The sequence below is a fragment of the Haliotis rubra genome, unplaced genomic scaffold (assembly GCF_003918875.1).
Source record: "Haliotis rubra isolate DU_JTF1 unplaced genomic scaffold, ASM391887v1 Scf813, whole genome shotgun sequence".
Taxonomy (NCBI): domain Eukaryota; kingdom Metazoa; phylum Mollusca; class Gastropoda; order Lepetellida; family Haliotidae; genus Haliotis; species Haliotis rubra.
Window position 1 is genome coordinate 295,861 of NW_025767539.1, and position 72,089 is coordinate 367,949.

Sequence of the window (72,089 nt, forward strand, 5' to 3'; positions counted from 1 at the left end):
CTGAATACTCGCACCTGATGTAAAGAAGACAGTGAACAGGTGTGTGTTACATAACAACTAGACAGGGGAGCAGGGATAGACGTCCTGAATCCTCGCACCTGTTGTAAAGAAGACAGTGAGCAGGTGTGTGTTACATAACAACTAGACAGGGGAGCAGGGAGATGCGTCCTGAATACTCGCACCTGTTGTAAAGAAGACACTGAGCAGGTGTGTGTTACATAACAACAAGACAGGGGAGCAGGGAGAGGCGTCCTGAATACTCGCACCTGTTGTAAAGAAAACAGTGAGCAGGTGTGTGTTACATAACAACTAGACAGGGATGAGGCACTGAATTATCACACCTGTTTTAAAGAAGACACGTGTTGAATAACGACTTGGTAGTATCATCACCCGATCCCCTTAGTCGCCTCTAAAGACAAGCATGGGTTGCTGAAGACCAAATCTAACTCTCATCGTCACTTGTATTATTAACAGTAAAACATGAAGTGATGCATGCATGGAAATATGTGTATAGACATGTGGTAGGTTTCCAGACATGTATCACTGTACCGGGTCAATCCAGAGGGTCTGCATGCACCGTCCTATGTCTAACGGTACGTTGTCATGGAAACATTTGCCTGATGTGGTCGGTAGATAGGAGAATCCGTAGGAGCAGGTGACATCCATCGTGGGTCCGGTTCCTGATCACCGAGAGTGCATTCAGGATCCGGAAGTCGCTGCAGGCAACTATACACAACACAGATTCCACATCAGTCTCGTCATGAACTACTTGTTGACAATTCCGACCTGTCAATACAGTGCTGAAACAGTAGTAGTAAATCGTATTTTTATGCACAGTGAGATCTTTTACAGCCTGATTTCCCAGTTACCTTATCGTTCCAACTTGGAATCAACAGGTTACACGAGGGATGACATTATTCCTGGTTTGGAATGATAGCACATTTCTAATGCTGTGTCATTTTACAGGAGGACCCACCCCTTAAGCTTGCCTGGAAGAAAAGTTCTGGTAAATATTAAATATTCTACACAGGCCTCTCTGTTATTTAAAACTGACGAGCATATGATGCTTACCGACATAGCAACATAGGATACAATAATCATATTCCTGTTGCGCCCAAGGTACGCAACTCCCAGTGAATTAGAAGACTTGGACAACCGTGCTTCAGTTATACATAGTGGATTTGTTCGGTCCAATACATATTGACAAAGCAGTTTAAGTGATGTGGGGGGTAATTAATGATAAATAAATCCATAATGGTTATAAATAATAAACAATAACAACAGAGATGTGTAGTCTATAACTGTTTTTATTAATAATTAGGTTGGGTCTGTTGGGTCTTGAATTAATAAAACTGTAGATGTTGTAGCAAGATAATAATACAGTCAACAACAGCCCTAACGAACTCAAAGGGTTAATTTCGTTATAACCACGGTTCGTTTTACGCCTTTGTTATATCTGTCAGTTTCTTGTAAGAGCGTTGGTATTAAACGTAGTTCACTGAACAAAGAGTTAAAGACATTGATTATGTTGTAGAAGACACACAAACATTTCTCACAGGGGACACAGTTTCAATTGATGGATATGGCCAAACCACTGCTACTTCCAATGAAGACGAGGGGGGGGGGGGATACATCTGTTTCATAGACGAAATTGGCAGTATTATGCAATGTGACAACATGTTTTATCATCAAATACTGGTTTCCAATACCTGTTGACCTGTTGATATCGCTTGTAGAAGATCAAGCGATATCTCCTAGGAGATATCGTTTCGGTAAGGTTTGAGCTAATTACTGATTGGTTAATATTTTCTTACTACTTTCATCTACCTCAGCTGTAAACAAAGTCATTGCTGCAATTCAGTCATTTTTGACAGGGGACACAGTTTCAATTGATGGAAATGGCCAAGCCACTGTTACTTCCAATCAAGGCGAGGGGAGGTACATCTGTTCCATAGACGGAATTGATTGGCCAGTGGAAGTGATGGAAACTCGGTTAGCATTAATTGTCCCACCCACCTCGACAACATTAGGTGAGCTGACGTCATCATCTACAACATCAACATATACCACAACATCGTGTACAAGTACAACGTCTCATGCTAACTTCAATTTAAACTCAATATGTTGACAACCATATACAGATGCAAGAAAACTAAAACACCGGAGATGATGTGTGTGACTTGAAAGTGGACAGTAATGGCCGGGAATTCCTAGAACTTACTGAGAGGGTCTCCAAAAAACGCCAGGGGGATCAAGCCGATCCGATCGAGTTCTTTAAAGCCTAACAAGCGCTTTCGTCCGGTTGCCTATAGGTACCCCGAGTCTCCATTTTATGTGTCCTGCACCACTGTTAAAAAACCCACCTGTTGACTCGGTGTGGTTCAAACGACAACCAGTTGGCATCCATACACTGGAATCGTTTATGAAGCGTACGTCAACAGCAGCTGGTCTGTCAAATAACAGAAAACTTACGAATCACAGTGCCCGAAAGCATTTGGTTCAAAAGTTGTCCGACAACAATGTCCCGCCATCACATATATGCAGATCAATGGGCACAAACATATCCAGAGTATAAATAACTATTCTCAGTGATGCACAGCACAGCGACATATCCTCCATTCTCTCAAATTCAGATTCTTCATTTTCAGGCCAGCTAGTCCCATGTTATAGCAAAGCAAGGAGGGATGTAAACAAAGCCCCGGCACCCCGACTGTTGCTTGTCCATGACATATGCCTCCAACACTACTTGTGTTTCTAGCAAGAGAAACCACCTCCAGTCAGTATTTGGCTCCAGGTACATGCAGGGGGGTCTTTCACCGTAAATGTCAACAACTTTTCCTCTGACAAGCGTCGTAGACCTGTCATTGAAAGTGACACTGACTCCGAGTGAAGTGTTGCTACCGACATGCTTGGTTTCGGACTGACTTGTGGGAGAGATTTGAAATGTTTGGAAGTTTCTTCTTTGAGAAGTGATAGGACCATCTTCCTGGGGATCAAGGGGACTTACGATGCTTCTGCTTCCTGCAAGATTCCCACGAGGATTTACGCCATCAGTTTGGCCATAAACTTCAATCAAGCAATTAAATCACTAGTCGATGTTATATATTTCCATTACATGATGTCACTGTCACTGGGACACAGAGCATTTAAGTATTCTACAACTCTCCATTGACGCAGAGAACATTATAGACAGGTTTGGTGCCTTTTCTTAGGTATATAAGAGGAGCTCACTCTTGACTCTCATCTCACATTACGTCTCATGTTTACTTGGACAATTTTGCAGTGAGAATATAATACTATGTCTGTCTCTATTGACATAATCACCGTTTTTGTATTATACCAAGGTCATGGGTTCTGTCGTGGAACTTTAAGGACCTCTCCAGTAGACAGCCTGTAAGTGGGGGTGAATGAATCTCCCTTGAACAAAGCCATATTACACATTCACTACAGAATATCACTAAATTACGTTTATATCAGATAAATCCGGCATACAGTTGTGTTTTCAAAAAAAACCTATTTCATAATCTGCCAAGCTCGGTTCCACCACATGGAATCAGAATTCACAACTCTGCGCTTTCATATGACCTTACCAACTTCTGCCTTATCCACCCTGGCAGATGGTGACACCAGAGGTTGACCTTACCGACTTCTGTCTTCCCCACCCTGGCAGATGGTGACACCAGAGGTTGACCTCACCGACCTCTGTCTTCCCCACCCTGGTAGATGGTGACTCCAGAGGTTGACCTTACCGACTTCTGCCTTTCCCACCCTGGCAGATGGTGACAACAGAGGTTCACCTTACCGACTTCTGTCTTCCCCATCCTGGCAGATGGTGACACCAGAGGTTGACCTCACCGACCTCTGTCTTCCCCACCCTGGTAGATGGTGACTCCAGAGGTTGACCTCACCGACCTCTGTCTTCCCCACCCTGGTAGATGGTGACTCCAGAGGTTGACCTCACCGACCTCTGTCTTCCCCACCCTGGTAGATGGTGACTCCAGAGGTTGACCTTACCGACTTCTGCCTTTCCCACCCTGGTAGATGGTGACAACAGAGGTTCACCTTACCGACTTCTGTCTTCCCCACCCTGGCAGATGGTGACACCAGAGGTTGACCTCACCGACCTCTGTCTTCCCCACCCTGGTAGATGGTGACTCCAGAGGTTGACCTTACCGACTTCTGCCTTTCCCACCCTGGCAGATGGTGACAACAGAGGTTCACCTTACCGACTTCTGTCTTCCCCATCCTGGCAGATGGTGACACCAGAGGTTGACCTAACCGACTTTTGTCTTCCCCCACCCTGGTAGATGGTGACACTGGAGGTTGACCTTACCGACTTCTGTCTTTCCCATCCTGGTAGATGGTGACACCAGAGGTTGACCTTACCGACTTCTGTCTTTCCCACCCTAGCAGATGGTGACACCAGAGGTTGACCTAACCGACTTTTGTCTTTCCCACCCTGGTAGATGGTGACACTGGAGGTTCACCTTACCGACTTCTGTCTTTCCCACCCTAGCAGATGATGACAACAGAGGTTCACCTTACCGACTTCTGTCTTCCCCACCCTGATAGATGGTGACACCAGAGGTTGACCTAACCGACTTTTGTCTTCCCCCACCCTGGCAGATGGTGACACCAGAGGTTGACCTTACCCTCACCAAACTCAAAAAATCTAAAACACAGCCTTTGTTATTCCACCAGGAATACAACCAGTTGCGTTCCAAGTACATAACAACTGAGAGGCACTTACACCATGAAACAATAAATCTAAAAACCTTTTTTCCCATTGCATCTGCATCTCAATGTTTATCATTAATTGTTACTGTGTAATGGGTATGATAAATTGCTTGTTTTAAACTTTTGTCCTATGACTTTTCGGTTTGTCAATAATAATGTAATTAATAAGTATATATTTTAAGAAACTCATTTAAATAAATCATCTAGTAAAGACCTGCCACTACCATCTGAAGAACATCGGCAGCATCCGCAAAGTCCTAACAAAAGAAGCCACTGCCACCCTTGTGCGGACACTGATTTTATCCCGCCTGGATTACTGCAACAGTTTACTGTTTGGCATCTCTTCCTCTCAACTCCATCGTCTTCAGAAAATCCAGAACAAAGCTGCACGCATCATCACTCTCACCAGTCCTCGCTGTCACATCTCTCCCATCCTAAACTCTCTACACTGGCTCCGTATTCGTGAAAGGATTGATTTCAAGATTCTCTGCCTCACCTACCAGTCTTTCTACAACTCAGGACCTTCCTACCTTCAAGACCTTCTGACACATTACTCTCCAGAAAGAACCCTGCGCTCATCACAACAACTGTTACTTGCTGTCCCGAGCTACAATCTCAAATCATTTGGCTCAAGGACCTTTTCATATGCAGCAGCTTCTCTGTGGAACTCTCTCCCTATCGAGTTAAAATCATCTCCTTCCCTAAGTACATTCAAAACACGACTAAAGACTCATCTATTTCTTCGCTACAAGTGACTTCCAATCATCCGTACCTGCCAACTGTATATAATTTTAACTTGAGCTCAGGAAGCGCTTTGAGCATATCCTTGTGACGTGGAAAGGCGCTATATAAATGGCCTATTATTATTATTATTATTATTTAAACTGTGGTTTAAACTGTGTAAGTGTGCAGACAATATGGGTGAAATAATGTTCATACGACGTAACACTGTGACTCACAAACACACTCATTTCTGCTTCTGATTCAGCCCAAGAAAAAGCACTAGAGTCTGTACTTTACTTAAAAAAGTGTATCCGACCACAACTTCTAAATGACATTGTGTAATCAAAGCTTTCGGTCATCGGAGCCATGCCAATTTACACTTGTCAGATGTACACAAGTCCCCTCTAGACTATCAGTTGTCCGACTTGAATCCCGGATGGGACCCAACCCAGCAAAAAATACTAAAATCTGTACTTTACTAAGAAAGTGTAATCCCAAATATAACATAATGAAAGAACGGAAAACAGCTCTTGACAATGTTTGGCGTCAATGTCAGGAAGTTCGGTTATCATATCGATTCATTACAGTCTTGCCCAAACAACTATGGTAAACGACTTGCAAGCTACCATTCAGTAGCAGCCAGTCAGCTTGAAGTAGATAACACAAAATGCATAACACGGTTAATGTATTTATTTCTGACTCTCTGTTACAGAATTGTTCACTTGGGATATACGATGTAAATATATGGTGTTAAGTAAGTAAAACTAAGAGTTATTCTCAAAAGTTTACATTTATATCTGAACAGAATTACATTACACGCAACCATGTGTTACAATATCCTCCAACAGTTACTGAAGCAGAGGTATGCTGTTACTCATACAAGAAACAAAATATGGAATGCTATTTTCGGTACATGTGTTGTCATCATTAAAATATGAAATAATACGTTTTCCTTTAGGAGTTCTGAAGTACTATATTACATTCTTAATTTATACAGGTGAGATTACAACGAATACAAAATTCCTTTCTCATATAATAGTTCTTTAAACATTGAAAAGAAATTATAGTTTGTAGACAACAGGACACCATAAAGAACAATTCACAATTATTACCAATAATGTAGATATATATTTTAGGGTCTGGCCCCCGTTCCTCAAAGCGATTGTAGCGCTCTGACAGTCGTAGGTCTATGTTAAAGTGGGGGAGTTACAACAGTCGTAAGTCTATGTCAAAGTGTGGGAGTTACGACAGTCGTAAGTCTATGTTAATGTGTGGGAGTTACGACTGTCGTAAGTCTATGTCAAAGTGTGGGAGTTACGACAGTCGTAAGTCTATGTTAATGTGTGGGAGTTACGACTGTCGTAAGTCTATGTTAAAGTGTGGGAGTTACGACTGTCGTAGCGCTACGATGCTGATCATTTCTTGGGTGAAAAGGAGCACATATGTACAATGCAACATCTAAATACGTCTATGTACAATATCAAATCTGTAACTGTACAATGAGTATATTTACAATCTGTACGATAGTCGACCAGTCTTATTGTCCAAAGTTAACTCACTTAATTTCTTTAATGCCATTACAAAAAAGGAAGAAAGAAAATATCTTTCTCCGACTCCCAAGAACACATCGACATGTACACAGACAAAGTTATGAATGGAATTCGACAGGAGGACGGACAGACAAACGTAGGGTCAATGGACCTACTACCATTTGCATTATATTATATCACATGTATAGATTCCATAATCAACATCTGATAACAAGCTAAGACGCATGTCTTTACATGAGCATGTAATAAATATGATGTGAATAATTTACAACATTTCCACAGACAGACATGCAGACAGACAGACAGGTAGGCAAGCAGACAGACACACAGACAGACAGACAGACACACAAACGGACGTCGGGTTGTGTCTTTCTCCGACTCCCTAGAACACATCGATACGTACAGACATGCCTTTTGACAACGTTGAAAGCGTGAGAGAAGTTATGAATGGAATTCAACAGACAGGCAGACTGGCAGACAGACCTTGGGTTGTCAGGCGTCTTAACACGTCAGTTACATCTACGTGCGTAACTGAAAACCAATGATCAACATATGGGATTGAGTGAGTGAGTGAGTGAGTTAAGATTTTAAGTCACATCGGCAATATTTCAGCCATATCGTGACTAAATCAAGTTAAAATATATTAACAATTGAATGTAAATTATAAAATTGTGTCAATGAAGGACAGTAAAACAACTAGATTATAACATATAAATATACAACTAGTAGTTACTTCCAAAATATTTTAACTAAACATGACAATACTATATAAAAACAGGCCAAAGATTGCCAACAACTGAAGGTAGATCACCATACTACAGGACGACCAACATCTGACAACAAGAAAAGACGCAGGTCTTAAAATGAGCATGTAATAAATACAATGTGAATTATTTACAATATTTCCGATTTAAAACCAGAAAGTATAGTCTATGCATTACGTCAAATATTTAGTGAACAGCTGAAATACGAGTCCCTCAGTTCATCGTATTTCTCCAGGAGTGAACAAACTCTGTCAAACAATTACATAGACATCTATTGACATATCTACAGCATCTGATTATAGGCCAAGAGCTGCTACCCACAGCCGCCAAACAAAGCATTCGTTGGCGTGAAACAACTCCAGCAATAACAGAATGTGAATTGTTTTCGTTATAAACCATTTGCAAACAGCAAATATCGTCAATGCATGATGTCAAATATTTGGTGAACATCTGAAATGTCTGAAATCAGAAATTCTCCAGGAATGAACAAACTGTGTCAAACAATTACAAAGACGAATATTTACATATCTACAACATCTGATTACACGGCAATAGTTGGTACCCAGAGTTGTCGAAGGAAGCATGTCTTGACATAAAATAAACATCTAGTAATTACTGAATGTACATCATTATCAATTTCCCCCATTTGCAACCATCAAACTAGTCAAGGCATATTTAAATGGCAAGGAGTAAAAGCAACACCTATGTACTGCAGCAGTATGTACAGTCTCAAAACGATAGAGACATTTATTTACATATCTACAACATCTGATTACAATTGGTACCAATAGCTGTGGAACACCGATAAGTCAAGTGTCAAATATTTGAAAATACAGTACAAGAAGGTATTATCTTCCAAACATTCACTTAAGACAATGGGCATGTTCAACTTGCATACTGAGATGCTTTGAAAATACATACAAGATTCTTTGTATTTATTTGACAAATTTGACCTCACAAACATCAGATTGTTCAGCTTATTTAGGCATAAGATCATCAAAATCAACAATGTCGTATTACAGGTTTCATTTGAAGTGTTATCTACTGTGTACAAAATTCATGACTTCTTGTTCATACTAATTGTGCATCTTCACAGTGTATCAGTATATTTAAGAATCTATGATGTCCAGAATGATCCTTGACATTCTTAAGTTATTAGGAAACTCCATCGGCTGCCCACCCATTTTACAGATCTTTCTCATTCAACAATTTCCTGACACATTCCTCAAGCATTCCACAATGTCATTGCTTTGCCCTCTCTGAGCGAGAGTAAGGATGCATTCTCTTGTGTCTGAGAGCAAGGCAAGATCTGCCTTGTGGTCCACCAGTACCTGGAAGACATCCTCATGTCCACACTCAGCCGCCATCATCACCGGTGTCAAGTTATACCGACCTCGGACATTGATGTCATAGGACGGGAGCAAATACCCCATACATTGTTTGTTGCCTCCACGACAAGCCAGATGAAGCAGACTGTCTCCAAACTGGTCTGTCTGAACAAGCTCAGGACTGTTGTCATGGCAAACTTTCAACTTTTCAAAAGATCCAGTCACTACCGATCTCATCAGTGTAGTCCAGGGATTCTGCTTCTTCACATATTGTCCATCAGGTGATAATCGTTCTATGATTTGTCTACATCGTCCCTGAAGGACAAGAGTGAACAAATCACCTCCAGTCTCATCAACCAGTGTCAGATCTGCACCTTGTAGTCTCAGGTAGTCAAACACTGCAGACTTTCCAAATATAGATGCTACCATTGCAGGAGCCCACCCTAGTGTGTCTCTGTCATCAATATTAAACCATGGACACACATGTTTCACCATACCAAGGTGCCCACCTACACAAGCAACGTGTAGCAGGCTATTCCCAATATCGTCCAATATTTTGACGGCAGCGTCTCGGGCCACAAGGAAGTCAACTACAGGAATGTGGCCTCCTCTAGCTCTCTCCAGGAGCGGTGTCCGACCGTGAAAACCTCTTGTGTCAATGTCAAAATCGCCTATGACATCTTCAATAATCAACATGTTTCCACCTCTACATGCAGTGTGTAGTGTTGTGTGATTATCATCACCTACACAAACAGGGTTACCTCCACGTTTCAGAAGGAGTTCCCAAATATTGTGTTTTCAACAGAAAGCTGCATTCATTAATAGTGTAAAGCCGTCTTGTCCCCGACAATTGATATCAAAGAATGGAAGCAGATCTTCTACAATGGGACTATTCCACTCTGACATGCCACATGAAAGACGGTGTCATTGTTGTCATCTCTTAGTGTTAGATCAGCTCCCTTTGACAAGAGCATCCTTCTTCCCATGCAAAGCTGCTGCCATCAAAGGTGTCCAGCCCTCTTCTCCCCGACAATTGATGTCAAACAGTGGAAGCAGATCTTCTACAATTCCACTATTTCAACCTGCACATGCTAGATGAAGGAGGGTGTCATTGTAGTCATCTCTTAGTGTAAGATCAGCTCCCTTTGTCTTGAGGAGATCGAAAACATCTCTCTTGCCAAAGAAGAGCTGCTATCATCACTGGTATAACATCCGACTGTGCCCGACAATTGATGTCAAACAGTGGAAGCGGATTCTACAATGCCACTATTTCCACCCTGACATGCCAGATGAAGGGCATTTCTACTGCAGTCATCTCTTAGTGTGAGATCAGCTCCCTTTGACACGAGCAGGTCGACAACATCCTTCTTCCCACACCAAGCTACTGCCATCAAAGGTGTCAAACCCTCTTTTTCCCGACAATTCATGTCAAACAGTGGAATCAGATCTTCTACAATGACACTATTTCCACCCTGACATGCCAGATGAAGGGCATTTCTACTGCAGTCATCTTTTAGTTAGAGATCAGCTCCCTTTGACACGAGCAGGTCGAAAACATCCTTCTTCCCATCCCAAGATGCTGCCATCAAAGGTGTCCAACCCACTTCTCCCCGACAATTGATGTCAAACAGTGGAAGCAGATCTTCTACAATGCCACTATTTCCACCCTGACATGCCAGATGAAGGAAGGTGTTATTTTTGTCATCTCTTAGTGTAAGATCAGCTCCATTTGACACGAGCAGGTCGAAAACATCCTTCTCCTCATACCAAGCTGCTGCCATCAAAGGTGTCAAACCCACATATCCCAGACAATTAATGTCAAACAGTGGAAGCAGATCTTCTACAATGCTACTATTTCCACCTGCACATGCTAGATGAAAGAGGGTGGTATTGTTATCATCTCATTGTGTGATATCAGCTCCCTTTGACACGAGCAGGTCGAGAACATCCTTCTTCTCATACCAAGTTGCATTCATCAAAGGTGTCCAACCCTCTTCTCCCCGACAATTGATGTCAAACAGTGGAAGCAGATCTTCTACAATGCCACTATTTCCACCCTGACATGCCAGATGAAGGGCATTTCTACTGTTGTCATCTTTTAGTGTGAGATCAGCTCCATTTGACACGAGCAGGTCGAAAACATCCTTCTTCTCATACAAAGCTGCTGCCATCAAAGGTGTCAAACCCTCTTCTCCCCGACAATTGATGTCAAACAGTGGAAGCAGATCTTCTACAATGCCACTATTTCCACCCTGACATGCCAGATGAAGGGCATTTCTACTGTTGTCATCTTTTAGTGTGAGATCAGCTCCCTTTGACACGAGCAGGTCGAATACATCCTTCTTCCCATACCGAGCTGCTACCATCAAAGGTGTGCAACCCTCTTTTCCCCGACAACTGATGTCAAACAGTGGAAGTAGATCTTCTACAATGCCACTATTTCCACCCTGACATGCCAGATGAAGGGCATTTCTACTGTTGACATCTTTTAGTGTGAGATCAGTTCCATTTGACACGAGCAGGTCGAAAACATCCTTCTTCCCATACAAAGCTGCTGCCATCAAAGGTGTCCAACCCTCTTCTCCCCGACAATTGATGTCAAACAGTGGAAGCAGATGTTCTACAATGCCACTATTTCCACCCTGACATGCTAGATGAAGGGCATTTCTACTGTTCTCAGCTTTTAGTGTGAGATCAGCTCCCTTTGACACGAGCAGGTCGAATGCATCCTTCTTCCCATATCGAGCTGCTGCCATCAAAGGTGTCAAACCCTCTTTTTCCCGACAATTCATGTCAAACAGTGGAATCAGATCTTCTACAATGACACTGTTTCCACCCTGACATGCCAGATGAAGGGCATTTCTACTGCAGTCATCTTTTAGTTAGAGATCAGCTCCCTTTGACACGAGCAGGTCGAAAACATCCTTCTTCCCATCCCAAGATGCTGCCATCAAAGGTGTCCAACCCACTTCTCCCCGACAATTGATGTCAAACAGTGGAAGCAGATCTTCTACAATTCCACTATTTCAACCTGCACATGCTAGATGAAGGAGGGTGTCATTGTAGTCATCTCTTAGTGTAAGATCAGCTCCCTTTGTCTTGAGGAGATCGAAAAATATCTCTAGCCAAAGAAGAGCTGCTATCATCACTGGTATAACATCCGACTGTGCCCGACAATTGATGTCAAACAGTGGAAGCGGATTCTACAATGCCACTATTTCCACCCTGACATGCCAGATGAAGGGCATTTCTACTGCAGTCATCTCTTAGTGTGAGATCAGCTCCCTTTCACACGAGCAGGTCGACAACATCCTTCTTCCCACACCAAGCTACTGCCATCAAAGGTGTCAAACCCTCTTTTTCCCGACAATTCATGTCAAACAGTGGAATCAGATCTTCTACAATGACACTATTTCCACCCTGACATGCTAGATGAAGGGCATTTCTACTGTTGACATCTTTTAGTGTGAGATCAGCTCCATTTGACACGAGCAGGTCGAAAACATCCTTCTTCCCATACAAAGCTGCTGCCATCAAAGGTGTCCAACCCTCTTCTCCCCGACAATTGATGTCAAACAGTGGAAGCAGATGTTCTACAATGCCACTATTTCCACCCTGACATGCTAGATGAAGGGCATTTCTACTGTTCTCATCTTTTTTAGTTAGAGATCAGCTCCCTTTGACACGAGCAGGTCGAAAGCATCCTTCTTCCCATATCGAGCTGCTGCCATCAAAGGAGTCCAACCCTCTTTTCCCCGACAATTGATGTCAAACAGTGGAAGCAGATCTTCTACAATGCCACTATTTCCACCCTGAGATGTCAGATGAAGGGCATTTCTACTGTTCTCATCTTTTAGTGTGAGATCAGCTCCCTTTGACACGAGCAGGTCGAAAGCATCCTTCTTCCCATATCGAGCTGCTGCCATCAAAGGAGTCCAACCCTCTTTTCCCCGACAATTGATGTCAAACAGTGGAAGCAGATCTTCTACAATGTCACTATTTCCACCTTCACATGCTAGATGAAGGAGGGTGTTATTGTTATCATCTTTTAGTGTGAGATCAGCTCCCTTTGACACGAGCAGGTCGAAAGCATCCTTCTTCCCATACCGAGCTGCTGACATCAAAGGAGTCCAACCCTCTTGTCCCCGACAATTGTGTCAAACAGTGGAAGCAGATCTTCTACAATGTCACTATTTCCACCTACACATGCTAGATGAAGGAGGGTGTTATTGTTATCATCTTTTAGTGTGAGATCAGCTTCCTTTGACATGAGCAGGTCGACAACATCCTTCCTCCCATGCAAAGCTGCTGCCATCAAAGGTGTCAAACCCACATATCCCAGACAATTATTGTCAAACAGTGGAAGCAGATGTTCTACAATGCTACTATTCCCATTTGCACATGCTAGATGAAGGAGGGTGTTATTGTTATCATCTCTTTGTGTGAGATAAGCTCCTTTTGACACGAGCAGGTCGAAAGCATCCTTCTTCCCATACAAAGCTGCTTCCATCAAAGGTGTCCAACCCTCTTGTCCCCGACAATTGATGTCAAACAGTGGAAGCAGATCTTCTACAATGCCACTATTTCCACCCTGACATCCCAGATGAAGGGCATTTCTACTGTTGTCATCTTTTAGTGTGAGATCAGCTCCCTTTGACACGAGCAGGTCGAAAGCATCCTTCTTCCCATACCGAGCTGCCGCCATCAAAGGAGTCCAACCCTCTTGTCCCCGACAATTGATGTCAAACAGTGGAAGCAGATCTTCTACAATGCCACTATTTCCACCCTGACATGTCAGATGAAGGGCATTCCTACTGTTGTCATCTTTTAGTGTGAGATCAGCTCCCTTTGACACGAGCAGGTCGAAAGCATCCTTCTTCCCATACCGAGCTGCCGCCATCAAAGGAGTCCAACCCTCTTGTCCCCGACAATTGATGTCAAACAGTGGAAGCAGATCTTCTACAATGCCACTATTTCCACCTACACATGCTAGATGAAGGAGGGTGTTATTGTTATCATCTTTTAGTGTGAGATCAGCTCCCTTTGACACGAACAGGTCGAAAACATCCTTCTTCCCACACAAAGCTGCTGCCATCAAAGGTGTCCAACCCACATATCCCCGACAATTGATGTCAAACAGTGGAAGCAGATCTTCTACAATGCCACTATTTCCACCCTGACATGCCAGATGAAGGGCATTTTCACTGTTGTCATCTTTTAGTGTGAGATAAGCTCCCTTTGACACGAGCAGGTCGAAAACATCCTTCTTCTCATACCAAGCTGCTGCCATCAAAGGTGTCCAACCCTCTTCTCCCCGACAATTGATGTCAAACAGTGGAAGCAGATCTTCTACAATGCCACTATTTCCACCCTGACATGCCAGATGAAGGGCATTTCTACTGTTGACATCTTTTAGTGTGAGATCAGCTCCATTTGACACGAGCAGGTCGAAAACATCCTTCTTCTCATACCAAGCTGCCTCCATCAAAGGTGTCCAACCCTCTTCTCCCCGACAATTGATGTCAAACAGTGGAAGCAGATCTTCTACAATGCCACTATTTCCACCCTGACATGCCAGATGAAGGGCATTTCTACTGTTGTCATCTTTTAGTGTGAGATCAGCTCCCTTTGACACGAGCAGGTCGAAGACATCCCTATTCTCATACCAAGCTGCTGCCATCAAAGGTGTCCAACCCTCTTGTCCCCGACAATTGATGTCAAACAGTGGAAGTAGATCTTCTACAATGCCACTATTTCCACCTACACATGCTAGATGAAGGGCATTTCTACTGTTGTCATCTTTTAGTGTCAGATTGGCTCCCTTTGACACGAGCAGGTCGACAACATCCTTCTTCCCATACCAAGCTGCTGCCATCAAAGGTGTCCATCAATCTTTTCCTCGACAATTGATGTCAAACAGTGGAAGCAGATCTTCTACAATGCCACTATTTCCACCTACACATGCTAGATGAAGGAGGGTGTTATTGTTATCATCTTTTAGTGTGATATCAGCTCCTTTTGACACGAGCAGGTCGACAACATCCTTCTTCCCATACCGAGCTGCTGCCATCAAAGGTGACCAACCCACATATCCAAGACAATTGATGTCAAACAGTGGAAGCAGATCTTCTACAATGTTACTATTTCCACCTCGACATGCCTGATGAAGGGCATTTTCACTGTTGTCATCTTTTAGTGTCAGATTGGCTCCCTTTGACACGAGCAGGTCGACAACATCCTTCTTCCCACACAAAGCTGCTGCCATCAAAGGTGTGCAACCCTCTTTTCCTCGACAATTGATGTCAAACAGTGGAAGTAGATCTTCTACAATGCCACTATTTCCACCTACACATGCTAGATGAAGGAGGGTGTTATTTCTATCATCTCTTTGTGTGAGATCAGCTCCTTTTGACACGAGCAGGTCGATAGCATCCTTCTTCCCATGCAAAGCTGCTGCCATCAAAGGTGTCGAACCGACTTCACCCCGACAATTAATGTCAAACAGTGGAAGCAGATCTTCTACAATGCCACTATTTCCACCTCCACATGCCACATGAAGGAGGGTGTTATAGTTATCATCTTTTAGTGTGAGATCAGCTCCCTTTGACACGAGCAGGTCGACAACATCGTTCTTCCCACAGAAAGCTGCTGCCATCAAAGGAGTCCAACCCTCTTCTCCCCGACAATTGATGTCAAACAGTGGAAGCATATCTTCTACAATGCCACTATTTCCACCTACACATGCCACATGAAGGGCATTTCTACTCTTCTCATCTTTTAGTGTAAGATCAGCTCCCTTTGACACGAGCAGGTCGAAAACATCCTTCTCCTCATACCAAGCTGCCTCCATCAAAGGTGTCCAACCCTCTTCTCCCCGACAATTGATGTCAAACAGTGGAAGCAGATCTTCTACAGTGCTACTATTTCCACCTACACATGCTAGATGAAAGAGGGTGTTATTTTTATCATCTCTTTGTGTGAGATCAGCTCCTTTTGACACGAGCAGGGCGAAAACATCCTTCTTCCCATACCAAGCTGCTTCCATCAAAGGTGTCCAACCCACATATCCCCGACAATTGATGTCAAACAGTGGAAGCAGATGTTCTACAATGCCACTATTTCCAACCTGAGATGCCACATGAAGGGCATTTCTACTGTTGTCATCTTTTAGTGTGAGATCAGCTCCCTTTGACACGAGCAGGTCGACAACATCCTTCTTCCCATGAAAAGCTGCTACCATCAAAGGTGTGCAACCCACATATCCCCGACAATTGATGTCAAGCAGTGGAAGCAGATGTTCTACAATGTTACTATTTCCACCTGCACATGCTAGATGAAGAAGGGTGTTATTTTTATCATCTCTTTGTGTGAGATCAGCTCCTTTTGACACGAGCAGGGCGAAAAGATCCTTCTTCCCATACCGAGCTGCTGCCATCAAAGGTGTCCAACCCTCTTGTCCCCGACAATTGATGTCAAACAGTGGAAGCAGATCTTCTACAATGCCACTATTTCCACCCTGACATGCCAGATGAAGGGCATTTCTACTCTTCTCATCTTTTAGTGTAAGATCAGCTGCCTTTGACACGAGCAGGTCGAAAACATCCTTCTTCCCATACCAAGCTGCTGCCATCAAAGGTGTCCAACCCTCTTGTCCCCGACAATTGATGTCAAACAGTGGAAGCAGATCGTCTACAATGCCACTATTTCCACCCTGACATGCTAGATGAAGGAGGGTGTTATTTTTGTCATCTCTTAGTGTAAGATCAGCTCCCTTTGACACGAGCAGGTCGACAACATCCTTCTTCCCAAACCCAGCTGCTCCCATCAAAGGTGTCAAACCCTCTTCTTCCCGACAATTGATGTCAAACAGTGGAATCAGATCTTCTACAATGCCACTATTTCCACCCTGACATGCCACATGAAGGGCATTTCTACTCTTCTCATCTTTTAGTGTAAGATCAGCTCCCTTTGATACGAGCAGGTCGAAAACATCCTTCTCCTCATACCAAGCTGCCTCCATCAAAGGTGTCCAACCCTCTTCTCCCCGACAATTGATGTCAAACAGTGGAAGCAGATCTTCTACAGTGCTACTATTTCCACCTACACATGCTAGATGAAAGAGGGTGTTATTTTTATCATCTCTTTGTGTGAGATCAGCTCCTTTTGACACGAGCAGGGCGAAAACATCCTTCTTCCCATACCAAGCTGCTTCCATCAAAGGTGTCCAACCCACATATCCCCGACAATTGATGTCAAACAGTGGAAGCAGATGTTCTACAATGCCACTATTTCCACCCTGACATGCCAGATGAAGGGCATTTCTACTCTTCTCATCTTTTAGTGTAAGATCAGCTGCCTTTGACACGAGCAGGTCGAAAACATCCTTCTTCCCATACCAAGCTGCTGACATCAAAGGTGACCAACCCACATATCCAAGACAATTGATGTCAAACAGTGGAAGCAGATCTTCTACAATGTTACTATTTCCACCTCGACATGCCTGATGAAGGGCATTTTCACTGTTGTCATCTTTTAGTGTCAGATTGGCTCCCTTTGACACGAGCAGGTCGACAACATCCTTCTTCCCACACAAAGCTGCTGCCATCAAAGGTGTGCAACCCTCTTTTCCTCGACAATTGATGTCAAACAGTGGAAGTAGATCTTCTACAATGCCACTATTTCCACCTACACATGCTAGATGAAGGAGGGTGTTATTTCTATCATCTCTTTGTGTGAGATCAGCTCCTTTTGACACGAGCAGGTCGATAGCATCCTTCTTCCCATGCAAAGCTGCTGCCATCAAAGGTGTCGAACCGACTTCACCCCGACAATTAATGTCAAACAGTGGAAGCAGATCTTCTACAATGCCACTATTTCCACCTCCACATGCCACATGAAGGAGGGTGTTATAGTTATCATCTTTTAGTGTGAGATCAGCTCCCTTTGACACGAGCAGGTCGACAACATCGTTCTTCCCACAGAAAGCTGCTGCCATCAAAGGAGTCCAACCCTCTTCTCCCCGACAATTGATGTCAAACAGTGGAAGCATATCTTCTACAATGCCACTATTTCCACCTACACATGCCACATGAAGGGCATTTCTACTCTTCTCATCTTTTAGTGTAAGATCAGCTCCCTTTGATACGAGCAGGTCGAAAACATCCTTCTCCTCATACCAAGCTGCCTCCATCAAAGGTGTCCAACCCTCTTCTCCCCGACAATTGATGTCAAACAGTGGAAGCAGATCTTCTACAGTGCTACTATTTCCACCTACACATGCTAGATGAAAGAGGGTGTTATTTTTATCATCTCTTTGTGTGAGATCAGCTCCTTTTGACACGAGCAGGGCGAAAACATCCTTCTTCCCATACCAAGCTGCTTCCATCAAAGGTGTCCAACCCACATATCCCCGACAATTGATGTCAAACAGTGGAAGCAGATGTTCTACAATGCCACTATTTCCACCCTGACATGCCAGATGAAGGGCATTTCTACTCTTCTCATCTTTTAGTGTAAGATCAACTGCCTTTGACACGAGCAGGTCGAAAACATCCTTCTTCCCATACCAAGCTGCTGCCATCAAAGGTGTCCAACCCTCTTGTCCCCGACAATTGATGTCAAACAGTGGAAGCAGATCGTCTACAATGCCACTATTTCCACCCTGACATGCTAGATGAAGGAGGGTGTTATTTTTGTCATCTCTTAGTGTAAGATCAGCTCCCTTTGACACGAGCAGGTCGACAACATCCTTCTTCCCAAACCCAGCTGCTCCCATCAAAGGTGTCAAACCCTCTTCTTCCCGACAATTGATGTCAAACAGTGGAATCAGATCTTCTACAATGCCACTATTTCCACCCTGACATGCCGCATGAAGAGCATTTCTACTGTAGTCATCTTTTAGTGTGAGATCAGCTCCCTTTGACACGAGCAGGGCGAAAAGATCCTTTTTCCCGCACAAAACTGCTGCCATCAAAGGTGTCCAACCCTCTTCTCCCCGACAATTGATGTCAAACAGTGGAAGCAGATCTTCTACAATGCCACTATTTCCACCTACACATGCTAGATGAAGGAGGGTGTCATTGGTATCATCTCTTAGTGTGAGATCAGCTCCCTTTGACACGAGCAGGTCGACAACATCCTTCTTCTCATGCAAAACTGCTTCCATCAAAGGTGTCCAACCCTCTTCTCCCCGACAATTGATGTCAAACAGTGGAAGCAGATCTTCTACAATGCCACTATTTCCACCCTGACATGCTAGATGAATGAGGCTGTTATTGTTATCATCTTTTAGTGTGAGATCAGCTCCATTTGACACGAGCAGGTCGAAAACATCCTTCTCCTCATACCAAGCTGCCTCCATCAAAGGTGTCCAACCCTCTTCTCCCCGACAATTGATGTCAAACAGTGGAAGCAGATCTTCTACAGTGCTACTATTTCCACCTACACATGCTAGATGAAGGAGGGTGTTATTTTTATCATCTCTTTGTGTGAGATCAGCTCCTTTTGACACGAGCAGGGCGAAAACATCCTTCTTCCCATACCAAGCTGCTTCCATCAAAGGTGTCCAACCCACATATCCCCGACAATTGATGTCAAACAGTGGAAGCAGATGTTCTACAATGCCACTATTTCCAACCTGAGATGCCACATGAAGGGCATTTCTACTCTTCTCATCTTTTAGTGTGAGATCAGCTCCCTTTGACACGAGCAGGTCGACAACATCCTTCTTCCCATGAAAAGCTGCTACCATCAAAGGTGTGCAACCCACATATCCCCGACAATTGATGTCAAACAGTGGAAGCAGATGTTCTACAATGTTACTATTTCCACCTGCACATGCTAGATGAAGAAGGGTGTTATTTTTATCATCTCTTTGTGTGAGATCAGCTCCTTTTGACACGAGCAGGGCGAAAAGATCCTTCTTCCCATACCGAGCTGCTGCCATCAAAGGTGTCCAACCCTCTTGTCCCCGACAATTGATGTCAAACAGTGGAAGCAGATCTTCTACAATGCCACTATTTCCACCCTGACATGCCAGATGAAGGGCATTTCTACTCTTCTCATCTTTTAGTGTAAGATCAGCTGCCTTTGACACGAGCAGGTCGAAAACATCCTTCTTCCCATACCAAGCTGCTGCCATCAAAGGTGTCCAACCCTCTTGTCCCCGACAATTGATGTCAAACAGTGGAAGCAGATCGTCTACAATGCCACTTTTTCCACCCTGACATGCTAGATGAAGGAGGGTGTTATTTTTGTCATCTCTTAGTGTAAGATCAGCTCCCTTTGACACGAGCAGGTCGACAACATCCTTCTTCCCAAACCCAGCTGCTCCCATCAAAGGTGTCAAACCCTCTTCTTCCCGACAATTGATGTCAAACAGTGGAATCAGATCTTCTACAATGCCACTATTTCCACCCTGACATGCCGCATGAAGAGCATTTCTACTGTAGTCATCTTTTAGTGTGAGATCAGCTCCCTTTGACACGAGCAGGGCGAAAAGATCCTTTTTCCCGCACAAAACTGCTGCCATCAAAGGTGTCCAACCCTCTTCTCCCCGACAATTGATGTCAAACAGTGGAAGCAGATCTTCTACAATGCCACTATTTCCACCTACACATGCTAGATGAAGGAGGGTGTCATTGGTATCATCTCTTAGTGTGAGATCAGCTCCCTTTGACACGAGCAGGTCGACAACATCCTTCTTCTCATGCAAAACTGCTTCCATCAAAGGTGTCCAACCCTCTTCTCCCCGACAATTGATGTCAAACAGTGGAAGCAGATCTTCTACAATGCCACTATTTCCACCTACACATGCTAGATGAATGAGGCTGTTATTGTTATCATCTTTTAGTGTGAGATCAGCTCCATTTGACACGAGCAGGTCGAAAACATCCTTCTTCCCATACCAAGCTGCTGACATCAAAGGTGTCCAACCCTCTTCTCCCCGACAATTGATGTCAAACAGTGGAAGCATATCTTCTACAATGCCACTATTTCCACCTACACATGCTAGATGCAGGAGGGTGTCATTGCTGTGATATCTTAGCGTAAGATCAGCTCCCGTTTTCTTGAGGAGATCGAAAACATCTCTCTTGCCAAAGATAGCTGCTATCATCACTGGTATAACATCCGACTTTGTCCGACAATTGATGTCAAACAGTGGAAGCAGATCTTCTACAATGCCACTATTTCCACTTCGACATGCCACATGAAGGACGGTGTTATTGTTATCATCTCTTACTTTGAGATCAGCTCCATTTGACACGAGCAGGTCGAAAGCATCCTTCTTCCCATACCAAGCTGCTGCCATCAAAGGTGTCCAACCCTCTTCTCCCCGACAATTGATGTCAAACAGTGGAAGCAGATCTTCTACAATGCCACTATTTCCACCTACACATGCTAGATGAAGGAGGGTGTTATTGTAGTAATCTCTTAATGTAAGATCAGCTCCCTTTGTCTTGAGGAGTTCGAAAACATCTCTCTTGCCAAAGATAGCTGCTATCATCACTGGTATAACATCCGACTGTGCCCGACAATTGATGTCAAATAGTGGAAGCAGATCTTCTACAATGGGGCTATTTCCACCTTGACTTGCCACATGAAGGAGGGTGTTATTTTTGTCATCTCTTAGTGTAAGATCAGCTCCCTTTGACACGAGCAGGTCGAAAACATCCTTCTTCCCATGCAAAGCTGCTTCCATCACTGGCGTTAGTCCAACGTGTCCCCGACAATTAATGTGAAAGAATGGGAGGGTTTTGCCCTTAGGATATCTTGCATTAATCTCAGTGACTGGAAGGAAGAATTGTGAAAGTCTTACATCCCCTACACTACAGCTGTAACACAAGGCTGAATAAGCTGCTCTCAGAAAGTCGAAGTCTCCAGTCAGATGTTTGATGTTTAATCCTTCGGTAATAAATCCCAAAAATTCTCTTCCAAGTAGACGGAACTCCTTCATCCTAGCAATTTGAAAGACATTTTCACCCACATCATTTTTTGATTCATAGATATCAGCTCCTGCGTTAAGTAAGGCCAATGCAATGTCTTTGTAATTATTGTCTGTGGCAGTCACTAGAGCTTCATTGAGCACACTTTGATGAAGCAGTGACTTATATTTGGAAGATAACAACAACAACACTGCTTCGTTCCCACAGGAAGCACAGGCCTTGAAGGCTTCCATGATCTCTTCGTCTGAAAAATGGTATCCAACATCGAGGATTTTCTCAATCAAGTACTTACTATGTGCATGAACTGCCCAGTACAGTAAGTGCTTCTCTTCTTCCTTTGCATGTAACATGGCAAGCCTTTTTGTGTCCTTCGTATGCAGCAACCGCTTTAATGTATTTGATTTCCTCAGTTTGAGCATCTGGAACACTTTGTCCACTATTTGCTTGTTTTTCAAAATAGGATGTGTAATAGACATACTGTAGTTGCCTTTGGCAACAGCATCCGCCAGTCTGGAGGCAATTTTGTCATAGTAAGCATCTGAGACGTAGATGATGTGGAGGTGATTATCTATTGCAGAGGACTGGACTGGCTGGGTTTGTACACGCTCATAAAGGAATCTGATACTGCAGTGGTTCAGAACGAAGGATGAATTTATTTTGAATAGGGCACACGCACAGGCGTCGTAGATTGTGGGATGTGAAAATCCAAGGATATCTCCATCAGTGAAAAATGTTCCCCTGTAACACCTGATGGCTTTGGCAACTGCAGTCCGTGACGTTACTGACACCACACTTTTTACAGCCTGCAGATTAGCTTCTAAAACATGATTTTTAGATTCCATTTCTACCTGGCTCAAGTTCAGATGATCTTCACACAACAGCATCAGGATGAGAGCAGCGGACTGGTCATTTCCACGTTCCATTATCATGTCAATTTCTCGCCGTAGATAAAGTAGTGGTTTTTGGAAAAATTGTGCAGGTTCTTTTTGAAAACTCAGGAATTCACAAAACAGAGAACATATCAGGGGAAAGCCAAACAAATATTCTCTTTTGTCACAAAGCCTACCAATATCGAGGTTCAGGTCGATGTTATGGTGTTTTAGTTGTTTCTGGAGTATCTTCCTTCTTTCCTCGGGACTGTAATGACACGATGTCATTTTTGTCAAATCAAGAAGCGATGGTCCTGTGAAAAAATAGCATTCTTGGCCATCCAACTTTGCGACTCCACATTCCAGGTTGTACGATTTGGTGGTGAAGACAACAAGAATCGCTGTTTTCAGTTCCTTACTAGATTTGACATCTTCTAAATAATGTTTGAGATTTTGTAGAATGGACCTAAGATGGGGAACGTCAGTTGATAGGCCGACTGTTCCAAATATATCATCCAGTATCAGACAAACTTTCTTTCCACGCAGTTCACAATTCTTCAGCTCAAATTTATCCATATCATCAACAAACACAAGTTCATACCCCTGGTTCCTTAGATCTGCTCCTATCATCAAGGCAATGGACGTTTTTCCTTCACCAGAAGCACCACTTATTGTTACATGACCATACTTCTCCAAGCGCCCCTTCACTGTCCTATAGTTAGCAGTTTTCACACAGACATCTTTGACTCGCTTCAGGTTCATTTGCAGCATATCTACAAGAACAATAGCCATCATTTTTAAACTATACAACCTGCTTCATGTATTTTTTTCTAGCAAGATCTTCTTTTGCCAATAACTAAATCTGATAGATAATAAAATCCGATGTATCTTCTGGGAAGCATACACCAAGAAGACCTAGGGCATCTATCATATCAATAATGTATGCCTGACATCTCGCAGCAACAGCCCACCTGCCAACTGATCAAGTCAACTACCTGAGTTGCCCTGTCCTTTTACAGGAAAACAAGAGCATCGCGAAACTAACAGACGCCATTTTAATCTGACCGTCAACCAAGATGAGAGTTGCATAACTCAGTTATCCTACCACCACACTACAAACTAGATTCATATACAACATTGTTTTCTGCATAAAACCTCCCTCGTTATCATCTGCCTATTATTTTTCTGTTTAGGTATATCACCATGTGCTATGCTGTTGTAAAAGAAATGTTACATTTCGAGAACAGATAGGTTTAAATCCTTAAGTCAGCCCTTTGAGTCAGACATCTGCTAGATGCCTCAGTTTGGCTCCATAACAATTAAATGTTTCTCCAATAAAACACCATTATTACCTGACTTCATTATTCCATCATTCTGACCTCCAACAGATAAGCTGACATCAGAAGAGTCCTGTACTATGATGCCTTTGAAGTCAGACCCTGGAATAAGAGTAGAAACAGCATGTGAGTAGATTGCAATGAAACTTTCCCTAGCTTTGTCGTTGCCTTATTGAAAGTGTATAACCCTTGTAAGATAATTATGTCATTTTGGGAAGGAGACAACAATAAGAGGAACCAACGGTGCCTACTCCCTATCACGTTTTAAATAATAAAATGTGTTTCGTAAACACATGCATTTGATATAGGTGTTTATTAAATATGGTGAACAAAACGGAGTGTTGGACTCTGATAACTCGATATCTCAGTTGTCTCGATTTTGTTTGTGATAAACATTCCACTTGCCTGCAGTGATTTTAGTAGACACCGCTTGCCTTTCTCGTCTCTCAGAAACAGCCATGGAACCACTCCCCGCACTGGCCTGACGCTCAACCACTTCTGATGATGCTACCATGTCCATGGAGAATGTCCTCTCACCTTGTGTTCCTTGGGGAACGACATCAACATCATTGTCATTACCAGGTTGTGCTCCTTCTGATGATGCCAGGTTGTTCTTTGTGAAAGTTTCATCACCATCTGTCTCACTTTCCCTGTCAGGACGTTCAGATTCTGTCTCCCTCTGATTCCTCGACATGTCTGAAAACCAATGTTAGAAACATTAACCTAATCATCAAGTGAAACTAAAATTGATAAACCAACTGTTTCATCAAGTTATGACGGACACCGTTTGGGCTGGAAGTTTGATCATAACATGTTTTGGTATCTTAGCCACAGACAGACAAACAGACAGACAGACAGACATACAGACAAATTTACACACATACATACACACAATCATACATACACATACATACATACGCACAATCATACATACACACACGCACATACATACATTATACTCGTATAGATATGCATATACAGAGATAGACAAGAGCACGCATGATAAATATCCCCATATACATATATATCGCGTACGCTTCCATGTTACAGACCGGTGAAGATCCGGGGTAGAATAGGTCTTCAGCAACCCATGCTTGCTGTAAAAGGCGACTATGCTTGTCATAAGAGGCGACTAACGGGATCGGGTGGTCAGGCTCGCTGAATTGGTTGACACATGTCATCGGTTCCTAATGTCAAATTTTCAAGGGTTCTAAATGAATCAATAGATGGGTCCATTTTGTTGTTGATTTTAAAAGGGGGAATGTTTAATCAAAGTCCCTATGAATGTTTGCTTCTTCAAAGAAAGAGAACCACTAGATAAATTTTGAATAGCTTGCATGTGTTGTAAAGTAAGTAAAATATTATGATCTGTGGTTATTGATGGAGGTTCCATTCTGGGAGCTACAACTGTGTTAAGGTTTGGTCCCATGACAGTCTCTAGTAAGTTCATCATTGATCAACGTGAGGGTCGGTCTAAATGCTGCTGGGAAGTGACACAGGAAGAAGGGCTCTGTAAGTCCTCATGATCCCCAGTAAGGTGGTCTCAGTTTGGTTACTGGTCTTTCATTGGTATTAATTAAGGGGGGTAATATAATTGTCACCTATTTTGAGTTATTCTAATCTATGACATACACCACAGTCTAGTTGTCCTTGGTCGACACACCTTTAAAAATGAATACCTTGTTTTCATTGCTATATGAAATGAGTTGAGTTGAGTTTTATGTCGCATCGGCATTATTGCAGCCATACAGCGACTCTTCAAGGGCATTTAGAAGTTGGTGTAATAATACAAGACAAATATATCGATAACGACCTTTCCGGGCTGGTTCTTGCCCCTTCGTTAGGCGGATAATGATCTCGTATGTAGCGACGAGACCAAGTCTGCATAAATGAACATTTTAAGAACAAAGCTTAAAAGAGTAAAAAACAACATATTTATTCAATGCTTTATTATTTACAAACAGAACCCGTGAAGATCCGGGGTAGAATTGATCTTCACTAACCCATGCTTGCCACAAAAGGCAACTATGCTTGTCGTAAGAGGCGACTAACGGGATCGGGTGGTCAGGCTCGCTGACTTGGTTTACACATGTCATCGGTTCCCAATTGCTCAGAGCGATGCTCATGCTGTTGATCACTGGATTGTCTGGTCCAGACTCGATTATTTACCGACCGCCGCCATATAGCTGGAATATTGCTGAGTGCGGCGTAAAACTAAACTCACTCACTCACTCCATGTTACAAGACGGATGTTGGACTGAACAATTTCGTCAGGCATCAGTTACCTCCCATTGATAGCTCAGTTCCCAGTTCCTTGTAAACGAGACGTTTCTATGAAAATGAATATGTTTTGATGAATGGGAGTAGGAAAAGGTGAGTAAGGGCGATGGAAGTAAGGAGTGGAGAAGGAAGGACAAAAGAACTCCGAGAACAGCGACGGGAGTAAAGATAAAGTTAGTAAGGGCGATGTAAGTAAGGACGAAGGGACAAGGGACGAGGAGAGTAAGGACGAAGGGAGAAGGGACAAGGGGAGTAAAGAAAAGGGGAGAAGGGACGAGGGGAGTAAGGGAGAAGGGACCAGGGGAGTAAAGACTTAAGGAGAAGGGACGAGGAGAGCAAGGACGAAGGGAGAAGGGACGAGGGGAGTAAAGACTAAAGGAGAAGGGACGAGGGGAGTAAAGACGATGGGATGAGGGGAGTAAAGACGAAGGGGAAAGGAAGGAAAAGGAAGGAAGGACAAGGATCCAAAGGATGACCAGAACGAAGACCATGACCAACAAGGACCAAATATCGCATGGAACGGAGGAAATGGAGCCACAAGGACCACGGAATCGACACGGAACCGAACAAGGAACATTATGGAACAGAATGGAAGGAAGAAGGACGACAACGGAGTCCAGAACAGCTGGATCCGACAGAGGACCCGAAGGAGCCCAACGAAACGAAGACTGAAACGAAGGAAAGGAGGAAGAGGAATGGAAGACGACAAAAGGAAAGATGGGAAGGACCAGGAAGAAGGAACGACGAAGGAAACAAGGAAAAGGAGGAAGACGAATGGACCGAAGGAGGAAGACGGATGGATGGAAAGACGAAGGAAGGAAGAATGGAGGAAGACGGAAGGAGAAGGGACGACAGGAAGACGAAGGAATATGGACGAGGAGGAAGACGAAATGGAAGGGGAAGACGAAGGAGGAAAGAACGACGGAGGAACAGGAGGGAAGGAGTGGAAGACGAAGGGAGGAAGACAAGGAGAATGGACGAGGGAGGAAGGAGGGAGGAGAAACAAGGGAAGGAACGGAGGAGGAAGACGAAGGAGGAAGGAACGACAAGGAAATGGAATGGAGAATGAAGACGAGGGGAAGGACGAGGAGGAATGGACGAGGGAGAAGATGGACGAGGTGGAAGGAAGGACGAAGGAGGATGGACGGAGGAGGGGTGGAGGAAGAGATGGGAGGAGGAAGACGAAGGAGAGGAGGAGGGGAGGAAGACGAAGGGAAGGACGACAGGAGGAAGGAAGGAAGAAGGACGAGGAGGAAGACGAAAAATATGGATGAGGAAATGGAAGACGAAGGGAGTGAAAGAAGGGGAGAAGGGAGGAAAAGACGGGAGGAAGGAATGGAGAAAGGGAGGAAGGAAGGAGAAGGAGGAGGGAGAAGGGAGGGAGGAATGGACGAGAAGGAGAATGGGAGGAAGGACGGGGAGGAAGGAATGAAGGAAGACGAATGGAGAAGGGAGGAAACATGGAGAAGGACGAAGGAGGAAGACGAGGGAGAATGGACGAGTGGATGAAGACGAGGGAGAAGAACGGAGGAAGACAAGGAGAAGGAAGGATGGAAGGAGAAGGATGGAGGGGAGGAAACAAGGAGGAAAGAATGAGGGGAGGAAGAAGAAGGGACGATGGAGGAAACAAGGAGAATGGACGAGGGAGGAAGACGAAGGAGGAATGGACGAGGGAAGACAAGGAGGAAAGGAGGGAAGGAAGAGGAAGGGAAGGATGGGAGGGAGGAATGGGACGAATGGAGGAAGAGGAGGAGGAAGACGAAAGGAGAATGGACGGATGGGAGGAAGACAGAAGGAGAAGGATGGAAGGAGGAAAGATGAAGGAAGAAGGACGAGGGAGGAAGATGAAGGGAGAAGGAAGGAAGGGAGGAAGGATGAATGGATGAAGGAATGGGGAGGAATGAAGGGAGGGAGGAAGGGAGGAAGGAATGGAAGGAAGACGAGGGAAGGAAGAAAGAAGGGATGGATGGAGGAAGACGGAGGGAGGAAGAGGAAGGGAGGAAGGGACGAGGGGAGGAAGACGAAAAAGAAGGAAGAGGAGGAAAGACGAGGGAGGAAGGAAGGAGGGAGGAAGACTTGAAAACGATGGAGGGAGAAGGATGGACAGGAAGGAATGGGGAGGAAAGAAGGGACGAAGACGAGGAAGTGGGAGGGAAGGAAGACGAAGGGATGGAAAGGATGGATGGGAGGAAGACAATGGAGGAAGGAATGAGGGGTGGAAGACGAAGAGATGGATGGAGGAAGACGAAGAAAGAAGGGGAGGAAGACGAAGGATGGATGGAGGAAGATGAAGGGGGAAGGGTGGAAAGATGAAGGGAAAGGGAGTGGAAGGAATGGAAATGGAATGGATATGGATGGAGGAAGGAAAGAGGGAAGAGAAGGAATGGACGAGGGAGGAAGACAAGGAGGGAGGAGGAATGGACGGACGTGGAGGAAAGGAAGGAGGGGAGGAAGACACGAAGGAATGGAAGGAAGAAGGAAGAAGGAGAAGGAAGGGAGGAAAGACGAAGGGAGAAAGACGGATGGAGGAAGACAAGTGAGAATGGATGAAGGAAGGAAGGATGGAGGAAGGAGGAAGAGAAGGAGGAAGGATGAAGGGAGTGGAAGGGATGGAAGGAATGAAGGGAGAAGGAATGGAAGTGACAACGGAGAGAAGGAATGAAAGATGGAGGGAGGGAGAACGGAAGGATGGAAAGAATGTGGATGGAATCGACAACGGAAGGGAGCGGACGAGAAGGATGGAATGGAGGAATGGAGGGACTGAAGGGAGGAGGGTGGAGGGAGGGAGGAATGAGGGACAAGGAAGGATAAGGATGGGACATGGATGGAAGGATGGACATGGAGGGGGGACGGAATGAAGGGAAGGACAGGAGGTGGACGAAGGAATGGACAACAGGAATGGAACGAAGGAGACAAGGAACGAAGGATAGTGGAGGAGAATGGAGCGAGGGTGGTGGAATGGAAGGGTCGACGGAACGAGCAATGACGAGAGACATAACACGACACCGGGACGACGGTGGCCGAGGACATACGAGGGACGAAGGAAGAGAACGACATGGACGACTGGAAGGACGACGAGCGACAGGAACGACGATGGACGAGGAAGACGGACGAAACGAACGACAATCCGGAAGACAAGCGGATGGACGACGAAAGACGAAACGAGGAAGACGAGGACGACGGAAGACAGGGAGGAAGAACGGAGACGGAACGAACAGAAGAAGACGAGGAGGAAGACGACATGGAAGGACGACGGACGTGGAATGAAAATGGAGAAGGACGACGGACGAATGGAGAAGAGAATGGAAGGACGAACGAGGGAGAAGACGAGACGCACGGAAAAGACGAGAAGGACAAGGATCCGAAGGATAAGGAAGACGAAGGAACATGAGGAAGACGGATGGATCTGAAGACGAAGTGGCGACATGGACGGGAGGGAATGGACGGATGGAAGACGACGGAGGAAGAGACGAGGAAGAAAGACGAACGACGACGAAGGAAGACGAAGACGAAGAACGGAAGACGAAGGAACGGACAAACAACGGAGAAGGAGAAGGACGAGGAGAACGGAAGGAGAGACGAACGAACGAGGAGACGAGACGGAAACAAGGGAAGGACGAGGAGGACGGAAGACGAAGACCGAGGAAGACATGGAAGGACGAGAAGGACGAGGAGGAAGACGGAGGACGACGAAGACAGGAAAAGGAGACGAGGAAGAGACGAAGGGACGACGGAGGAGAAGGAAGACGAACGAACACGTGGAATGGAGACAACGACAGAGGAAGAGAGGAAAGAGACGAGACGAGGAGGACATGGACGAAGACGAGGAAGACGAGGAGAGACGGAGAGACGAAGACGGACAGAAGAGTGGAGAAAGGACGGACGAGGAGAGAGACCGGATGGAAGACATGGACGAAGACGGACGACGGAAGGACGAAGGAAGGAAAGACGAAAAGACGAAAGAGAGGAGAAGACGAGGGAGAAGACGAAGACAAGGAGAAGAAGACGGAAGGAGAAGGGATGGAGGAAGACGAAGGAGAAGGAATGGAGGAAGACAAGGAACGAGGAAGACGAAGGAGGACGGACCGGAAGACAACGGAGAACGGACGAGATGGACGAAGTGGACGAGGAAGACGAGGAACGGACGACGGAAGACGAAACGGAAGGAAGGAAGAGACGGACGACAAGGAGTGGAAGAGGAATGGACGAAGAGGAATGGACGGAGGAAGGAAAAGAACGACGATGGAGGGAGAAAGACGAATGGAGAAAGAGGAAGAAGACGAAGGAAGGAGAAGACGGAGAAGGAGGAAAGGATGGACATGGACGGATGAGGAAGACGAGGACGAGGAAGACGAAAGGACGAATGGACCGGAGGAGAGGAGGAGGACGAAGAACGAAGGACAACGGACAAATGGACGGAATGGAAGAAGGAGGAAGGATGGATGGAAGAAGCAAGGACGATGGAGGAAATGGAGGAGGAATGGATGGAGGAAGAGACGGAGGAAGAAAGACGAAGGAAGGACGAAGGAGGAAGACGAAGGAGGAGGAGGGAAGGACGGATGGAGGGAGAGGAAGGAAAGACGAAGGATGGGACGGAGGAGAAGGAATGGAAGGATGGATGGACGAGGAAGGAAGATGAAGGAGAAGGACGAGGAAGTGAATGGAGGGAGGGGACGGAGGAGGAAGACGAAGGATGGAGGAGAGGAGGCGGACGAAGGGATGGACAGGAGGGAGGAAGACGAAGGGAGGAAGGGAGGAAGGATGGATGGACGACGAAGGAAGATGGACATGGAAGGAAATGGATGAGGGAAGAAGGAACGAATGGACAGGAAAGGACGAATGGAAGGAAGATGAAGGAGAAGGGACCAGGGAAGTGGAGAAAGATGAGGGAAGATGGAGAGGAAGGAAGGACGAGGGGACCAGGAGCCAAGACAAGGAATGGACGAATAAAGACGAAGGACGAGGGGAGGAAGACGATGGAGAATGGACGATGAGAGTGAGGGGAGGGAAAAGGACGGGAGGGAGCATGGAAGGGGATGAGGATGACGAAGAATGGAGGAGGACTGAAGATGGAGAGGACCAGGAAGACGAAGGACATGGAGGGAGGACTGGAAGATGAAGGGAGGAAGACATGGAAGAGGTAAAGATGAAGGAGAAGGGACGAGGATGGAAGGAAGGGAGGAAGACAAAGGAGATGGGGACGGAAGACGGAAGATGAAGGGACGAGGGAATGAAGATGGAAGGATGAGAATGGACGAGAGGGAGGGATAATGACGTGAGGAAGATGGAAGGATGATGGACGGAAGACGGGGGATGAAGAGGACAAAGATGGAGGAGGAAGAGACGAAGAAGGGAGACGAAGGAGGAGGAAGGAAAGACAGGAAGGGAGTGGAGAATGGAAGTGGAAGGACAGGTGGATGGAGATGGAAGATGGATTCAATGGACTGGAGGATGGAGAATGGAGTGGGAGTGGATGGATAAGGAAGGAATGGATGGATTGGAAGAATGACAAGATGGGAAAATAAATACCCAAACCAGGAAGTATACAAAATTTCATGTTGCACATTTGAATCATACAAAGTTCGGCTTCGATATCAGTGCTGCATTCGAAAAAAATATAATATTTGTACTCCATAAACAAATTAGTAAAATGTAAATATTTTGTTTATATTTGTATACTTTTCATGCACTACTTACTTCCTGTCCTTACAGCATACGACTCCAGCGTGACTGCCAGACGATGCTGAAATGTAGAACTGCAATCATATCCTTGTTTTGCCCGATCATCAGTCTGCGCGCACATCATCGGAAATTGATATCAGCCATCTCTGCAGTCGTCACCAATCGTCACCAATCGCCTCTTTCCGTAACCTCCAAGAATTATTGTCCAGAGAATAACACGAGTTGGTGACGCATGTCACTTCGGATAATTACCTTCAAGACAAAGAGGAGAGGCAGCTTCAAGCGCAGAGTGGACTGTTAACCGAAGTAGGACAGGAAAAGTGTACAAACATACAACAGATATTTAGATTTTACTGAGTTTGTATCTTATCAGGCACAACTTACTTCCTGCACCTTTATCAGACAGGATGGATGGAGGACACGAGGATGCCCTAGATGTACGGAAAGCCAGACCAGGAGCATAGGCTTCTCTGCCCTGTGACAGCTGAAGTTAGCAAGTATCTGATATAGAACCTTGTGTTTTGTATTATTATGATCATGGTAAAATAGCCAGCTTCAAGTGCATATGTTCTATGAAGCAGGTCTAATTGCTGGTAAAAATATAAGAAAGAGAAAAGAGAAACTCAATCATTTTATTTAGAAAACGTCAACTTAATTAACCTTACACCCTAACATCCTAACACATTAACTCCCCAATATACTTAGAGAATAGCCCACGAGGCACGAGTGTTTACGGGAAAAATGTCCTTAGTGAAATTAATGTTCACTGAATTTGCCAGCTTAGGGCAAAGGTTCAGGTCAATGTCGTCACGCTGAACAGTGACGTCATTTGTTTTGTTCTATGACGTTTCCATTTTTGTAAAAAGTGAGTCGGTGACCTTCGTCATTTGTTTGTTAGCAGTAGATGCTTCAAAACCGATACCATTGTATGAATCCTTCGTCGGGCAGTTAATGAAACACCTCGGGCTTCTGCAAATGATAATGTCCTGCAAAATAGCGTTACCCTAATATGAACGTAGTGGTGTGAACGTCGAGAATCACTAAATTGCACTCACATACTCTCCATCGTACATGTTGTCTGCACCACTGCAGTCGTAGGCGTTGATGACGTAATGTCAGGTTTGTCTGGCAGGACGCCCAGCACGTATCCGTGTGCGGCCAGACGCTGGCGAATGGTCCTTGGTAATATTCTGTTGACACCAGGAACTGTTCGGGCTGTCAGTGTGGGTGGTTGGAATCTTTCCCGCAGATGGGTGGTTCGAATCCAACGATGGTTGAGTGGCGTGGTTACAGATGGACGGCCACTTCGGGGACGGTCTACAACGACGGTGTTTTGTTCATGACGTCTCCACAAGTGGCTAATGGTGTTCCCGTGCACGTTAAACTGCTGTGCAACATTGCACTGGGGTGTTCTGGTTTCAAACATTCCAAAGGCTCGCCATCTTTCATTTTCAATTAGCCGTAGTATATTCCGATTATTCCAAATTAGTGTTTTTCGGACCAGTCGATGTCTAAACAATGATTTGGGTGACAATAATTCGAGGTTTAGAGCCACACTTTTTAAAGGGCACTTGTATGCCTTTTTTCCACGGATGTCGAAGCACGAAAATCGTATGCAAAACAAGTGTTTGCCACAAACATGGCAATGTCCCCCACTGCTAAAGAAGAATGAAGCATATCATATTTACAAGTTTGTATCTTTTGGTCACATAGAAGATTACCTTTTGTGTGATGTAGTTTCTAGTCATGGTCACTTCATGGAATCTTCTCCAAACTCTGAAGATATTTCAGGAATAAAGTACGTTTGAATGAAAAGATCAAATTTTTAGAAAACATTTCGGCGGCGAAAATTGAGTGCACGTTTTATGAGATATCGCGTTTACATAAGTTTGAAAAGTGGTCAGTTAGTGTCTTGGTGACCTCGACGATAAGGTCAATGTCACTCAAGTCGACTGGTGTCTGCGTAATCCTCCAAATGTAGGCTGTCACCAAATTTAAAGACAGTGGGTATAACAGTTCATGAGATATCGCGTTAACAAGAGTTTGACAAGCGGACATTAACAAGAATCGGGACGTACGGACGGATGCTGCCGAATACATAGTCCTCCATTCTGTGATGTGGCAGCGGACAACAAAAACTACCGACAGGCCCTGTTTGGGTGATGGATTAAGTGTACTATAAAGAATACTTAAATGCGTTATTAGAATTTTCTCATTTATGTGTTGATGTGTGATCAAATGTGTTGATCACACTAATATTTTGTCTTCATTACAGTAAGGGAGCTCAATTCCTCATAGGGCTTTGATACACTGTTGTAAGTCTACAATACAGTAAGGGAGCTCCATTCCTCAAAGGGTTATGATATATTGTTATCAGTCTTCATTACAGTAAGGGAGCTCCATTCCTCATAGGGCTATGCTATATTGCTATAAATCTTCATTACAGTAAGGGAGCTCCATTCCTTAAAAGGGCTATGATATATTGCTATAAGTCTTCATTACAGTAAGGGAGCTCCATTCCTCATAGGACTATGATATATTGCCATAAGTCTTCATTACAGTAAGGGAGCTCCATTCTTCATAGGGCTATGATATATTGCTATAAGTCTTCATTACAGTGAAGGAGCTCCATTCCTCATAGGGCTATGATATATTGCTATAAGTCTTCATTACAGTAAAGGAGCTTCATTCTTCATAGAGCTATGATATATTGCTATAAGTCTTCATTACAGTAAGGGAGCTCCATTCCTCATTGGGCTATGATATATTGCTATAAGTCATCATTACAGTAAGGGAGCCCCATTCCTCATAGGGCTATGATATATTGCTATAAGTATTCATTACAGTAAGGGAGCTCCATTCCTCATAGGGCCATGATATATTGCTATAAGTCTTCATTACAGTATGGAAGCTCCGATTGCTTTCTGGAACAGGCCTAGGACAAATAATTCTCTTGTTTTGGCAAGAAAATGTATTGCAGGTATTTATACAAAAGATAAAAAATGTCTTTTTTTCATAGTGTTTTATTTTAATGTTTTTGTAAACATGTTTATTCTAGTTCCTTGGTATATATACAGTCATATCGATAATTATCAATAATCTTTCCTATCAACGATATTGCCAATTATCGATAATTTTAGCCAGCCCAACATAAAATCGTCAACAATCACCAACAATCATAAACACAGTTCAATCATATACACCTTTGTCCATAGTACAACCATAAAACACAAACCCAAATGTACATACAAACCCTTAAAACAGTCTGTCATATAGCATATTTAATTGCATTTGAGAAACTAACCGCTTAACAAATTCAACTAAGCTCTAATTGATCAGAAATAATATACTGAGGGAAACAAGTAAGGGAACACCACTTTATCACAGTGTTCCTTGAAATATTTTCACCCACAGTGCAAAATAAAGAGTGTGAAGAAATTTGGAAAATAGTCAAGAAACTTGTAATTTCATGTGTTCCCTTATTACCTGTTTCCCTCAGTATATATGACTTACATCTGGAATGGTGGAATGCTGGAATACATGTATATACAAAACACAGTTCTGAATCCTGTGGGGATAGCCATACCCTGTATGCCATTGTGATACCGTATATATACACAAAGAACTTAGTTAAGCACCCCCTGACATATCTCATGATTGAATGGGCACCGACAGTAACCATTTGAAGCATATCTAGGACATGATTGGTCGTTGTGTACATCAAACGGATCCTCCTGTACAGAACCTAGCCCAATTGGAAGCTGCTTTACACGAGGAATTCAGAGGATCAGTAGGCTAACTGACTGACTGACTGAGTATGGTTTTACGCCGTGTTTAGCAATATTCATGGCGGGGGACACCAGAACTGGGCTTCACAAATTGTACCCATGTGGGGAATCGAACCCGGGCCTTCGGCGTGACGAGCGAACGCTTTAAGCACTAAGCTACCCCACCGCCCCTAGTAGGCTGACAGGTGGTATGAGGAGGAGAGTGCAGGCTGTCATATCGTCACATAGAGGTTACACTCGATATTGACCTTAAATCGTGTAAGACATGCAAAATGACAAAATGACAATTAATTCAACATTTAACATTCCAGGGCCTTGTACAGCATGAAAATCAGCGGGGGGTTTAAAATATGAGCAATTATCATCATAAAATAAACATGGATTCTATTCATTTTGTCATTTTATGAGTCAAAGGATGATACAGGTCAGAAAAACTCATGTTTTTCCATCGTGGTCGCCACGAGATGTTTTATGTATGTGTTGGAAACCTTATCACTGCAAAAATACAGGGGGTGCTTAATTAAATTCTTTGTATATAAATAATGATACTATACAGTGTGATAACTCCTTCATAATCCTATATATCTGTAGTCACGATGTGGGTGAAATACTGCCAAAGTGACTTAAAATATTAACCCACTCACTCACTATATACTTGTTATATAGGCACTGAAGTCCACCTTCATTCTGTGATCTGACTGTCTGTGCTTGTTTGTTTTTTAACGCCGCACTCTTCCAACTACATGGCAGCGGTCTGTTATTATTCAAGTCTGGACCATACTATCCAGCGATCAATAGCATGAGCATTGATCTATGTTATTGATACGATGACATGTGTCAACAAGGTCAGCTAGCCTGACCGCCGGATCCCAGGCATGGGCTCCTGAAAACAAAACTCTTAAGTATCTTTGCTTTCATATTTATTTAAAAATGCCCATAAAAAGAAACAGTTTTATCACAGTGCTTTCTGCTGGCAATCCGAGAAATAGGGGCAACATGTTACACAGCCACTTTACTGGGCGCAGCCATTTTACATTACTGCCGCTGTTCCAAGCCTTGCTACGATTGACTCACTCACTAACACTGACCAATAGACGTTCGCCGTACATCAGTGTCATGAACTTGACACAGAATTCCACAAAATTAAACCAGCTTGACACGAATCTCGGCTAATACATCTCAAGTGTTTTTGTTACAAAAGCTAAGATTCTCATGATTACACATAAAATATGAGCCCAACCATCGGGCTAGTAAGATTTATTTTTTGCCAGCCCTCCACAGAATTAACCTGTCTCGGGCGTTCGGGTGGGCAGTAGTTTCCTACACTGTTATTTTCCATTGTTTTAAGTTTTCTGGTTGTGATATATATCAGCTCTGTGTCATTCAACTGAAGAAGGAGTTTTTGTTTGGACATGTTTGTTACTTGTTTAACACCACACTCAGCAATATTCCAGCTATATCGTGATGGTCTGTAAATAATCCAGTCTTGACCAGACCATTCAATGATTGACATCACGAGCATCGAGGATATGATGTGACCTGTGTCTACCAGGCCTGACCCGTTAATCACCTTTTACGACAAGCATGGGTTGTTGAAGATCAATTCTAACCCAGATCTTGAAAAAGGGGTAAGACTCTGAAACGTTACAAAATCAAACATTAACATCCAAAAATATTTTTGACTCATCATTTCTAAGGATGATCCTTGAATTATTCTGGGCGGTAAAATACGTTGTGGACAGTAGGCATCAAGAAAACAGTATTCCTGATTTAAAGGGTTTCCCTGAAAAAAAGAAAACCTTACACATGACTACTCTCCAAAAACAGCGCTTGCAAAAAGCTCCGTACAGAGTCTCTGAACACCGTCCCAATGCAATCCCTGTACACAGATGTGGGGTATGTGATGTTGGGAGATTCTGCACATCAATGAATGTCAACGTCGGTGGTGTTCGGGAGTTTGATGGACGTCAGGCCACCCAGACACAGCAACACGGCCACCATGATCATTGGTACCGCGCAGTGGATGTCTACAAGTTCACCGAACACCACGTTGCCGAGGATAGCGCCGATACGAGCCATGCCTATTTGGACACCGAATGCTGTAGTTCTGTAATGCAGATTTAGGCAGTTTGGATAATGGTGTATTCCACAAAGAGTGAGAGAGTGAGTTTTCAAGGTTACCTATCACTCCGTCGTCAGGAATGAGTGAGTGAGTTTAGTGTTATGCCGCTTTTATGTTCCTACAATATCACAGTGGAGTACATCAGAAATGGGCTTCACATAATGCAACCATGTAGGGACCCAAACCCAGAAATTCAGCATGACAGGGTGATACTTTAACCATTAGGCTACCCCACCGCCATCCAATGCTTTTTCTGGTCAATACAATTTGGCCTATCTGTGTTCATATACAGTACATAAAGACAAGTTCAAAAATCTCATCGTCCGACGCCCTGTTCAAGTCAGATTTCATTTTGGGCGATCAAATAATGGTGTCTTATTTGTCCGTGGGCTACCAGATAATTTCTGGAATGTTAACGGTTTCAAACTGAAAATAAACTCAAGATTTCATTTCATACCTGTTCAAAATATAGCTATTAAAATTTGACACGATACAAGAACGAAATGAAGTAACTTTCGCAATGATAATGATCTTTCTTCGTTATTTGTCAGTCCTCGATCGGGGCCTCACAGTAAAGCTATAGAAACCAAAGCGAGCATTTCTATAAATAACTGACCAGTCACTGACGAGAAAGCTGGCATGCACTCGAGTCGTCAGTCAGGCTGAGACAGATTAGCTGACGACTGAGTTTCAAGATTCGTTGTTAGAAAAAGGTGACAAAAATTGATCAATAGCTTGTTACAATTATTCAGTTACATTCTTCTACCCTTTATACATCACAACATAACTATATTTTTCACTTTGGGTGTAAAAGTTTTTGACCTCAAGTTGGACATACCCAAATCAGTACTATAATGTAATTCAGAGACCATATACCGGTAGATGGTCTCTGTGTAAATCAAATCTAACATATTGACAGTACTTTCAGTAGAATTTGATTGGTTAGTTTGTTGTTTAATGCCATAGTCAGAAATATTCCAGCTATATGCGGCGGTCTGTAAATAACCAAGTCTGGACCAGACAATCCAGTGATCAACAGCATGAGCAATCAACCCAACTGGGATATGATGACATATGTCAACCACATCAGCGAGTCTGACCGACCGATTCCATTAGTCACCTTTTACAACAAGCATGACGAATTCACGGGTATGTTTGGGAAGAGCTGGAGTACAACATACCTGACGTTGGTTGGAAAGAGCTCTGTGGAGAGAACGTCAAGTGCGTTCCAGCCGATGGTGGAGACGGCTCCGAACACGCACGATATTGCTACATTCTGTACCTTGGTTTGTACGAACCATATGGAGAACACAGCTAGCCCTGATATACACATGCTGGATGCTGCAAGAACAGAGAAGAGTCAACCATGAACACCGCCAGCCCTGATATATACATGCTGGATGCTGCAAGAACAGAAAAGAGTTAACCATGAACACCGCCAGCCCTAATATACACATGCTGGATGCTGTAAGAACAGAGAAGAGTCCACAAGGGGAGGTAACCATGAACACCGCCAGCCCTGATAATACACATGCTGGATGCTGCAAGAACAGAAAAGAGTTTACAAGGGGAGGTAACCATGAATACCGCCAGCCCTGATATACACATGCTGGATGCTGCAAGAACAGAGAAGAGTCCACAAGGGGAGGTAACCATGAACACCGCCAGCCCTGATATGCACATGCTGGATGCTGCAAGAACAGAGAAGAGTCCACAAGGGGAGGTAACCATGAACACCGCCAGCCCTGATATATACACATGCTGGATGCTGCAAGAACAGAGAAAGAGTCCACAAGGGGAGGTAACCATGAACACCGCCAGCCCTGATATACACATGCTGGATGCTGCAAGAACAGAGAAGAGTCCACAAGGGGAGGTAACCATGAACACCGCCAGCCCCGATATACACATGCTGGATGCTGCAAGAACAGAGAAGAGTCCACAAGGGGAGGTAACCATGAACACCGCCAGCCCCGATATACACATGCTGGAGGCTGCAAGAACAGAGAAGAGTCAGCAAGGGGAGGTAACCATGAACAAGGAAATAGGAATCAGGGTATATTCTTCCCTGAATACTGTGTGTGGTGTGATGTGTGTTGTGTTGTGCTGTGGTATGATGTGTGATGGGGTGTGGTGAGATGTGATTTAGTGTGATGTGGTGTGGTGTGCCTGTGGTGTGGTGTGGTATGATGTGGTGTGGTGTGGTGTGGTGTGGTCTGGTGTTGTATGATATATGTTGCGTTGTGTTGTGTTGTGTTGTGCTGTCTTGTGGTGTGGTGTGGTGTCTTGTGGTCTGATGTTGTGTGGTATGATGTGTGATGGGGTGTGGTGAAATGTGATGTGGTGTGGTGTGGTGTGGCTGTGGTGTGGTTGTGTTGTGTTGTGTTTTGTTGTGTGGTGTGTGGTGTCTTTTGTGATGTGCTGTGGTATGATCTCATGTGATGGGATGTGGTGTGATGTGATGTCGTGTGGTGTGCCGGTGGTGTAGTCTGGTGTGATAAATGTGGTGTGTTGTGTTGTGTTGTGGTGTGGTGTCTTGTGTTGTGTTGTGGTGTGGTGTCTTGTGTGATGTGGTGTGGTATGATGTCATGAGATGGGATGTGGTGTGATGTGGCATGGCGTGATGTGATGTCATGTGATGTCATGTGATGTCGTGTTGTGTGGTGTAGTGTGGCTGTGGTCTGGTGTGATGTGTTGTTTGGTGAGGTGTGATGTCATGTGATGTGGCTGTGGTGTGATGTCGTGTGATGTGCCTGTGGTGTGGTGTGGCTGTGGTGATGGTGTGATGTTGTGTGATATGGATGTGGTGTGATGTGGTTGTGGTGTAGTGTGGTATAATGTGGTGTGGTGGGGTGTAGTGTCTTGTGGGGTGGGGTGGAGTGGTGTCTTGTGGTGTGATATGGTGTGGTGTGATATGGCTGTGGTGCAGTGTGTTGTTGAGTGGTGTCTTGTTGTGTGATATCGTGTGGTGTGATGTGGTGGTGGTATAATGTGGTGTGGTGTAGTGTCTTGTGGTGTGGTGTCTTGTGGTGTGATATGGTGTGGTGTGATGTCGTGTGATGTCGTATGATGTGGTGCTGTGTGGTGTGGTGTGATGTGGTGTGATGTGCTGTTTGGTGTGGTGTGATGTCATGTGATGTGGCTGTGGTGTGGTGTGGCTGTGGTGTTGTTTGATTAGGCTGTGGCTGTGGTGATGGTGTGATGTTGTGTGATGTGGCTGTGATGTGGTGTGGTGTGATGTGATGTGGTGATGGTGTGCCTGTGGTGTGGTGTGGTGTGGCTGTGGTGTTGTGTGATTAAGCTGTGGCTGTGGAGATGGTGTGATGTTGTGTGATGTGGCTGTGGTGTGATGTGGCTCTGGTGTGCCTGTGGTGTGGTGCGGATGTGGTGTGGCTGTGGTGTGCTTGTTTTGTGGTGTGGCTGCGGTGTGATGTGGTGTGGTGTGGCTGTGGTGTGGTGTGGCTGTGGTGTGGTGTGATGTGGTGTGGTGTGATGTGGTATGATATGGTGTGGTGTGGCTGTGGTGTGGTGTGGTTGTGGTGTAGTGTGATGTGGCTGTGGTGTTGTGTGATGTGGCTGTGGTGATGGTGTGATGTTGTGTTGTGTGATGTGGCTGTGGTGTGATGTGGCTGTGGTGTAGTGTGGTATAATGTGGTGTGGTGTGGTGTAGTGTCTTGTAGTGTGAAGTGGAGTGGTGTCTTGTTGTGTGATATGGTGAGGTGTGATGTGGCTGTGGTATAATGTGGTGTGGTGTGGTGTAGTGTCTTGTGGCGTGGTGTCTTGTGGTGTGATATGGTGTGGTGTGATGTCGTGTGATGTATGATGTGGTGCTGTGTGGTGTGGTGTGGTGTGGTGTGGTGTGATGTGTTGTTTGGTGTGGTGTGATGTCATGTGGTGTGGCTGTGGTGTGGTGTGCCTGTGGTGTTGTGTGATTAGGCTGTGGCTGTGGTGATGGTGTGGTGTGGCTGTGGTGTTGTGTGATTAGGCTGTGGCTGTGGTGATGGTGTGATGTGGCTGTGGTGTGGCTGTGGTGATGGTGTGATGTTGTGTGTTGTGGCTGTGGTGTGATGTGGTTGTGGTGTAGTGTGGTATAATGTGGTGTGGTGTGGTGTAGTGTCTTGTGGTGTCGGGTGGAGTGGTGTCTTGTGGTGTGATATGGTGTGATGTGGCTGTGGTATAATGTGGTGTGTGTGGTGGTGTGTGTTATAGGAGTGTCTTGTGGTGTGGTATGGTGTGGTGTGATGTGGTGTGTGATGTCGTGTGGTGTGGTGTTATACAGTGTGGCAGGGGTGTATGTGCTGTGGTCTACAGTGTTGTGTGGTGTGGTGTGTTGTTTGGTGTGGTGTGATGTCATGTGATGTGGCTGTGGTGTGATGTCGTGTGCTGTGGTGTGGCTGTGGTGTAGTCTGTTATGGTGTGGTGTCTTGTGATGTGATATGGTGTGGTGTGATGTGATGTGGCTGTGGTATAATGTGGTATAATGTGGTGTGGTGTGCTGTAGTGTGGTGTGGTGTGCTGTGGTGTCTTGCGGTGTGATATGGTGTGATGTCGTGTGATGTGGTGTACTGGTGTGAGTGTGGCTGTGGTGTGGTGTAGTGTGGCTGTGTGTGGTGTGGTGTGGTGTCTTGTGTTGTGTTGTGGTGTGGTGTCTTGTGGTGTGAAGTGGTGTGTTATGATGTCATGTGATAAATGTGGTGTGCTGTGGTGTCTTGTGGTGTGATGTGGTGTGGTATAATGTTGTGTGATGGTGTGTGTTGTGTGATGTCATGTCATGTGGTGTGGTGTGCTGTTGTGTGGCTGTGGTGTGGTGTGGTATGATGTGGTTTGGTTTGGTGTGGTGTGTGGTATGATATTGTGTGGTGTGGCTGTGGTGTGGTAGGACATGGTGTAGGACATGGTGTGGGTGTGGTGTGGTGTGGTATGGTGTGGTGTGGTATGATGTGGTGTGGTGTGATGTATGTGTGTGTGTGGTATGGTGTGATGATGTCGTATGATGGTGTGTGTAGTGTGATGTGGTGTGATGTCTTGTGTTGTGTTGTGCTGTGGTGTGGTGTGATGTGTGTGGTGTGATGTGTGGTGTCTGTGTGGTGTAATGTGGTGTGGTATGATGTGTGATAGGGTGTGGTGTGATGTGATGTGATGTGATGTAGTGTGATTTCATGTGGTGTGGTGTAGTATGATATCGTGTGTGATTTGGTGTGGTGTGGTGTGATGTAGTCAGCATGGTGTCTTGTGTTGTGGCTGTTAGGTGGTGTCGTGTGGTGTGCCTGTGGTATGGTGTGAGTATGATGTGGTGTGGTGTGGTCTATTTGTGGTATGATGTATGATGAGGGGCGTGGTGTGATGTGATGTGGTGTGATGTCGTGTTGTGTTGTGGCTGTAGTGTGGTGTGGTGTGGTGTGGTGTGTGTGGTGTGATGTGTGGTGTGATGATGTGGTGTGGTGTGATGATATGGTGTGGTATGATGTATGATGATGTGGTGTGGTGTGATGTCATGTGGTGTTGTGTATTGTGGTATGGTGTGGTGTGGTGTGTATGATGTCATGTGTGTGGTATGATATCGTGTGATGTGGTGTGGTGTAGCATGAGTGTGGTGTGGTATGATATCTTGTGGTTTGGTGCAGTGTGGTGATATAGTGATGTCTTGTGTTGTGTTGTGTGTGGTGTGGTGTGGTGTGGTGTGATGTGTGGTGGTGTGATGTGGTGTGGTATGATGTATGATGTGGTGGTGTGGTGTGATGTCATGGTGTTGTGTGGTATGATGTGGTGTGGTGTGATATGATGTGGTGTGGTATGATGTCGTGTGACACAGCCATTTACTAAGCTGTTCATCAGAATTTACTCGCAAAATGCTAACCGACATCCATCAGTGCACTGACAAGTCAATATCAAATTACTTACAGTGAACAGCAAAGATGTACGTGTGTGCATGCAGGCATAGAAGAGGCGGTGTCGTGAATGAGAAGGAAGTCTGACTTTAGGCGTGATATTTTGGGAACAATATTCCCGTTATATCAGATCCTGTCAGCTTGAGGGGGAGAGTTATTACCAGTTACAGTAAAACTCATGAGGGTAGGACTCGGGAAGATATAAACACAAGCAGGACAAACTTAAACTTGAGACCATCACAGAGTCACAGGCTACTGGCTCCCCAAAGGGAGATAACTCAACACAGTAATTATGCTGCCTCAGATGACCAGGCCCCTAGCATGACATATTGTTTGGCATCTTTTCAAATAGATAAGAACATTACTGTTATGATTATTAATATGAATTCCATCTTCTCACAAAAAACACTCACAAAGTAGTAGTTTTCTTCCAAGTCTGTCCATAAGGAAAATGGTGAACAAGTTTCCAGGAAGGTTGGATGCTGCTGTTAGGAAACCCTCCAAGAAGATGGTGTTACTCGGCGACTCGCACATGGTCGTGTTGCTTTGGTCGTCGGTGGAGTTGCTGATAGTTGTGTTGATGGGTCCGGGGTCGCATGGTGTCCCTCCGAACTTCTCAATCCGACTGAACAGCTCGGGGAACCACATGAACAACCCGTACAACCCCAGTACCAGGAGGCTGTTGAATAATGGAAGGAGGCTGTTGAATAATCGAGGGAAACAGGGAGGGTAGGAGAGTGCTGAATGATAGAGGATTGCAGGGAGGAGACAGGAGGGTGTTGAATGATGGAGGAAGGCAGGGAGGGAGAAAGGAAGGTAGGGGAGTGTTGAAAAAACTCAAAGAAATCCTCGAAACCAAATCGTTCCTTTCATCAGATCCGCATCAAAGTCGATCTCCAGCATCAAAAGTTTCATAAATCGTTTCTCGAAATCATTTCAAAAGGCAAATCGATATCCGGGATCAAAATCTCAGAAGTCATCGTCGATCGAACGTTTCCAGATCGGCACAAAATCGTCGTCGATCATAAATCAAATCAAAGTCAAATCCGTCAAAGTCGTCATCAAACGTCGAAATTTCAAAATCAAACTTTCAAAGGATCAATCAATCGTCGATCAAAATCAAAGTCGTCATCAAACGTCGATCGGCGTTCCGTCAAGAAGTCATCAAATCGGCGTCGTCAGAAGTCGATCGATCTTTCATCAAATCGTTTCAAAGAAACTCCGTCGAAGTCGTTTCAAACGTCGAACGTCGATCCGTCGTCATCCGGTATCGTCGATCGACATCCGTTTCGTCGGTCAAATCGGTATCGACTCAAAATCGAATCGATCGACATCAAAGTTTCAGACGTCGAATCGATCGGCATCGAAATTCAGAACGTCGACGTTCGATCAATCATCGTTTCGTCGATCAAACTCGAAATCGTCGTCGAAATCAATCAAAGATCAATCAAAAAATCGCGCGTCATTCGTCATCGAGAAAGGCATCGAAATCGCGCGTCATCATCTCGAAATTTCGAAAAATCAATCGTCGTCGTCGGCTCAAAAATCAGAAAAATCGAAAAAGAAAATCCAGAAAAGTCAGAAAAATCAATAAATCAGGAACTCGAAAAATCCGAAAAATTTCAAGAAACTCAGAAATCAATGTCGACATCCTCAACTCAAAAATCAGAAATCGTCAAAAATTCAAGAAAAATAAAGGAAAAATCCGAAAAATAAAATCAATAAATCTCCGGAAAAAACTCGAAATCAAAATCAATGGGCTCCTCGAAAAAATTTCAGGAACTCATCCAGGCAAATAAACTCGAAAAATCAAAAGAAAAAGTCGTCATCAACAAAAACCAGAAAAATCAATAAAATACTCAGAAGAATTTCAAAACAAAATTTCGAAATCGATCACGGCTCAAACGTCAACGATAAATCAACTCATTTCAAAAATGTCAAATCGACAAAACAAAATCAGAATTTCCAGATCCGCGAAAAATCCTCGAAAGCTCGCGAAATCGAAAATCAGAAAAATCAAATCAGGAAAGATCGAAATCATCGTCGAAACTCAGAAATAAATCAAATCGAATTTCAAATCCGTCATCGGCATCAAAATCTTCATCAGCATCAAAGCGTCGATAAATCGGCAAAATCAGCGTCAGCGTCGTCGGCGTTTCAAAGGCGTTTCGAAATCATCTTTCAAAGTCGATCCTCGGTTTCAAAATCCATTTCAGAACAAAGGAAAATCGTCGATCGACTTTCAATCGACAAAGAAAATTTCGAAATCCGGATCGTCATCGGATCGTCAAAGTCGTCGTCAAAAGTCGAAGTCGAAAGGGTCGTCATTTCAAAGGAACAAAGGAAAATTCAAGCTTTCCTTTAATATTTTCCAGTTTTTATTAGTATTGGGAATCTCACAATTGATGATTGGTTCATTAGAAACGAGCAATCATGAAAAAAACTTGGTTAGTGACATTTTTCAGATTTTCCTATTCAGGTTGTTATTGCAGATAGGTTTAACATGATGCAACTTGCCACTTCAAAGTGATGACAAATATTTCATGTACATAAAATTCCTGGTGCATTCCAGAAATGTTCAGTCAGTATTTTTCAGTAAGTTTCAATGAAATGTCAGACACAAAATGGAAAAGGAATTACTCAATCTTGAATGCTGTGTTTAGTTTGTTTTTGTTGACCGCCACACCAGGCAATTTCAGCCATGTAGCGGTAGTCTGTAAATAATCGGATCTGGACTAGACGATCCAGTGATCAACATCATGAGCATCAATCTACGATACTGAGATACGATGACATGTGTCAACCACGTCAGCGAGCCTGACCACCTGATCCTGTTAGTCACCTCTCGACATGAATGGGTTGCTGAAGACCAATTTTACCCCGGATCTTCAGAGGGATATTAGTTTTAAGGGTCAACCCAGTGATTGATATAATAAACAACTTTTTCATGGGGATATGTTTGTTGTATACAGGGGGGTTGAAGCCCATATCCTCCATTTTCTTTTTATGATGCAACATAGGTGTGACCTTTGTTTGACCCATCCTCCTTCGAAAGTCCCCTTTCCGGCCCAGGTGTTTGTGACCTTCAGGTTCAAGTGGTCTGTGATTATTATTCAATTATCTTATGAGTGGTATGAGTTTGCCGACTCGAGTGTTCACACGACAAACTAATGCTTATATATATATATATAATTTTGATAGTAACCAACAAGCCCGTTTAAATTGAAAAGGAGCCCTAAGGACACCAGAGATTCAGAACCTGAGGAAATCTAGACTTGTTTTATTTAGGGTTTTAGCACTGCAGAGAGGGTATGTGGCAGTTGGGAAAATAATGTGGTTCAGGGACAGTGAGACAGACTAAGCATACGCGTTCAACGTAGAATTAATATCACACAATGAGGGGGGAATTTAGCTGCTATTTATAAGGTCAAAATATCACAGCGCATTTTGTTAAATCAAAGTTTAAAATGTGCTGTCACACAAGGAACAACACCGAATGTTGAGTATTACATATCTGTCAACAATAAACGGTTGTGGCTGTTAAAATTCATGTGGGTCCGTATATGCGTGAATTGGGCGCAGTCTATAGGCATTAATACAAAACACTATGCTATTCTGCATAGCAGAATCGCTTGCTCGCTGAGCCGTCACTAAAGAGACATGTGACAGCCGTGATTGGATGAAATAGTGTAAGGTGTTATGTTTGTTAAAAGCACCAGCATCCAGTCATTAAAACTGACCACCATTTTAAAGTATTTAATGCTGTCATTTGTATCACTTATGTGTGTACAAATTATGTTCAAGTAGGTGACAGTTGGTGCGGACCTGGGAGGGTTGATGTGTTTAGCTTCCTATGTGTGACTTCCTGTGCTCGCGGTTCAAGTTGACCAGAAATTGTTTTATTGTAGGTTAAAGGTCAGACTGTAATCATGAGTACATGGCATGGATAATTTTTCAATTTGATGTTGAATGTATGCTGACAGGCGGTCAGCTTCCGTTATGTAGGGAGACAAGTGTCTGACCGGAATTAAATACAGGAAATAGTAAGCAGTTGACGACTGATGGTCATTGAATATCTCAAGTAGTTTGGTTGTACAGCGATGAAATGATTTAGCATTTGTCATATATATCACTGAATAAGAAATATGTGTTCTGCTGTAAAACTTTCACTTTTACTCAACATTTTAAAAACTTTACTCTCAAATTGCAAACATAAAAAAACCCATCTTATGTCCATGTTAATGACACTTATTTGACATCATGTGACACATAGGTTACTCACATGCCGTTAGTCGCCTCTTACGACAAGCATGGGTTACTGAAGGGTAACCCAGTACTTCATGGGTACAATACATTAAGAAACAAGAGAGATATACAGATTTCATTGTTTATTAGCTCCGTTTCAAATGAGTAGACATTAAGATAGGAGCTCTCCCAAATGCCTACTTTACATCTGTTGTCTTATTACCCTTCCTCATTGACCTGTCCTTCACTCTCTACATCAGATGTCATTTCTTTACAATCATCATCAATTCTACCCAAGACTTATATTGGTACAATTTTGAAATCACTTCATGATACATATTATTTAGGATTTGTGAATAGCATAGTGTTTTGTATTAATGCCTATAGACTGCGCCCAATTCACGCATATACGGACCCACATGAATTTTAACAGCAACAACCGTTTATTGTTGACAGATATGTAATACTCAGAACATTCGGTGTTGTTCCTTGTGTGACAGCGTATTTTAAACTTTGATTTAACAAAATGCGCTGTGATATTTTGGCCTTATAAATAGCAGCTAAATTCCCCCCTCATTGTGTGATATTAATTCTACGTTGAACGCGTATGCTTAGTCTGTCTCACTGTTCCTGAACCACATTATTTTCCCAACTGCCACATACCCTCTCTGCAGTGCTAAAACCCTAAATAAAGCAAGTCTATATTTCCTCAGGTTCTGAATCTCTGGTGTCCTTAGGGCTCCTTTTCAATTTATACAGGCTTGTTGGTTACTATCAAAATTATATATATACTCTCGAGTCGGCAAACTCATACCACTCATAAGATAATTGAATAATAAACACAGACCACTTGAACCTGAAGGTCACACACACCTGGGCCGGAAAGGGGACTTTCGAAGGAGGATGGGTCAAACAAAGGTCACACCTATGTTGCGTCATAAAAGAAAATGGAGGATATGGGCTTCAACCCCCCTGTATACAACATATGTTGATGTGTTGCTGACAAACAAAGGATCAATATCACACTAAAAGGGGGGATTCGAAACGACCCAGATCGGATTATACCGCCAGTTATCACCACCAGTTCTACAGTGCAGAATATTTGACGTTGAACCCGGCGAATGTATTTAAAACATTATTTGATATTAAAATGGGTTTTTTTGTAACAAATTAGCTCGGGGCTGTCTGGTATTACTAGTAAACACACTCTCTCTAATGGACAAGGTTGTGTTTCATTCGTTGTGAGAAAATGTATGTCTCAAAATTAATATACCTACATGCAGCATTAGCTACCACTACAGGAGGGATTGGCAGATGTACAAACCATTTCGAATATCGGAATGTTGATAACAGGAATGTCATTTTGTCCCAGAGTTTCAGACTTCTTCTCAGAGGAACCTTTCTCTGGAGACAGAAAATGAATATTGCCAAGGGACTGGTTTGGTTTACGTGTGTTAGGGCGTTGGACTACTCACTCATTCCAGATACCGGCACTTACTCACTCACTCACTCATATTCCAGATCCCGACACTCACTCACTCATTCATATTCCAGATACCGGCACTAACTCACTCACTCACTCAGTAATATTTCAGCAACCAGCTTTGTCGCAGGGGTATGCAAATAATCGAGTTAGGACCAGACAATCCAGTGATCACTATGAGCATCGATCTACGCAACTGACATACGATGACATGTGTCAGCCAAGTCAGCGAGTCGGACCACCCAATCTCGTTAGTCGGTTTTTACGACAAGCATGGGTTGCTGAAGGCCAGTTCTATATATTGACTTACGTGTCATGATGAATGGTACATACTGATCAAAGCAAACCATCTTCTTCTAGTATGAACTAGAGAGCAGGTAAAACTTCAAAAGCATTGCATGATGAATAACACCTGCAAACATCCAAATATGTTATGCTCTTCAAGTTATAAAATATCAGAATATAAAGAACATTTCTGTTATCATTTAAACATGATATATTTCAAAATAACCATTTCACCTGTCTTGTGTCTCTGTTCCAACGAAGGATGCAATGAAAGTTCCAGAACTGACTTTAATGCCATTCAACACTGTGCCCTAACCAATCAGACTGACGCAGCCTGTTTGCTTTATGATATGCGCAAATATGGCATATCGGAAATGTTGATGGCCAGCTCCAAGCTTCTTAAAATACAATTACACCTTGTTGTTGAACTGTTATACTCACCAACCCGAAGAAGAACCCTTGAAGATCCGAGATAGAATGATCTTCACCAACAAATACGTGTTGTAAGAAGCGACTAACGGGATCGGGGGGTCAGACTCACTGACATTGTTGACACATGTCATCGTATCCCAATTGCATAGATCGATGCTCACCTGTTCATCAATGGATTGTCTAGCCCAGAGGCGACTGCCGCCATGTAGCTGGAATATTGCTAAATGCGGCGTTAAAAGACAACAACGAAAATTAAAAATATATGATAAATCAAGAGATATATTTTGCTTAGAATAAATGAAAAGAAATAGAATGCAGAACAATAAACTGCAGAACAGCATACATTCCATTGTAACAGTGATACATATCATGTGTACTCACCACGTTGTTTTCAGTGCCCATAGTATTGCAGTGACAAGAATATATCCCTGCTGCTGGATGAACAAAGCGGAAAAAGCCAGGTACACAGTATCTTTTGCCTCTCTTGGCAGTTCCTACAATATTGGAATACCAAATGTTGTGGCTCGGTCAAAAAGCAAATTTTACATGCTTTCCTACAGTTTCGGTAGTTCCTAGAACATTTGAATATCGGCTGGGGAAAAAAGCAAACTTTATAGATTTCCCCACAGCAAACTTAAAAAGGAGTTGAGCTGAATTGAGTTTTACGTCCCATCGCCATTGTTTCAGCCATCTATCGACGAGACCAAGTCTGCTCATATACATATTTGAGTTACAAAGTTTAAACGAGTTTCTTAAAATGTATATGTTTTCATTACACAATTATCAACAAAGCCATAATTAATATAAACTGGTTATTCCTTCACAGAACTGAGCAGGTTGGTCAACGAGAATAGACAGTATATGTCTTAAAGAATTTGAGTTCAGTTAGGCTTTACGTCACATCGGGATTACTCCAGCCATATAGTGACGAGACCAAGTCTGCATTCATAAACATTTGAAGGTACAAAGGCCAAATGAGTTTGGTTTGTTTAAAACCGATATATTCATTACATTATTATTTAGAAACAGAAAATGTCATTACACCAAATCTCGCACACGGGGGTCGTAACTTTGAGTCCAACTCGTTTCCATGGAAATGGAAAAACAATCAAATTCCCAAAATGTACAAATAGCTAACTCTGACTTGTTTCCATGGAAACAGGGAAAATTCAAATTTTGAGAAATACCTAAATATCAAAAGGCAACACTTTAGCCCTTGGGTAATACAAGTTCCAGGTTTGGTGTATGTAAATCTTTCATGGTTTTCAAGTTGAACTCCGGAAACGAAATTCAACCCTCCTTGAGATACCTAGGCCAAATTACTTCTACGGAAATCAAGAAAAATAAAATTTCCAAAACTCCGAAAGACACCACTTCAGGATCTGTTTGATATGTCTGCTAAGTTGTTGTGACCATATATCCTATGTAGACCATCCGCCCTGTTGTGACGATATATCCTATGTGCACCATCCACCCAGTTGTCACCATATATCCTATGTACACCATCCAAACTGTTGTGACCATATATTCTATGTACACCATCCACCTTGTTGTGACCATATATCCTATGTACACCATTTACCCTGTTGTGACCATATACCCTATGTACACCATCCACCATGTTGGGACCATATATCCTATGTACACCATCCACCCTGTTGTGACCATATATCCAATCTACCCTGTTGTGACCATATATCCTATGTAGACCATCCACCATGTTGGGACCATATATCCTATGTAGAGCATCCACACTGTTGTAACCATATATTCTATGTACACCATCCACCCTTTTGTGACCATATATCCTATGTAGACCATCCACCATGTTGGGACCATATATCCTATGTAGACCATCCACACTGTAGTGACCATATATCCTATGTAGACCATCCACACTTTGTGACCATATATCCTATGTAGACCATCCACCCTGTTTTGACCATATATCCTATGTACACCATCCACCCTGTTGTGATGATATATCCTATGTACACCATCCACCCAGTTGTCACCATATATCCTATGTACACCATCCACACTGTTGTGACCATATATCCTATGTACACCATCCACCTTGTTGTGACCAAATATCCTATGTACACCATTTACCCTGTTGTGACCATATACCCTATGTGCACCATCCACCATGTTGGGACCATATATCCTATGTAGACCATCCACCCTGTTGTGACCATATATCCCATCTACCCTGTTGTGACCATATATCCTATGTAGACCATCCACCCTGTTGGGACCATATATCCTATGTAGACCATCCAAACTGTTGTGACCAGATATCCTATGTACATCATCCACCCTGTTGTGACCATATATCCTGTGTAGACCATCCACCCTTTTGTGACCATATATCCTATGTAGACCATCCACACTGTTGTGACCATATATCCTATGTAGACCATCCACCCTGTTGTGACCATATATCCTATATAGACCATCCACCCTGTTGTGACCATATATCCTATGTAGACCATCAACCCCGTGTTGACCATATATCCTATGTAGACCATCCACACTGTTGTGACCATATAGCCTATGTAGACCATTAACCCTGTTGTCACCATATATCCTAGGTAGACCATCCACCCTGTTGTGACCATATATCCTATGTAGACCATCCACCCTGTTGTGACCATATATCCTATATAGACCATCCACACTGTTGTGATCATCTATCCTATGTAGACCATCCACACTGTTGTGACCATATTTCCTATGTAGACCATTCACACTGTTGTGACCATATATCCTATGTACACCATTTACCCTGTTGTGACCATATACCCTATGTGCACCATCCACCATGTTGGGACCATATATCCTATGTAGACCATCCACCCTGTTGTGACCATATATCCCATCTACCCTGTTGTGACCATATATCCTATGTAGACCATCCACCCTGTTGGGACCATATATCCTATGTAGACCATCCAAACTGTTGTGACCAGATATCCTATGTACATCATCCACCCTGTTGTGACCATATATCCTGTGTAGACCATCCACCCTTTTGTGACCATATATCCTATGTAGACCATCCACACTGTTGTGACCATATATCCTATGTAGACCATCCACCCTGTTGTGACCATATATCCTATATAGACCATCCACCCTGTTGTGACAATATATCCTATGTAGACCATCAACCCCGTGTTGACCATATATCCTATGTAGACCATCCACACTGTTGTGACCATATAGCCTATGTAGACCATTAACCCTGTTGTCACCATATATCCTAGGTAGACCATCCACCCTGTTGTGACCATATATCCTATGTAGACCATCCACCCTGTTGTGACCATATATCCTATATAGACCATCCACACTGTTGTGATCATCTATCCTATGTAGACCATCCACACTGTTGTGACCATATTTCCTATGTAGACCATTCACACTGTTGTGACCATATATCCTATGTAGACCATCCACACTGTTGTGATCATCTATCCTATGTAGACCATCCACACTGTTGTGACCATATACCCAATGCAGACCATCCACACTGTTGTGACCATATACCCCATGCAGACCCTCCACACTGTTGTGACCATATATTCTATGTAGACCATCCACCCAGTTGCCACCATATACCCAATGCAGACCATCCACACTGTTGTGACCATATATCCTATGTAGCCCATCCACACTGTTGTGACCATATATCCTATGTAGACCATCCACCCTTCAGAGACCATCCACACTGTTGTGACCATATATCCTATGTAAACAATGTACACTGTTGTGACCATATATTCTATGTAGACCATCCACACTGTTGTGACCATATACCCCATGTAGACCATCCACACTGTTGTGATCATATATCCTATGTAGACCATCCACACTGCTGTGATCATATATCCAATGTACACCATCCACCCTGTTGTGATCATTTACCCCATGTAGACCACCCACACTGTTGTGACCATATATCCTATGTAGACCATCCACCCTTCAGAGTCCATCCACCCTGTTGTGAACATTTACCCACGTAGACCATCCACACTGTTGTGACCATATATCCTATGTAGACCATCCACCCCATGTAGACCATCCACCCCATCCACCCTACAGAGACAATCCACCGGATGTAGACCATCCACCTTTACAGAGACCATCAACCATGTACAAAACCACACATCCCTCCCATCATAATACTCACTCTAGATTTATAACATTCCTTACCTAATTCACACGGCTCATACACAAAAGCCCAACATTTGACTCACGAACCACCTTGAAGACATGGAACCCTTCAGAAGCTCTGTATTATCAATCTACTATATGGATGGTCTACGGTGTGTCTGGTCTATTTGACCACCAGACCATTTGTAGAAAATGATTATCTTGTAACATCACAAAACCTATTAAGACAGGCTGTCCTCTAAATCTACCAATACTAGGATATATCTGGCGACTTTCCAGAGTCAACTTAACCACTTGACCATTTCAAGAAAATGTACATTCAATACATCTCTTCCATGCCAGTGTTGTGATTGTCTTGAAGTTATCCAGCATCACTTCCTGGTTATAAGAACAAACTGGAACAGGTTTGTTTCTGTGTTATGCAAGCCATGGTGTCCCAATTGTTCAGATTAGCTCATGATCTCAATCACTGAATTGTCTGGTCCAGACTCACATATTTACTCCCATCATAGAGCTGGAAATATTACTGAGTGCACAAAACAAACAACCATAAGGACAAACAAACAACCATACAAACAAACAACCATACAGACAAACAACCATACAGACAAACAAACAACCATGCACATAACAAACAACCATACAGACAACAAACAACCATACAGACAACAAACAACCATACAGACAAACAAACAACCATACAGACAAACAACCATACAGATAAACAAACAACCATACATATGAACAAACAACCATACACACAAACAGCCATACACACAAACAAACATTCATACAGACAAACAAAAAAAACATACAGACAAACTAACAACCATACAGACAAACAAACAACCATACTGATAAACACTGACTGACTGACTGAGTTTAGTTTTACGCCGCTTTTAGCAATAGTCCAGCAATATCAGGGCGGGGGACACCAGAAATTTGCTTAACACATTGTGCCCATGTTGGGAATCGAACCCGGGTCTTCGGCGTGACGACCCAACGCTTTAACCACTAGGCTACCCCACCGCCCGCACAGATAAACAACCATACAGAGAAACAAACCTCACAGACAAACAAACAGCCATACAGATAAACAGCCATACAGACAAACAAACAACCATACAGACAAACAAACAACCATACAGACAAACAAACAACCATACAGACAAACGACCATTCAGATAAACAAACAACCATACAGACAAACAAACAACCATGCAGATACACAAACAGCCATACAGGCAAACAACCATTCAGATAAACAAACAACCATACAGACAAACAAACAACCTTACAGAGAAACAAACAACCATACAGAGAAACAAACCTCACAGACAAACAAACAACCATACAGATAAACAGCCATACAGACAAACAAACAACCATACAGACAAACAAACAACCATACAGACAAACGACCATTCAGACAAACAAACAACCATACAGATACACAAACAGCCATACAGGCAAACAACCATTCAGATAAACAAACAACCATACAGACAAACAAACAACCTTACAGAGAAACAAACAACCATACAGAGAAACAAACCTCACAGACAAACAAACAACCATACAGATAAACAGCCATACAGACAAACAAACAACCATACAGACAAACAAACAACCATACAGATAAATAAACAACCATACAGAGAAACAAACCATACGGACAAACGACCATACAGACAAACAACCATACAGACAAACGACCATTCAGATAAACAAACAACCATACAGACAAACAACCATACAGACAAACGACCATTCAGATAAACAAACAACCATATAGACAAACAAACAACCATACAGATAAATAAACAACCATACAGACAAACAAACAACCACACAGATACACAACCATACAGATAAACAAACAACCATACAGACAAACAACCATACAGACAAGCACCCATACAGACAAACAACCATACAGACAAACAAACAACCATACAGACAAACAAACAACCATACAGACAAACAACCATAGAGATAAACAAACAACCATACAATGATGTTGAGATCAATTTTAGCTGCAGATATGTGTGGTTTGATCCTGATTCCAAGTGGTGGAACCAGGCTTGGCAGTTTAGGAAATAAGTTTTCATAGAGCGGGTTGAAAACACAATTGTATGCTTGATTGGACTCATTTGAACGTAATTTAGTGATATACTGCAGTGAGAGTTTAATGCGGCGTTGTTCAAGGGAAGGTTCATTGGCCTCCGCATATAGACTGTCTACCGGAGAGGTCCTAAAAGCTCCCAGGCAGAGCCTCAGTCCTTGGTGGAGGATAGAGTCTAATTTTTCTAAATTGCTTTTGCAGGCTCCACCGTAGACAATGGAGCCATAATGTAGTTTACTGCGAACTAATGATCTGTACAAGGGAAGGAGGGTAGTCTGATCCCCTCCCCACTCTGTATTTGAGACTACTTTTAGCAAGTCTAGAGCTTTCAAGCACTTTGTTTTCAAATATTTTATGTGTGGTAAGAATGTCAGGTGGCGGTCGAATATGAGTCCAAGGAATTTGGCCTCTTCTACTACCTTGATGGGAGTACCATCTAAAGTTAGGTCTGGATCCTTGTGTGGTTTGTATTTACGACAAAAGTGAATACAATTTGTTTTGGATTTTGAAAACTTAAAACCATTTTCATTGGCCCATTTTTGGATTTTGTTAAGGCAGAGTTGTAGCTGCCTTTATATTGCGACATGAAATATTGAAGTCATCCACGAAAAGGGACCCGTCAACGCAACTGTTCAGAACGTTAGTGAGGCTGTTAATTTTGATGCTAAAAAGTGTGACAGACAGGATGCTGCCTTGGGGGACGCCCTGATCTTGGTGGAAATAGTCAGACAGTGTGGAACCCACCCGAACTTGAAATTGTCTGTTAAAAAACTGAGATATGAATTGAGGTAGTCTACCCCTCAATCCAAACTCGTGTAAATCTTTTAGGATACCATGTTTCCACGTTGTATCATATGCTTTTTCTAAGTCGAAAAAGATAGATACTGTATGTTGTTTGTTGACAATGGAGTTGTTGATGAATGATTCGAGACGCACCATATGGTCAATGGTATTTCGGTATTTTCGGAAAGCACATTGGAGGTCACTGAGGAGGCTATTGGTCTCCAAGTACCAGATTAATCGATTGTTGACCATGCGCTCCATGGTTTTGCAAACGCAGCTAGTTAGTGATATAGGACGGTAGCTTGAGGGATCAGTATGATCGCGGCCGGGTTTTGGTATAGGGATGATAATGGCATTGTGCCACGAAGGGGGGAAGTGTCCGGATGTCCAGATGTCATCAAATATATTTAGGAGTGTTTCCAAGCCTGTGTCAGGGAGGTGTTTCAGAAGCTGATAATGGATTTCATCAGCTCCTGCAGCAGTGTCGTGAGCCTGTCCTAGGGCAGTACGTAATCCATGGAGGGACAACGTTTCGTTGTAATTCTCCCCATTATCAGAGTTAAAATTGACTGGTTTCTTTTCTTGTTGGGTTTGGTATTTCTGGAACTGAGGGTTATAATTTGATGAGGAGGAGTGGTTTGCCAAAGTTTCGCCGAGTTTGTTTGCAATTTCTGATTTATTTGTCACCATCTTTCAGGTGGTGAACTCCTGATTTTGACCCTTTGCCCTTAATCTTTTGGATCATGTCCCACACCTTGGACATGGGTGTGCGGGAGTTGATTTTGGACACATATTTCCTCCATGACCGGCGTTTAGTTTGCTTGAAGGGACGTTTTGCCCTGGCATTTGTCATTTTAACAGCATTCAGGTTGTGCACTGTAGGATGTTGTCGAAAATATTTTTCTGCCTTCTTCCTATTTTTCCTAGCTTGTTTGCAGTTTGTATCAAACCGTGGTTTGCGTATGTGCGGGTTTGCAGAGGACTTAGGAATAGTTTTGTCTCCGATGGCATTTAGGACGTCTGAAAATAGTTCCATGAGATCAGGAACATTCCTGAAGTTGTCCGGCTTAAGTTTTTCTGAACATAGGGTTTGGAATAAAGGCCAGTTGGGGTTGATAGGAGTAAGAATTGTTGGGAAGTGGTCGCTTCCACAAAGGTCGTCATGGACCGACCATTCAAACTCATTTAAAAGATTAGAATCTGTAAGTGATAGATCGAGAGCAGAGTATGATCCAGGTATGGAGGTAGGTGTTTGATCCATCGTTGAAGATGCATACATCATTATTGGAGAGAAACTCTTCAAGGACCTTTCCCTTACTATTTGTATCAGTACTCCCCCATAGGGGGTTATAGCCGTTGAAGTCGCCCATGATTATGCAGGGCTTTGGGAGTTGATCGTATAAGTTCTGAAGATCTGATAGGCGGACAGTTGAGGTGGGAGGGAGATAGAGGGAACATAGTGTAAACCCTATGTTCAGAGTTATGCGGACAGCAAAAGTTTGTAGGTTGGTGTTAAGTGGAACAGGGCTATGGAGGATGCCCTGCCTCACCAGGATAGAAGTGCCTCCTGTAGCTTTTACACCGGGAAGAGAAAAGGAGTGGTAGGAACTGTACCGACGGATGTCAAATTTATCAGTCCTTTTTAGGTAGGTTTCTCGGAGACAAAACGCGGATGGTTTGAAGTCTTGAATCAATAACTGTAATTCATTATAATTATTCTTAATTCCTCTGCAATTCCATTGGATCATGTTTCGTGGATTCATGGTGCTTCCACTGGTGACATGTCACGTGAACGTGAGAAAGCGTTTGATGAACTCTTATTGGTGTCTGGTGGAGATGGAGTTACCTCCATATCCAGAAGGCCAAAGGAGTTATGGACCTCGATGGGGACCTCTGAGGGAGAGGTGGCCTTTGGTTTTGTGTTTGGCGGTTGTTCAAGTTGCTTTAGTCTCTCTAGCCTCTTTTTTCCCCTTTTTCTGCGCGCAGTTTCTGTTTCTGGTTTTGGCATTTGTTCTGGTGTTTGTGATTCAGAGGTTTTGACTTTTGGCGTTGGAGATGGAGTGGCTGAGATGGGCTCAGTTGTGTTGAATTGAATAGGCTGAGAAGACATGATCCATGTCAGGTCCCTCTGACAATACGGTGTTGGTTATCATAGAGATGAATTAACATGATGTCCAGATTGATCCTTGACATTCTTAAGTTTCTTTAGGAAAGTCCGTCGACTGCCCACCTTTTTTCCAGATCTTTCTCATTCATTAATTTCCTGACATATTCCTCAGGTATTCCACAATGTCATAGCTTTGCCCTCTCTGAGCCAGAGTAAGGATGCATTCTCTTGTATCTGAGAGCAGGGAAAGATCTGCCTTGTGGTCCACCAGTAGCTGGAAGACATCCCCATGTCCACACACAGCCGCCATCATCACCGGTGTCCAGTGATACCGACCTCGGACATTGTTGTCATAGGACGGGAGCAGGCACTCCACACATTTCCTGTTGCCTCCTCGACAGGCCAGATGAAGCAGACTGTCTCCATACTGGTCTGTCTGAACCAACTCAGGACTATTGTCATGGCAAACTTTCAACATTTCAAAAGATCCTGTCACTGAGGATCTCATCAGCATAGTCCAAGAAGTGTGCTTCTTCACATATTGACCATACTCCTTCAAGGGCGAGAGTGAACAAATCATCTCCAGTCTCATCAACCAGTGTCAGATGTCTGAGGTGGTCAAACACTGCAGACTTTCCAAAGACAGCTGCTACCATTGCAGGCGTCCACCCACGTACATCTCTGTCATTAATAATACACCATGGACACACATGTTTCACCATACCAAGGTGTCCACCTATACAAGCAACGTGTAACAGATTATTCTCCGTATTGTCCACTATCTTGACGTCAGCGTCTCGGGCCACAAGGAAGTCAACTACAGAAATGTGGCCTCCTCTAGCTGCCTCCAGGAGCGGTTTGCGACCGTGAAAACCTCTTGTGTCAATGTCAAAATCGCCTATGACATCTTCAACATCAGCATGTTACCACCTCTACATGCTGTGTGAAGTGTTGTGTGATTATCATCACCTACACAAACACGGTTACCTCCACGTTTCAGAAGGAGTTCCCAAATATTGAATATTGTGTTTTCCACGGAAAGCTGCGTTCATCACTGTTGTCCAACCGAGTGCTCTAAGACACTTAATGTCAAACAGTGGAAGCAGATCTTCTACAATGGGACTATTTCCACCTTGACATGCCAGATGAAGGATGGTGTCATCGCTGTCACTTGTTATTGTGAGATCAGCTCCCTTTGACACGAGCAGGTCGACAACATCCTTCTTCCCATACAGAGCTGCTATCATCGATGATGTAAATCCCACCTTTCCACGACAATTAATGTCAAACAATGGAAGTAAATCTTCTACAATGGGACTATATCCACCTCGACATGCCAGATGAAGGATGGTGTCATTGTTGTCATCTCTTATTGTGATACCAGCTCTCTTTGACACGAGTAGGTCGAAAACCTCCTTCTTCCCAAGCAAAGCTGCAATCATTACTGATGTTAAACCGTTTTGTCCCCGACAATGGATTGGTTGGTTGGTTGGTTGGTTTTAAAGTTTTAGGGCGACGTGGGCCAATAAGAGGCCTATTGTGCCCAACACATTGACTTGATTTAATAAACAATCATACGTAATTTCATTGCCAAAAGGAATCGTTTAGCTAAGACAAAAGAAACGACAACACTAGTAATTTGGATAGATGTATACGTATGTCCAAAAACCTCTGCTTTGTGTTACGGATTAAAAACCTTAAGTAATCACTTCCATTCTGAAACATGAAATACTCATTCAGTAAAAAAGCAGTAGGTTCAGATGACAGAGTGTTAAAATGATTTAAAACAACAGAACTAAATCTGTCTGAGCCATTCGAGAGCCTGTCTAGATTACATCATATTTTCCAGATGCCGAGACAAAATCTAAAACTGCCCGTTGCATAGACCCATACATGATATCGGGGCCCAAAACTGTTTCTAATGAAAATACATCATCAACCTCAAGTACGGCACTTCTGAGATTATGTCTTATGTTGTTATGCCCAGGGCATGTAATTAGATAATGTTCGATGTTTTCAGGCGTCTCCAAATTGTAATGGCCACATTTAGAAGAGACCGTCTTATCTATAATACTCCTGTAAGCATTTAGCCCACAGTGTCCAAGTCTGAGACGTGAAAGAATAACCTCATCACGCCTTTTACCACGACGAATTTTATGACCAGATTTTAGTGATGGTCTAAGTTTGTACATATGTCGGCCGGTAGTACCTGTATCCCACAACTGTTGCCAACTCCTTGTAACAGATTTCGATAAAACATTTTCATAATCTTTAGGGATTGGTTGAAATTTAAATAAATCAACTTCAGGAAACTGTAACCCGGATTTGGCCAACTTAACTGCAATCTCATTCCCATGTATTCCAACATGTGCTGGGACCCACACAATGTCGCATGCAATGTACTTGATGTTTAAAGATGTATCCAACGTTAATATCTCATGAACAATGTCATCTCTAGATCCATTTGCACCAGCTTCTAGAGCTTTGATTGCTGCCATGGAATATGTAAAGATAACTGCTTCATGGTCACATTCATCTACCCACCTCAAAGCTTGCAAAATGGACAAAAGTTCAGCCGCAAAAAACAGAAAGATAATCAGGGAATCTGAGCACCTTAGCGATCGATAAACTGGGTATCCCAAAAGCCCCAGCAGTACGATCATTGGATGGTTCTTTCGATGCATCAGTGTATATATGTGTGAAATTAGAATACTTTTCTGGCAGAAAGTCTTGAGTTATCACTTTTATTATGTTTTGGTCCATTCTCTTATTCACGATTAAATTGAGTTCAGAATTCAATCCAGGCTTCAGCAGAAGCCACGGAGGTGTGACAGATCAGAAGGATCAACTGGGTTACAGTTGTAAATACCATGTTGATCAGCTAATCTCTAAATATTCAAGCCAAAGGGTAATTTGCCATGAGTCCAGTCACACATGACATATTCAACACAGTCATTAACAATCTCAGTGACTGCATGGTGTTTGTTCTTGGTTTTCATTTTCAAGAAATATTTCAAAGATACCTGTTGTCTTCGAAGGTGAAGGGGCATTTCTGAACACTCAACTTGAAGTGCTGAGGTTGGAGTTGTGCAATAGGCCCCAGTGCATATTCTCAAAGCTTTAGACTGAATTCTATCTAGCTTATTAAGATGACATTTAGCCGCCGACATATACACCTGACAACCATGACCAAAACTGGACAAGATTAGGGCCTTGTACAGCAATAACATAGTTGACTTATCAGCACTCCACATTGTTTTTGAAATACACTTTAATAGATTGATGATCTTGTTACAAGTGTTATACAAATGTGTGATGTGATTAGACCATGTTAATCTTTGATCAAAATACACACCAAGAAATTTGAACACTGACACCATTTCCAGTTTATGGTGTCCAATAGCTAAATTGATATCAAGAGGGATCTTGCGTCTTGTGATCATCATTGCCACTGATTTGATTTTGAAATCTTGAACCCCCATTTTGAACACCATGTACTGACTTTACTTAAGCAGTTTTGTATAGATTCTATGACAAACTGAAAATTACCAAAGCGTCTTCAAAACGATCCGTCATCAGCAAACTGTGCTGCATTTATGTTTAGAGGCAGGTCCTCGAAAATATCATTGATCATAATATTGAATAAAACTGGACTTATTACACTTCCTTGCTGTGTACCATTTTCAATCATATGCACGCCTGACAGTTCTTGACATATGCGAACTTGAATGGTTCTTTCGGACAAAAATGACCATATCCAATTGAACTTGTTGCCTCTAATTCCAAGTTTCCACAACCCGACAATGGGGAACATTCCTGGAGTAGCGCCCCCTTGCCCACTTAAAGCGCTTCGGTAGTTACGGCCCAACAGTAGCTGTCACTCTGATACTGGCCTGCCTATGGGCCAAGCCTAAACATAAATCGACATTAAACCTACTTTTAACTCTGCGGTTCTTATATTACGAATTACAGAATCTGGCAGTTGTACCGACTGACGACTGTTGTCAAAGCACGAAGAACTAGCGTGTCTGGACGAAAAATATTGCTAATAGAACGGTACTGCAGTTATTGTAATATTGCCACATGAAGGATGGTGTTATTGTTGTCACTTGTTATTGTGAGATCAGCTCCCTTTGACACGAGCAGGTCGAAAACATCCTTCTTCCCATACAAAGCTGATGTCATCAATGATGTACATCCAACCTCTCCACGACAATTAATATCAAACAGTGGAAGTAGATCTTCTACAATTGGACTATTTCCACCTTGACATGCCACATAAAGGATGGTGTCATTTGTTATTGTGAGATCAGCTCCCTTTGACACGAGCAGGTCGACAACATCCTTCTTCCCATACAAAGCTGATATCATCACTGTTGTACATCCAACCTCTCCACGACAATTAATGTCAAACAATGGAAGCAGATCTTCTACAATGGCACTATTTCCACCTCCATATGCCAGATGAAGGGCGGTGTTATTGTTGTCATTTTTAATTGTGAAAGGTTGGATATGGCTTTACTAATGATTCCTTCAAAATAAAATGGAAGCTTTCAAACACTGGACATCGAGAATATAGTAAGGCCGACTACTATTTGACCGACGCTGGTATGACAACAGAATTGCTGTAAAGAATTGCCATTGCAGACGGGTAGACCTTTCTGCGTCTGATTTTTTTGGACATTGATCTCGTATAGAGCAAATAAGACAAAGGCTATAAAATGTATCAGAAACATCTAAATATATCCCTAAAAAGAACATCTAATCTACTTCCAAAACAACGAATGGCTGCTGACATTTACTCGTGATGAGCACAATGGAATATTTTATGACCAAAAAAATAATAAATCTCTCTGGAATACATCGAAATGGTCTGTTAGGTTTGTTCTTTGTCAAAATTGCAAGTAGCAAACTTGACAAGTTATATATCTCTATGACACGACTATTGGTGTTCTTATAGAGATGAAGAACTGGTTGTCAGCAACTCACGCTTATGGAAAGAATCGACTAACGGGAACGGCTGGTCTTGTGTATCAAGTCGGAAAACGTTAGTTCACATTAATATTACACTTATGAAATGTACCCTCCAACATACTTGGGGCCTTGGATGCGCGTGAGCATGTGGATATATGTTTTGAGATATTGTGTGCAGCACTTACTTTACATGTATATTGCAGGCTACCCAACCGCCCCAGTGATTATGGCACTGTCAGTGTATCGAGTACATCACACAGATCTCAGCAATGAAATAATAACAATTTAACCATCTTACCATCTCTTGTTCTTTTTTTAAAGTGCCCTGAAGAAAGAATGTGAAGTTTCTTTTTTGACTCAGTATATGTGCACAATACATGCTACACACAAAGAGAATAACCGTGTTACAGTACTACTGAAATATGTACACAATACAGATTACACACAAAGAGAATAACCGTGTTACAGTACTACTGAAATATGTACACAATACAGATTACACACAAAGAGAATAACCGTGTTACAGTACTACTGAAATATGTACACAATACATGTTACATACAAAGAGAATAATCACGTTACAGTACTACTGAAATATGTACACAATACAGATTACACACAAAGAGAATAACCGTGTTACAGTACTACTGAAATATGTACACAATACAGATTACACACAAAGAGAATAACCGTGTTACAGTACTACTGAAATATGTACACAATACATGTTTCATACAAAGAGAATAATCACGTTACAGTACTACTGAAATATGTACACAATACAGATTACACACAAAGAGAATAACCGTGTTACAGTACTACTGAAATATGTACACAATACAGATTACACACAAAGAGAATAACCGTGTTACAGTACTACTGAAATATGTACACAATACAGATTACACACAAAGAGAATAACCGTGTTACAGTACTACTGAAATATGTACACAATACATGTTACATACAAAGAGAATAATCACGTTACAGTACTACTGAAATATGTACACAATACAGATTACACACAAAGAGAATAACCGTGTTACAGTACTACTGAAATATGTACACAATACAGATTACACACAAAGAGAATAACCGTGTTACAGTACTACTGAAATATGTACACAATACAGATTACACACAAAGAGAATAACCGTGTTACAGTACTACTGAAATATGTACACAATACAGATTACACACAAAGAGAATAACCGTGTTACAGTACTACTGAAATATGTACACAATACAGATTACACACAAAGAGAATAACCGTGTTACAGTACTACTGAAATATGTACACAATACAGATTACACACAAAGAGAATAACCGTGTTACAGTACTACTGAAATATGTACACAATACAGATTACACACAAAGAGAATAACCGTGTTACAGTACTACTGAAATATGTACACAATACATGTTACATACAAAGAGAATAATCACGTTACAGTTCTACTGAAATATGTACACAATACAGATTACATACAAAGAGAATAATCACGTTACAGTACTACTGAAATATGTACACAATACAGATTATACACAAAGAGAATAATCACGTTACAGTACTACTGAAATATGTACACAATACAGATTACATACAAAGAGAATAATCACGTTACAGTACTACTGAAATATGTACACAATACATGTTCCATACAAAGAGAATAATCACGTTACAGTACTACTGAAATATGTACACAATACAGATTACATACAAAGAGAATAATCACGTTACAGTACTACTGAAATATGTACACAATACATGTTACATACAAAGAGAATAATCACGTTACAGTACTACTGAAATATGTACACAATACAGATTACATACAAAGAGAATAATCACGTTACAGTACTACTGAAATATGTACACAATACAGATTACATACAAAGAGAATAATCACGTTACAGTACTACTGAAATATGTACACAATACAGATTACATACAAAGAGAATAATCACGTTACAGTACTACTGAAATATGTACACAATACATGTTCCATACAAAGAGAATAATCACGTTACAGTACTACTGAAATATGTACACAATACAGATTACATACAAAGAAAACATCCATGTTACAGTACTACGGAAATATGTACACAATACAGATTACATACACGTCGTTGTCGGTGTGGCAGTACATGTCCAACTTTTGGTCGATATGCTGGAATTCCCACTTCTCTCAGACGATTTGTGATGGTTTGGCCGGGAGTTACTCGAAGAACAGGCACCTGTCCTGCTGTGTCCGTTGCTGTAGCAAATCAGTGACGTAGGTGAAACACCCAAATGAATCGGTTCTCCGCATGAGTGGTCACTCTTGGTCGTCCACTTCTGAGACGATATTGGGTCGAATTGAAGCGGGTATACCGATGTCATAATCAAGATGTGGTGCTGGGATGGACATTGAACTGACAGGCTGGGTCTCCCCTGCTTTCAAACGTCCAGTGGCGATATTCCGGTCAGTAGCATTCAATCTTGTCATTTTTCATTTTCGTATACGTCGTAAATTTCGTAATGAAATGATGAATTTGGTTTTACCTTTTATAGTCGATGGCTCTACTCATGTTTCCGACGCATTGCACGTGCATTACGTGGAAAACTTTTCAGCATGCACTTTTCATGTACCGTTTTCACTGTTTATGACAAACGTTTACAAACACATTTAGGGATGCATTTGCGCGCAATACAAAAAAACCAAAACATGATTAAAGGGATTCAAACATAGGAATTAATGACGACTGCTGTAAAAACATATCGATATGCACTGCTGAAAACGTCTGTGCGGTCTTTTTTGAAGATTGTACATTTTTAATGGAATTTTATCGGTTGGAACATTGCAAAGATGAACGGTACTGTTACAATTACACTGTGAAACCTTCTGACCATGTGTTAATGCTTTTTTTTATTTATTCATGTTCTCATACAGCAATTCTCATGCGTTCCCGTGTGTTGTTGACGCGGCATGGACGCCTTGTAACATCACTATTTCATTATGATTCACAAACACGTGCTCCTGATATCGTTGGAATCGTGCCACGGATTAGCAGATATTTATCATGAAGGTTGTTTTTATGTAGGTGGCTTGAAACTCGCTTTTACAAAGGCCTATAGGTTCGATCACATTAATATTCATTTTACAGCTTCTTTTCTCGATAGAAATCAAAATGTTGCCAAACCTGGCTCTTTGCTTTTCCTGGAAAATCATAGATCTTGTTCTTTTCACTCATGATTAGTCACTCTTCACCACTTTACTCCACTTTACAACTCGTAGTATTTCAATTACGTCGTGACCTTTTTGGGAAAGGGACACCCCAATCTAAATATATCTATTGGCTGACAGGGGAGGCATGCGCACATGTGTAGTACACAGCTTCCGTTTTAGAGGTAAACAAGCAATGACGACCAGGGCCCCGTTCCTCAAAGCGATCGTAGTCGATATGTCAGTCTAAGTATATGTTAAAGCATGGGAGTTACGATCACTTTAGTGCTACGACTGTCGTAAGTCTATGTTAAAGTATTGGAGTTACGGTCACCTGCGATCGCTTTTAGGAGCCCAAATTGTTCGGTAAAGGAAAAGACGACAAGGTAGAATAAAACGTTTTAATGAATTTGCATCCAAATAATGATTATTTCCGATTATCGATCTGCAGTTTATTAGTAATCGACAATAGTTTATTTTGACTTAGATCGAACGATTAACCGATCCTACGATTAATCGCTCCGGCACTAGATATCGCGTTTAAAAGTGGTCAAAGTGGCGTGGTGACGTTGAAAATGTGAAGGTAATCCACGTCGACTGGTGTCATCGTAATCCCTCAATGTATATGCTGTCACCAAATTTGAAGATATAGGGTACAATGAACTATCCCGTTAACAAGATATTGAAAAGTGACCAAAGTGGCGTGGCGTTGAAAATAATGTGAAGGTCATCCACGTCGACTGGTGTCATCGTAATCCTTCAATGCATATGCTGTCACCAAATTTGAAGATATTGAGTACAATGAGATATCGTATTAACAAGAGTTTGACAAGTGGACATTAACAAATATCGGGACGTACGGACGGATGCTGCCGAATACATAGTCCCCCATTCTGTGATGTGGCAGGGGACAACAAAAACTACCGACAGGCCCTGTTTGGGTTATGGATTAAGTATATTATAAAGAATATTAAAATGCCTGTGAGGTGAGGTGAAATTGGGTTTAAAGTCGTGCTTGAGAATATTTCGCTCATATGACGACGTGCATGCGTGTGTATGTGTATGTGCGGCTGCTTGTACTATCCCAGACTGCAGCTGGTTTTATAGTGCTAGCCCACTGAGATACCATGCCGCAGTGAAGCATGAATACCCCACTCAGACACATTATACTGACTCCGAACCGACCAGTCCTTGATGTACCCATTAATGCCGACCGCCAGGCATGGACCAACAAGTACCATATTTTAACGTCTTTTGGTATGACACGGTCGGGGATAGAACCCGCGACCTTCCGCTCTCTGGGCGGACGCTCTAACCACTACACCACGGAGGTAGTCAAAATGCGTTATAAGAATTTTCTCATTTATATAAAAAAATGTTGATCACACCAACTCTTGAGTATATAGGGCTATGATATATTGTTTTAAGTCTACATTACAGTAAGGGAGCTCCATATCCCACAGGGCTATGATATATTGGTGAAAGTCTACATTACAGTAAGAGAGCTCCATTCCTCATAGGGCTATGATATAGTGTTGTAAGTCTACAATACAGTAAGGGAGCTCCATTCCTCATAAGGCCATGATATATTGTTGTAAGTCTTCATTACAGTAAGGGAGCTCCATTCCTCATAGGACTGCGACATATTGTTGTAAGTCTACAATACAGTAAGGGATCTCCGTTCATCATAGGACTATGATATTGTTGTAAGTCTACAATACAGTAAGGGAGCTCCATTCCTCATAGGACTGTGATATATTGTTGTAAGTCTACAATACAGTAAGGGATCTCCATTCATCATAGGACTGTGATATAGTGTTGTAAGTCTACAATACAGTAAGGGAGCTACATTCCTTATAGGGCTATGATATATTGTTGTAAGTCTACATTACAGTAAGGGAGCTCCATTCCTCATAGGACTATGATATATTGTTGTAAGCTAACATTACAGTAAGGGAGCTCCATTCCTCATAAGGCTATGATATATTGTTGTAAGTCTACATTACAGTAAGGGAGCTCCATTCATCATAGGACTGTGATATATTGTTGTAAGTCTACATTACAGTAAGGGAGCTCCATTCCTCATAGGGCTATGATATATTGTTGTAAGTCTACATTACATTAAGGGAGCTCCATTCATCATAGGACTGTGATATATTGTTGTAAGTCTACATTACATTAAGGGAGCTCCATTCCTCATAGGGCTATGATATATTGTTGTAAGTCTATATTACATTAAGGGAGCTCCATTCCTCATAGGGCTATGATATATTGTTGCAAGTCAACATTAGAGTAAGGGAGCTCCATTCCTCATAGGACTGTGATATATTGTTGTAAGTCTACATTACAGTGAGGGAGCTCCATTCCTCATAGGACTATGATACATTGTTGTAAGTCTACATTACAATAAGGGAGCTCCATTCCTCATAGGACTATGATATATTGTTGTAAGTCTACATTACAGTAAGGGAGCTCCATTCCTCATAGGGCTATGATATATTGTTGCAAGTCAACATTACAGTAAGGGAGCTCCATTCCTCATAGGACTATGATATATTGTTGTAAGCTAACATTACAGTAAGGGAGCTCCATTCCTCATAGGGCTATGATATATTGTTGTAAGCCTACAAGACAGCAAGGGATCTCCATTCCTCATAGGACTATGATATATTGTTGTAAGTCTACATTACAGTAAGGGAGCTCCATTCCTCATAGGGCTATGATATATTGTTGCAAGTCAACATTACAGTAAGGGAGCTCCATTCCTCATAGGACTATGATATATTGTTGTAAGCTAACATTACAGTAAGGGAGCTCCATTCCTCATAGGGCTATGATATATTGTTGTAAGCCTACAAGACAGCAAGGGAGCTCCATTCCTCATAGGACTATGATATATTGTTGTAAGTCTACATTACAGTAAGGGAGCTCCATTCCTCATAGGGCTATGATATATTGTTGCAAGTCAACATTACAGTAAGGGAGCTCCATTCCTCATAGGACTATGATATATTGTTGTAAGTCTACATTACAGTAAGAGAGCTCCATTCATCATAGGACTATGATATATTGTTGTAAGTCTACATTACAATAAGGGAGCTCCATTCCTCATATGACTATGATATATTGTTGTAAGTCTACATTACAATAAGGGAGCTCCATTCCTCATAGGACTATGATATATTGTTGTAAGCTAACAATACAGTAAGGGAGCTACATTCCTCATACGGCCATGATATATTGTTGTAAGTCTACATTACAGTAAGGGAGCTCCATTCCTCATAGGGCTATGATATATTGTTGTAAGTCTACATTACAGTAAGGGAGCTCCATTCCTCATAGGGCTATGATATATTGTTGCAAGTCAACATTACAGTAAGGGAGCTCCATTCCTCATAGGACTATAATTTATTGTTGTAAGTCTACATTACATTAAGAGAGCTCCATTCCTCATAGGACTATGATATATTGTTGTAAGTCTACATTACAATAAGGGAGCTCCATTCCTCATAGGACTATGATATATTGTTGTAAGTCTACATTACAGTAAGGGAGCTCCATTCCTCATAGGGCTATGATATATTGTTGCAAGTCAACATTACAGTAAGGGAGCTCCATTCCTCATAGGACTATGATATATTGTTGTAAGCTAACATTACAGTAAGGGAGCTCCATTCCTCATACGGCTATGATATATTGTTGTAAGTCTACATTACAGTAAGGGAGCTCCATTCCTCATAGGGCTATGATATATTGTTGTAAGCTCACATTACAGTAAGGGAGCTCCATTCCTCATAGGGCTATGATATATTGTTGTAAGTCTACATTACAGTAAGGGAGCTCCATTCCTCATAGGGCTGTGATATATTGTTGTAAGCTAATATTACAGTAAGGGAGCTCCATTCCTCATAAGGCTATGATATATTGTTGTAAGCTAACATTACAGTAAGGGAGCTCCATTCCTCATAGGACTGCGATATATTGTTGTAAGTCTACAATACAGTAAGGGATCTCCATTCATCATAGGACTGATATATTGTTGTAAGTCTACAATACAGTAAGGGAGCTCCATTCCTCATAGGACTGTGATATATTGTTGTAAGTCTACAATACAGTAAGGGAACTCCATTCATCATAGGACTGTGATATAGTGTTGTAAGTCTACAATACAGTAAGGGAGCTCCATTCCTTATAGGGCTATGATATATTGTTGTAAATCTACATTACAGTAAGGGAGCTCCATTCCTCATAGGA

At 42.8% G+C, this 72,089-nt stretch overlaps 5 protein-coding genes and 2 long non-coding RNA genes across 7 annotated transcripts; 2 read left to right on the top strand and 5 right to left on the bottom strand.

Annotated features, from left to right (window-relative positions):
• Nucleotides 1-8,976: 8,976 nt before the first annotated feature.
• Nucleotides 8,977-9,798, bottom strand: LOC124261871 (ankyrin repeat domain-containing protein 17-like). The gene has a single exon (XM_046696240.1). It carries the CDS (start codon nt 9,796-9,798, stop codon nt 8,977-8,979), a length of 822 nt encoding a protein of 273 aa, XP_046552196.1.
• A 5,936-nt stretch (nt 9,799-15,734) lies between these two features.
• Nucleotides 15,735-17,001, bottom strand: LOC124261882. Its single transcript, XR_006894453.1, has 2 exons — nt 16,813-17,001; nt 15,735-15,837 (listed from the first exon to the last, which is right to left on the bottom strand). It is a non-coding gene; the product is annotated as an uncharacterized LOC124261882 (long non-coding RNA).
• LOC124261883 lies at nt 15,834-16,679 on the top strand. Its single transcript, XR_006894454.1, has 3 exons — nt 15,834-15,913; nt 16,304-16,347; nt 16,543-16,679. It is a non-coding gene; the product is annotated as an uncharacterized LOC124261883 (long non-coding RNA).
• A 2,336-nt stretch (nt 17,002-19,337) lies between the features above and the next one.
• On the bottom strand, nt 19,338-25,031 carry LOC124261872. The gene is made up of 5 exons (XM_046696241.1): nt 24,658-25,031; nt 24,268-24,354; nt 21,644-23,688; nt 19,454-20,278; nt 19,338-19,370 (listed from the first exon to the last, which is right to left on the bottom strand). The coding sequence occupies exons 1-5, from the start codon at nt 24,944-24,946 to the stop codon at nt 19,338-19,340; spliced, it is 3,279 nt and encodes a 1,092-aa protein (XP_046552197.1). The 5' UTR covers nt 24,947-25,031.
• Nucleotides 25,032-27,110: 2,079 nt separating this feature from the next.
• Nucleotides 27,111-31,338, top strand: LOC124261873 (trichohyalin-like). Its single transcript, XM_046696242.1, has 5 exons — nt 27,111-27,687; nt 28,421-28,833; nt 28,893-29,068; nt 29,364-29,790; nt 29,929-31,338. Exons 1-5 carry the CDS (start codon nt 27,111-27,113, stop codon nt 31,336-31,338), a joined length of 3,003 nt encoding a protein of 1,000 aa, XP_046552198.1.
• Nucleotides 31,339-37,925: 6,587 nt separating this feature from the next.
• Nucleotides 37,926-44,666, bottom strand: LOC124261875 (synaptic vesicle glycoprotein 2B-like). Its single transcript, XM_046696243.1, has 3 exons — nt 44,426-44,666; nt 39,306-39,465; nt 37,926-38,109 (listed from the first exon to the last, which is right to left on the bottom strand). Exons 1-3 carry the CDS (start codon nt 44,658-44,660, stop codon nt 37,926-37,928), a joined length of 579 nt encoding a protein of 192 aa, XP_046552199.1. The 5' UTR covers nt 44,661-44,666.
• A 15,133-nt stretch (nt 44,667-59,799) lies between these two features.
• Nucleotides 59,800-60,231, bottom strand: LOC124261876 (ankyrin repeat and SAM domain-containing protein 6-like). Its single transcript, XM_046696244.1, has one exon. It carries the CDS (start codon nt 60,229-60,231, stop codon nt 59,800-59,802), a length of 432 nt encoding a protein of 143 aa, XP_046552200.1.
• Between the last annotated feature and the right edge of the window lie 11,858 nt (nt 60,232-72,089).

Bases quoted from the DNA above. Each gene is read 5' to 3' on its own strand.
- LOC124261871 (XM_046696240.1), bottom strand. From the start codon at position 9,798: ATGTTGATTATTGAAGATGTCATAGGCGATTTTGACATTGACACAAGA.
- LOC124261876 (XM_046696244.1), bottom strand. From the start codon at position 60,231: ATGATTTGTTCACTCTCGCCCTTGAAGGAGTATGGTCAATATGTGAAG.
- LOC124261872 (XM_046696241.1), bottom strand. From the start codon at position 24,946: ATGTCGAGGAATCAGAGGGAGACAGAATCTGAACGTCCTGACAGGGAA. The intron at 23,689-24,267 runs GTAATAATGGTG...TTGTTCTTGTAG, and splicing joins TGATGGAATAATGAAGTCAG to ATATGCTGCAAATGAACCTG. The intron at 20,279-21,643 runs ATCAATTGTCGG...CCACTGTTTGAC, and splicing joins ATCTGCTTCCACTATTTGAC to ATCAATTGTCGGGGACAAGA.
- LOC124261875 (XM_046696243.1), bottom strand. From the start codon at position 44,660: ATGTGGTTCCCCGAGCTGTTCAGTCGGATTGAGAAGTTCGGAGGGACA. The intron at 39,466-44,425 runs GTGAGTGTTTTT...CTGTTCTTGCAG, and splicing joins TGGAAGAAAACTACTACTTT to CATCCAGCATGTGTATATCA. The intron at 38,110-39,305 runs GTATGTTGTACT...TCTGCATTACAG, and splicing joins CTCTTTCCAACCAACGTCAG to AACTACAGCATTCGGTGTCC.
- LOC124261873 (XM_046696242.1), top strand. From the start codon at position 27,111: ATGGAACAGAATGGAAGGAAGAAGGACGACAACGGAGTCCAGAACAGC. The intron at 27,688-28,420 runs GTGGAGGAAGAG...GAATGGATGAAG, and splicing joins GGAGGATGGACGGAGGAGGG to GAATGGGGAGGAATGAAGGG. The intron at 28,834-28,892 runs GTGGAAAGATGA...ATATGGATGGAG, and splicing joins AGGAAGATGAAGGGGGAAGG to GAAGGAAAGAGGGAAGAGAA.